The 72,089-nt window shown below is 38.2% G+C and overlaps 2 protein-coding genes across 4 annotated transcripts; one reads left to right on the top strand and one right to left on the bottom strand.

Moving 5' to 3' along the window:
- The first annotated feature begins 30,842 nt into the window (after positions 1 to 30,842).
- LOC121946181 (cholecystokinin-like) lies at positions 30,843 to 35,579 on the top strand. Its single transcript, XM_042490651.2, has 4 exons — positions 30,843 to 30,947; positions 33,365 to 33,444; positions 34,198 to 34,387; positions 34,959 to 35,579. Exons 1-4 carry the CDS (start codon positions 30,932 to 30,934, stop codon positions 35,096 to 35,098), a joined length of 426 nt encoding a protein of 141 aa, XP_042346585.2. The 5' UTR covers positions 30,843 to 30,931; the 3' UTR covers positions 35,099 to 35,579.
- Positions 35,580 to 40,155: 4,576 nt separating this feature from the next.
- On the bottom strand, positions 40,156 to 70,620 carry mroh1 (maestro heat-like repeat family member 1). 3 transcript variants are annotated; one of them, XM_042489667.2, is made up of 45 exons: positions 70,448 to 70,620; positions 68,299 to 68,410; positions 67,859 to 68,004; positions 66,345 to 66,476; positions 66,076 to 66,238; positions 64,294 to 64,392; positions 63,945 to 64,096; positions 63,475 to 63,615; positions 63,253 to 63,345; positions 61,379 to 61,457; positions 60,878 to 60,991; positions 60,586 to 60,659; positions 60,307 to 60,429; positions 59,751 to 59,858; positions 59,456 to 59,600; positions 58,923 to 58,963; positions 58,285 to 58,426; positions 58,003 to 58,055; positions 57,689 to 57,796; positions 57,078 to 57,197; positions 56,827 to 56,949; positions 56,587 to 56,733; positions 55,537 to 55,563; positions 52,223 to 52,345; positions 52,039 to 52,118; positions 51,762 to 51,903; positions 50,755 to 50,850; positions 50,074 to 50,178; positions 49,664 to 49,799; positions 49,382 to 49,494; positions 49,031 to 49,183; positions 48,755 to 48,811; positions 48,418 to 48,515; positions 48,102 to 48,267; positions 47,363 to 47,532; positions 47,105 to 47,242; positions 46,660 to 46,774; positions 44,985 to 45,131; positions 44,793 to 44,859; positions 44,436 to 44,557; positions 44,020 to 44,169; positions 43,750 to 43,884; positions 43,338 to 43,440; positions 43,135 to 43,200; positions 40,156 to 42,883 (listed from the first exon to the last, which is right to left on the bottom strand). In XM_042489667.2, exons 2-45 carry the CDS (start codon positions 68,318 to 68,320, stop codon positions 42,807 to 42,809), a joined length of 4,911 nt encoding a protein of 1,636 aa, XP_042345601.1. In that variant the 5' UTR covers positions 68,321 to 68,410; positions 70,448 to 70,620; the 3' UTR covers positions 40,156 to 42,806. The 3 variants fall into 3 exon arrangements, with proteins under 3 accessions (XP_042345601.1, XP_087940140.1, XP_087940141.1); XM_088084014.1 differs by lacking the exon at positions 70,448 to 70,620 and adding an exon at positions 70,293 to 70,311; XM_088084015.1 differs by lacking the exon at positions 55,537 to 55,563.
- Positions 70,621 to 72,089: the final 1,469 nt, after the last annotated feature.

Genomic DNA, 72,089 nt, shown 5'->3' with positions numbered 1-72,089 from the left:
CCTTCAAGCCAGCTGGGACCTTAATTAGGTTTCTGTATTGAAATACGAGGTATTGTGTGTATAATTTGTCATTTCAACTTCACAAATCAGCTGTTCCAAATCCAATGCTGCGCTCAAAGTGAGCGACGGACGTAAACAGAGACAGGGCATCTGACAGTAGTTCAGCTCGGTTAGGATCTTCCGATACAGGTCAGTGCAATAAAACTGATTGTGTTGCTGATGAGTTGCATTCAGTGAGGACACAGTGTAAGTTGAGGGAAATTCTTTGTGTTTATGTGTTGCCTCAACAAGCGTAGGCCAACGTAATAGTTTTTATTTTTAAAATAGCATTATTATGCATGTGAGTCTAATGACAGTACTTATTTTATTTGAAATATACTGCATAAGCAAAAGTAGCCTCATTTCATGAAGAAATTATAACTCTACATGCCTTGTCGATGTCATTCTCTATAAAGCCTGCCTATCCATTGTTTTTATACTCAATTAACACAGATGAAATTTGAATGGAATTTCTTCCATTTGTCCAGGACGTTGAAATCTTCCAGGACACATGGACCGCAAACATTAACCTAAATTAACGTTTGGGTGTGGATATGATTAGTGTTAGGGATAAAAACATTCTATGCGATTATGGAGGGGCAAAATGAAAAGAAGATGAAGAGTGGACGCCAGCTGAAAAAGGGGAGTGAAAGTGCTGATGATCAGCTTTTAAAGCCTCGAGGACCCCTGACCTGATCGGGACAAACAACTAGACAGAGTGGAGGAAGACATCCGAACCACTATAAACTGACCTTTAGTCTTTAAATTAATATAACTTAAAAAAAATCCACAGTTTCATTTTTTGTTTAACTTTACAAATGCTCAATAAAATCTGCATATGATATACTGTATTCAGTACAATATCAACAACAAACTGATGACGGAAAATTAATTTTTGTCATGTTTAATGAGTCAATATAATCAAACCAAGACTGTTAATGGATACAGATTTAGGATTTGGGGATGAATACATTTCTGTTGCGACTGAATTGCATTCAATAAATCCTAACTTAACCAATTAATAATGACGATGTGATATTTTTATTGTATATGTTAAACCAACACGTGGATTTTCATGTCCACCATCTACTTTTCATAAGGTAATAACTGAAGCTTGTTGGCTTTCTTATCTGCCCTCCTCTCTGGCTATCGGACGGATCCTGCTGATCTGTGTACCAAATACACATTAGGATCACATTTTACTCTGCATGTGTGTGTGGTCTTTTATGGCTCCTATCTCCTGTGGTTCTATCCTAATGTCTTTATGGCTGCTTGTAATGGTCAACAACAGCGTAAAGGTAAGGAAGGAAAGTTGGACAAAGTGGAGAGGAAAAAGCAAAGAGAAAGACAGAAGAAAAGTAAGCGCTCTGTGCGTTACCAGTCTGTATCTCTGTTGTTTGGAGTGTGTCTTAACCTAACATTTAAGGGTTAAGACTTAAGCATTTGCTCATGCAGAACTTATTGTGTACAGAGTAACCAATCAGAGCATCTCGCACTGATGGGCAACAACTCTGCACTGACTGCAGGAGGAGCGGTTATTTTTAGCAGAGGATGCATGTACATGTAACATACAGAGAGCTGTCAGACAGCCTGACAGAAGTAACAACTTGAAGTAAAAAATGTCAGAAACGTCTCAGTAAACAACCTCCAAACTTTTTTTTTCCCTGCAGCTGCACCACTATGAACACTAAATCCTTCAGGAAAAAAAAAGACATTTGTGGGAAGGGATTAGGCATCAATAGTGTACATTATATAATGGGTTTTTTGCCAGGAAAAGCAAAAAAGCTGTAACAACTGTGTTTAGTCGCTAAATGCTCCACTATATTCAGCTGTCAGCTGCATCTGAAAAAGACGCTATGAGAGCAGTGAAACACTGAAGTTGCAGGCTGTATACAGGCCTGCAGGAAAGCTGCTGAGCCTTTCAGACAGTTTTTTCCAGTGGCCACTCTGGAGTCAATTATGACTCTTTTTATTGTACATTTTTGAGCAATAGTGGTTTTATTTTTGCAAAACTTCCTCTAGCAGAGAAAAGCGATTTAAAAATCTGTGATGTCATCAGCCAAGCAGGAACTAACGGGTGGGGCCGGCGGGGGAAACTCAAATTCAGTGGGCTGCATGCCGGGTGACTAAACACAAAAGCTAGAAAACTCTTTTTGTGTATGCACCAGGCGAGCAGTTCCACTGGACTGAAATATCATCATCTTCTATACTGTATCTAGCTAGTATTCAAATCTATGGCTGTACAACAGAAACAATAACCTGAAAGCTGCTAAGATGCTCTGCAGAGCCGAGGATATGTGTAATGTCAGTTGACAACTTTCTTCACTTCAACCCAGAATCAAAATTTCAAATTTCTCCTCCTCCCTGTAGTGACATTTATCATTTTTAGATTGTTTTGGTGTGAGTTGCTAAGAGTTCAGCCTTTTCACAAATACACTCAGCTCGTGGCAAAGAAATACATAAAAAAAAACTCTATCAGTGCTGTGACTTGTTTGCATAAAAGCAGAGGCACATAAGTTACCATGGATATTTATTCCGTGCAGCTAGCCTGCTCCTGACGGGGCTGACAGCCAGCTCGTTTAATCCCGGTGCCTTATTTGTTCAGTCCGCTGTCAGGAATCTGAAATATGTTTTATAATTATTCCACAGTTTTCTTGGCCAGTGTATTTTTATTCATTTTTATTAGCTTGCATGGAAAAAGGCTTCCACGCTGTTATTCAGTAAAGTAGGCTTATTGTTACCATTTTCATTGTAAAGTTAAAAGTAACATGCACACCATAAGTGAGATTCTATTCTCCTATTCATACTGCTTTCAAAAGTTCAGCGCGTATGTGGCATATACCGGTAGGCTATTATTGCAGTTGTTATGATGATTGGAAATGGCTAATGAAGTTGCAATAGTGGTTTCCATGACACCCTTACCATCCCACAGATGGTCTGTGTGGCACTGTGGATGAGTGCGGTGGATGTGGCCCATGTTGCTTTGGATAAGTGTTAGTAATTAGTCCTCTGAGTATATTTCCAGAAGATTAATTTCCACTGCTAAATTTTAAGGCAAAATGTCCAGCTGATTTGTAAAAATAACATGTCTGTCCTTGTGTGGTAATTACAGTGCAGCTGAAGTTAAAGGAAATGAATAATGAACAGACATTTTGATCTTGAGAGATCGTATCTATGGGGACTCAAACCCGAGTCCATCGATAGTAAGTCAGCATCATTTACCATTACATCATACTCATCACAGCTTTACAATCATCCATTGTACACTTCTTTCACTACTTGCGCATTTAGTCGGTCCGCTACTGTCTGCCAAGCTTTTTTTCTGTTTGATTATAATGAACATATTTCCTTTTTTTGCAAACTACATGCTGTACCTTCTCATACGTGAGCAGCTGCTGCTCACCTGCTGAGAACCACTCAGCAATCAAGCCTCACCTTTCCTGTTATCCTGGATTTCTGAATTCTGCGTTTTATGCAATAGCTCATGATACTTACTTACTCAAAATAATCTCTAGATCTTGTTGTGCGCATGCAGGGTTAAAATACACCCGTCAATGAATCACCATGCTGAAGGAGGTTTGTGTCTACTTACGGACGAGAGGCTGGTGCTCTTGACAGCATGAGATGTAATTGCACAGTGACAGGGTAATAATGGTGACAAAGCTGCACCTTTATGTGGCACACCTGTGAGGCGGATGGATTATCCCAGCAAAGATGTCACTGTTCAGCTGAACATATTTTAACTAATTTGTGAACAAAATTTGAGAGAGATAAGCCTTTTGTTAGCAGGGAAAAAATCTTTAATCTTTTTTTTTTCAGTGGTATTTTTGACCTGGGGGTGAGCTGTCCCTTTACTACAATTGACCCCTCTGGTATTACATGCAGTAATTAAATCTGGCCCATTGTTTACATAAAATAACACAAACTTGTGATATCAATGTAAAATCTGTTGTGTACTTAAAACACAATAAAATAAAGCATTTCATTTTTTTAGGAATGTTCTATCTGAACAGTCATATAACACTGATCTATTATCCAGCGCTTCATAACACAAAGTTGAGATATTAGTCTGAATGTGCACGTGCCTGTGTGTGTGTGTGTGTGTGTGTGTGTGTGTGTGTGTGTGTGTGTGTGTGTGTGTGTCAGAGAATGGCTCCGGGGCCTTATACAGTGATTCTAATTGTTGAGAGCTGGAGCTTTTATTGGACTGTTTGCATGATGAGTTTTGGCACCATGATTACCATGTTCAGGATGCTCCCGTCTAACCTGAAGTGGCATTCTAATAAGAAATGTCCCCCTGCCTGTCCCCAAATACTGATCGACATCAAGCTAATATCCCATCATCAATTTAAAGCTTCCCATTGACAGAAATACCACTTTCTCAGAGAAGGATTGTAAAAACAACATGACTGTGTCTCAAAATGAACTCCAAGTACGGACATGACTGTTGTAAATACAGGAAATCATAGCTGCTTACCGCTCTCTGCTTGCACTATGCAGTGGACAAACATTTTTATTTTACTAACTTTGTGTCTGTTGACTTTCTGTATTGTTACTTCACCTCCAACCTTTGTTAGCAAAGTAACACTATACTGGGCAAGTAGGGAGTTAAGACTTGAATATGAAACATTACAGATGATCTTTGAGGCAAACATTTCTAATGTTGGGAACTTAAATATAACTAAGCATGTAACTAAATTACAAAGTAAATGTAGGTCTAACTGTATTTAGATAAAGTTACTGTGGGGAAATATGCTTGTAAATTACAGTTACTGATCTAATTACTTTTTTTTGGTAAAAAAAAAAAGTTAATACATAGAATACTAATTCCTAGAATAGTAATTCCCAATACTGCGTATTTCAAGGTCATAAGGACTTCTGATTTTCTCACCTGTATCTTTTATTTGTGGTGTCTCACAGAGCCAAAATGCCGCAAAAGTCACGGGAGGAAATTAGATGCACTCATTTGAATGAATGTGTGTTTGTGTGTGTGTGTGTGTGTGTGCGTGTGTGTGTGTGTGTATGTGTCCCACCCCCAGTATGACAGCACCTGGTACTAAAAAGCATGACATCTTCTGCTACGCAAGCTCATAAGCCCCATGCTGACGCCAACACACTCACCCCTCGGCCTTATATAGTCATAACACATTTACATATGCACAACAGCACTGCAACACACACACACACACAAACACTTAAACTCATAACATTATAAAGCCATAGAAACACAAAAGACACTAGCATGCAAACAGACAGTCTGCTGTGGGTTTTATTATTTCGTGTGGACACTTGACTTTGAGTTCATGCCAGTTGTTAGTATGCACAGGCACGCTGCTTTGTTAATCAGCACTGCTCACACCACGAGTGGACTTTCTTTCTCTCCATCTGTCATTGTGAGAGCAGGGTCGGTCACAACACAGCTTGCATCACTCTCTCTCTTATTACGTCTTTGGTTGAATAGAAAACACGCAAGTTTTAATATAAGTTTTAACATGCAGTGTGACAGAGAGCTAAAATTCTCAACCTGCCACTATACACACACCCCAATCTTCTCTTAAAAAACACTGTGGTACAGCAGGAAATGTGACAAAGCTTCATGATTTTCCAGTTGAGAAGATTATTCAAACAGGGTCCTCAGTGTCATGCTCAGGGGATCTGCACTTCCATGACTGCTGCTATTGAGTCAGAAGTGTCTTCCACTTTAATTTCCCCAAATGCATCCCATGGATAAAGACTATTTCAATTTTGAGAGGTTGGCTAAATTTGGATATGATCATTTAAAAATCAATCTTTAAAACTGACACACCAGAAGCACCCCACTGAAAAGGGATGCATCAGGGATGGAGGGAATTCATATTCACCCCTTTTTTTTTAACACAGGCGCTATTTTTCTGAAAACCAAAAACTGTTTCACGAGTCCAGAGGAGGGCTGAATATTAATAAAACGTTCTGAAATAACTAAACTGATCTTGAGTTGACCCCTGTGGCTCAATCTGTTTATGTTGTTAATGTTAATTTTGCTGATTTGACTTTGAAATGTTAGGGGGGAGGGTGGGTTTGAAAGGACTCACAAACACCAGACTAGGATTGGGCAAAATGATAAAAATTTTCTATCGTGGTATATAAAATTATAAATCATGGTAACGGTATTTATCACGTTCAGTGTCTGTATTCTAAAATGGACAACACGTCTCCACCAGCACACACAGCTGTCACTCATGACGTCAACCACTTCTAAGCATCGAATAACTAATTAAAATCAAACTTATCACAAAAATTAACACCTGAACGTACAACAAAGCAATAAGAATTAGCTAAAATGACAGAAACCATCTTAAAGAAAAACTGAGGTTTATGAACTATCCTGCAGCCAGCCACCAGGGGGTGATCGAAATGTTTTGGCTTCAACTTAAGGGAGCAGTCTATGATCACGATTCACTGACTGTTTGATAAATTCAGTTATGAAATTATTTAAATTAACCATACAAGACCTTCCCCAACTGCCTCACAAGACTACAGTTGAGTTAAAAACTAAAGAGTCAAAACAACCAACTAAAACTGAAATCTTTAAGCTTCCTGACAACAATAATTTCAAGTGTTACTGGTTTCTGAATTTACAACTCTCCTGCTCCAAGTGTGACCAATCCTGTTACCTTTTGAAGCAGCTGGATTTTGGAGATCATGCAATAATCTAGCCCATATTTGCTACAGAGACGGCAATGAATTGCTCCCGTGGTTAAAACAGTGCTGCCAAATCTTAACCAGTGGACACATTTCTACCTCGGCAAGGTGTATCCTGTCATATCGCCCAACACTACACCAGAAAATATTGGTTTTGCTTGTTTCATTGCTACCATGCTCAGAATAAAGATACATAGTAGTTTCAAAGGGATTTTACGTCAATTTAATGTGAAAAACAAAACATCCAACTATCCCTCAAATATGTGCATCAAATATTAGGTAAAGTGAGAGAAAACTGGAGATCTGAGGTTTGCTTCTGTTAAAGTGAGTAGGTTTCCACCACTACTAGCACTATTTATTGTGCATCTATTATTTCCATCATTAATGCAATGAGAACACTAATGAGTGCAATGGGATTGCAACTAATGATCATTTTCATCTTAAGTCATATTAGATATTAAATGTATAAAGATAAATCAAGAAAATGGGTAAAGCTTCAAATTTGAGAGGCCAGAAACAGGAAATGATTGGCATTTACTTAGGCTAAACTATTATTTATAAAAAAAAAGTTGGCAATTTATTTTCTTAAATGTACAAAGTCAAACGTTTGAGTGGTGAATATATATTAGGACCTGAGTGTACAGACTAAAATTCTAATATTGCTTTGGCTTTGCATGTGACATTATCATCATCATAATTCAACAACATTTACAAAGCAATGAAAAAAATCATTGATTGATTTGTTCTTGAATAAATCTGTGCTTGTTATCGTGTTGTATGCTGCAGCGGAGACATCAGATAGATGTAGAGCATTTTTATAATCCCCCTGCAGATACAGCTCTGTATTGATTTTTTTGTGTGATTTATCATTCAGCTGTGTCATGTTGACTTTTGAAGTTTCCCATGTGGATATGATTAAGACATCTTTTACACCTGATGTGGTTAAAACACAGCAGATTGCACAAGTTGCAAAAATGTTTGTTTTTGGAGCCTATTTTGGATGGAGGAATATTTTGTTTTTCTTTTCTTCACTGCTGTTTATTATTCATATCATTCACTGTCAGCCCCACGAGATTGCACTACACCATTCTGCAGTTTTTTTCTTCTATTGTGGAGAAATTTGCAATAAAAAATTTAGAATATTAACTTGTCTTCTACTGTTTATTTCATTTTCAGCAGTGGACACGTGCAGTGTGGTATTGATTTTTTTTTTCTTTTGTGCAGTTATCATTAATGAAAAGTTCACCGGTGTTAAATGTGATTTACGATCCCACCTGTACCGCTAATGACCCTTACCCATCAAACTGCTCAGCATTCTTACAGGAAACCATTATGGTAATAATCACAGGAAACAGCAGGTAGTGTGTGGAAGCTGCAGTGTGTGTGTGCTCGAGACCAGTGTGTGTTCCCGCTGATGTGCATGTTGGTTCTTGTCAGCAGAGCAGTACTTTGGATTATAGATGGAGCTCATTTTTCATTTGTATGTAAAGGGCAAAGATGCAATTTTTTTCCTGATTTGTGAAAAATTGTGATTAATAGGAAATAATTAGTTACTACCTATGTGTACATGTGCATGCATGTTTGTGTCTGTGTACTGTATGCCTTCTGTTGATAAGAGGTCTCTGGCTGTATTTACTGACCAACAGAGAAGTTATTATTATTTAATGGTTCCCAGTCTGTTTTTTTGCTGCCCTCAAAAGATTCAGTTGTGCATTTAGTGTCAATGTGATCCATAGCTACAAATGATGCCAAATTACGATCTGGCAGGTAAAACTGAACAATTAATTAAATTCAAATCAATATCGTGATTAAACAAGCAATTTTACATGTAAATTAACTGAATGTTTCATTTATAATTTTCACAGCATTTAAATCAACCAATTTCAATTTCAGCAGATTAGTTCCCGCCATAATTCTACACATTGCTTTATTATGTTGAGCCCCTATTTTCTCCATTTATTTAATCTCATGGCATAGATTTAAAAGGATAGATCCAGCACAGTTAGGGACATAGATTACGGTACCTCCTGATTTAATAAACTCAAATGGTTAATCCCTACAGAGAGTTTACGGGGAGAAACTGTAACGCTAATCAGCCTGCGTGTGTCTACACTCGCCTGCAGAGACCAGGAATTATGAAGTCAATTTTTTATGGTGTCCCGGTGATGAATGGACCGTAGCAATTCTGCTCATTACTTCTTCGCTCTCAGGTCAAAGGTGCTTGTGCTGTAAGTGAGATAAGCTGTAGTGGGCTGGAATTAATATCTAAACTGACAGCACTCAGATAAATTAACTAAATGCATCACTAACCACTAAACATCATAGTTTTAATGTGGCTTTGACTCATTAATTAATTATTTCATTATGCAATAAGTCCAATTTGAAAAAAAAAAAAACTGCTATCATAATTTTTTTCATTCAATGAAGTTTTGTACACTAAAAAGGTTTAAGGTCAGTTATAAATGTTAAGGCCTCAGTTAGGGTGGAGTCAGTATCTATAGTTTGGATGCTTTTTAATAAAATCAGGAAGATGATTTAGGTAGACGTGTCCACTGATGGGAAGTGAACATCATTTTTTTTGGCTGCTCTCCATAGAAACAGACAAATGTGACACTGAGTACTTAGACTTCCATGATACGACCACATTTAAGTTCCAAAACAGCAGCTATGAAACGGACGGACATATCCCCTGAGCTGGCCAATAGATGATGACCAGAGTAAGAGATAGAAAAATGCACAAACGAGTGGAAGGATGACGCAGACTTAAGATTAGTTCCACACAGATGGATCAATATAATTAAATGGCATAATAACATTGGCCGGAATCTTTACTCAAGGATATTAAATTTTCGGGTTAAACTTTTTTTACATTTGAGTGGAAGAAAATAATGAATCAAACACTTATTCAATGGTTCAGAACACGCAAACATTTACAAAAAATGACATCACATATTATGGAGGACTGGCGAGACCAAGACATCAAACTCTAATTGATCCGCTTCTGTTACAGAGGTTAAGTTTTAATACTGTCCTTATACTGATCACTAAAAATATATCTGATTGCAGCTGGTTCAAGAAGAAAAACGTGCAAGTCGCACTTTAACTGCAAGTGTTTTTCCCTGTCAGACACCAACAATATTGTGACTAATCACTACTTAGTGGGTACTCTGAATGATTTCTGCTAGAAGAAAACATAATATAACAGCCTGTTAGTTGCTAATGATGAATCATTATGTCAGGGAAGATGGCAGGTGGTAAGAGAAAGAGATGGTAGAGTAACAAGTACTCACATTTTCTTGCATAACAACAGGCAGTAGATTTCCTTGATAAAAGAACAACAAAGAACGCCAAGACTCTGTTAGCACTTACTTTGGGACCAGGGTGAGTTCAGTTAAAGAAGTATTTCACCCCTGTAAAGACGGTCTTTTCATCAAACTAGATTGTTTATGCAGTAAAAAGATGCAAATACTTTTAAAATCGGTGCTTCATGACCAGAAGGAACACAGAAGAGGACTGTGGCATTCCCTCTTCCTCAGCAGGTAAAAAACATACAGCTGCCAGAATGCACTTTACCAGACTGGACCAATAAACGCTTCTGTTGGTACATGATGTAATGCAAACGTGTGTTTGTTTCTGAAAACGTCTGAAGCGAGAGACAGGCAACTTAGTGACATCTCATAATACAGCCAAACTGTGCACAAAAATATGTTTCTGAAGACATTTTTACATGACTGTATACATCTAAACTGCATCCGAATTCCATTCTACATGCTTTATTATGGACCGTAAACACACAGTAATTGCATATTTTAGCAGTTTATACCAAAAAATTTACATACTTAACCGTTACATCTGGACAAGAAGTGATACAGTTCGTGCGGTGTCAGACATTCATGACACTGCGACTCTGGAATGTCACTGTCAGCTAAACTGCATAAACGGAGAGCGCAGTGTCTCTCCTCAGCTTTCATACTACAAGATCTTTCTCCATACATTTCACCTCCATCCTCCATTTATTTATTTTTTTCCAGCTGTGAACAGCGCCTCCATTATGTTTGAGCATTGCACTGTAGGAGAAAAGCAATGGGCCAGATTTAGTGTGCACTGTCTGGTTTGAGTGTACTTTGTTTTGTCACGTTTCCAGTTTCCAGAATACACTGTACACCAACACCTACTTTGAATTTATAGTATGGATAATTTTGTAATGAGCCTGTTAATACAGCTGTAATGCACAAAAGTAGTGACTTTTCTTGGCATAAATACACATTATATGCTTGTGGAATAATGTGTTATATCTTCTGTTCTGTACATAGACTTTGTCACTTTGGCCCGGGGAACCATCGTTATTTATGTATTATCTACAAAGAAGTCTATTTCTACTCTCGCCTTATTGATTCGCTGCACAACATATACACTATGTCTGCAGGCGTCTCATAAACTCTACAACTGTTTTTCTATTTTTTTTTTCTACTCTTATTGTTTTTCTGTCTTTCAATAACCTTGACTATATTGTGTCTCCTCTCTTCCTCTGTTTCTCTTTCAGCTTCTCTGTCAGTCCCTGCTGAGTTTTCTTCTCTATACCAGTTATCAGCTAATTGGTCATGAATTATATGACTGAATCAACAATCTGAACCAAAACGTTGTAAGCACCATTTTTGAGCTCTCTGTTCGACGAGGGTAATCCTCAGACACATTGTATTAACACTCAGAGAGATTGTTAGTCAAACTGAAAGACGGACAAGGTCAAAACACAATCAGAGTGTCAGCATGGTGATTATACCACAGTGTGTGATAGACACTGTTGCTGTGTATGAGCGATTCTTTGTTCCTAATGAAAGACAAGTGACTCTACAGAGAGACTCAGATCCACTTAAAACTCTCTCCGTCTCACTGTCTTTCCTCCTTGAGCTTCCTGAATCATCCGTCTCACCAATCAGAACCTGATGCTGTGTTTTTTAAATCTTCTGGATTAGGACCACCGAGCCTCTCTTTGCCCCTCCTTCACTAATGTGCGTGGCACAAAAAACACCTTGAAAAATGTATGACCATTTCAGTCCTCAGATTTGTTTAGGAAATTTAGGAAACACACCGGCTGAGACGCCCACACGTCTGAAGATCAAACCCACTCAGTCGTGACAGAAATATGTAAATCTGTTTTGTTCCAGCAACCAAAAGCCAGACGCTTCCAATTTGAGTCCAGAACGGTCAATATCTCTGTGCCCTCTGTTGTGCTTTTAAATCTTTTCCCCCTCTAATGAACAAAGTGTCTCAGTGGTGTGTAAAGTCATTAGGAGACAGTTCACAACAGCCACTCCAGAGTACAATTCAGATACGTGATCACATATGTGATGTTATGAGATCACTGGTGGGCAATTAACACATTTTTACACTAAAGCAGTCGTTCTTATCATGTCAGGTAATCTATTCCTTTCAGACCTTTCCTGAAAAAACAGACATTGCAACCTGTCGTCATTGAAGATTAATAATAAGTTAATAGAGCCTGCAAGCCCATTCATGTGCAATGAATGACGTATCTGAATTGCTGTGTTTGTCCAGTGCCTCCTTATCCTCATCTACCATGAAAAGGATCCATTAAACTGTGACTAAGCATTTCCACTTTTGCAATTTCAAATGAAATTTAGCCTCTGATGAAAACTGAACCATAACAAAATGCATCAAAGCAGTACTGACTTAAAAACCGGATATTACCAAATCAGCCTGCTCAATAGTTTATTAATGATGACATTTTATTTTTAAACACATGAATTTGAGGAATTATGTGTGGGAAGCAATGGTAATCTGACTTTTTTCTTTTTTTATAAAAATGATCAAATTGCCCTTTGATGTCTCAAGATGAAAACTAGGGTTGCACGATAATATTGGTACATAATTTGTATCAACACATATTAATCTTTAAAATTAAATATCTGTCAACGTGATGATTTGACAAACAATTATTTTTTAATTGACAAAGTGAAAATGTACAAAACATCAACCTTACGTTGAAATATTCATTCTTATTTTGTTGTTACTGCTGGAAAAATTAGTGACTTTTCTTGGCATAAATACACATTATATGCTTGTGGAATAATGTGTTATATGATCTTCTGTTCTGTACATAGACTTTGTCACTTTGGCCCTGGGAACCATCGTTATTTATGTATTGTCTACAAAGAAGTCTATTTCACAATAAATTCATATTTTACACACTGAATAGCACTGTATTTCCACTGCAAAGGAGACTTGCTGATCACTAAAATAAGGTGGGGGAAGAAAGTGGATATATCGATATCGGTTATCAGCCTATAATATATTGGCATACTGGATATTACCTAACAATCTAATATCGTGCATCCCTAACACAAACCTCAGTTTAGTTGCTCTGGTGTAGGCCAACAACTTATGACAACAATTCACATTATTAGAATCTTTTCCTCAATAAAACATGTGTACATGAAGGATAAATGAGAATGCCCGTGTGCAAAACACAGCAGCTGTATTATTAATGATTACAGTTATAAACACTGGAAAAATGTGTTAAATTCTGAATGAAACTTTAATATAAAAGCTTGTATATAGCCTGATAATCTGGAAAGGGATAGTACCATATTTTGCTTTCTTGCCAAGAGCTATTTCAAGTGAGAAGCTCAACAGCACTTTCATGCCTGTATGATAGCCGAAATATGAGCTGGTTAGCTTAGTTTAGAACAGGAAGTTGCTGTGCCTGGCTAAGAAATATTAGGCTGACATAATTAATATTAAAACCGGCTGTTTGTCAGCACAGCCAAGAGAAAATAGAAGACACTTAAATCACCACACATTAAAATATCACCTCCTCTAAATGAATGGGGCTTTAAAATGTGCTGCTAAAACTCACTGAGTCAACGGAGCACTGGACTTGAAGGAAAGGCTAATTCATATTTCACAAATTTTTCCTTTTTCTTTCTTTCTTAAAAATGAAATGGTTGTTTGCCTGTTAATGGGTGTCAGGCTATTGAAAGCAAAATTAAGCAAAACAAACATCCCTTCTTGAAAACCACTTAAATGCACAGCTGACTAAATAATACGCTGTGAGAAATAAAACTGATGCTGAGAGCAGAATTAGAGGGTAAATGCAAAATTAACAATGACCCCTTTGAAACAACAAATTTGTCATGAGAGAGTGGGATCAATGTGTGACGCTTATCCCGCTGCCCTCTATCAAATCACACAGAGAATAGAGTAACAAAAGGTTGTTGATCGAGTGATTCACATGCAACTCTCATCTGCATTATGATGACTGATCATCAAACACACGCTAATGATAACACTGTTTGATTTGTGTGTGTGTGTCTGGATATAAAATTAATGTATGACTAACTGCACCGTGTCTACAGTACTTATGTGCCGGAGCATATCATCGTTGTGGTTATACAAAGGTCACTGAGAGTGTGTGTGTGTGCGCCCGCCCACTGTTCTATGTAAAACTAAGTGCACCTGAGAACAGCTAATACTATCCATCAACACCGTGTCAATGTTATGTAAGACAGATGACAGAGGACAGTAAATACAGCAGTGTGTGCTGTATAATCTGTGCATCCATGTTCAATGTGTTTGTGGAGCAGAGATCATGAGACTGCAGGCTCTGTGAATGCATATACTGAACAAATGTGGAGGTTGTTGGGGTCCCCTCAGCCTTCTGGCAACACAAATAACTGTGTCAGGGATGCATGTGTGTGTTTAAACCACAAAGCTACTGTGAACATATCAAGTATGTCATTCATCACCTCTACATCTCTCCTGTGCAACACTGATTCACAGGCACATCTGACATTTTATATATCATAAAGTCAAACATGAACCCACCACTGCTTTTCAGTCACCACCTGGGGACAAACAAATGACATATGCTGTGTCACTACGACATATGCTGTGTTAGGGGGAATGAGGAGGGGACAATATTCCTATAGTCATGGGTTTGTTGTCTTACAACTAATTCTTATGTCTAGCTGGGTTTCCAGCCAAATGCAACACAAATTGCAACCGAATCTTCAAAAACAAAAGCTGGCAAATGAAAATGCAGATTTCTGTACCTTTTCATTCACTAATGTTATGCCAATATTGGGAGTTGGTTCATCAAAACAGGTAGCTGTAGGCAGGGCTAACTCCCCTGTCAGGTGCCACTGCAGAGGACGGCAAAACGAGATGGCGTAATTAAAAGAGTGCCAGTTAAAACACAAATTATGGAAAACTCTGCATGTATAATAACAGAGAACACATTGGACAATGAACATTAAGGTTTTTGAATAGAAATATTCCTATCTCATTTTTTTTATCGATTCAAATACCCTAACTTGCCTATTAGCCGTTACCCATTACTGATACCATACCACTGCCTTTAAAAAAACAGCTGTGTGCTACCAACACTGTATGAATGTGATATTTGTAATATGGCATGGCTCAGGTAAAATCCTGAACTGATGGGGGTTTTTCACACACACACACACACACACACACACACACACACACACACACACACACACACACACACACACACACACACAAACACACACACACACATATATTTATATAAAATTGTTGAAATAGATGGTTAAAACCTTGATGTGAGTGTCCTGACTCAACTATGAAATCAATAAATGCAACACAAAGGCACAGAAATGATTTTTGTCGTGTTCCTCAAAAGAATTAGGTCACAGCTGCTGACTGTCTTTGGTGGCACCTTTGAAAATAAGAGGGCATGACCTTAGATGTCTAACAAAGTGCAGCAATAACATTGTGCCTGTTTCTCTCCAAGCACTTCATAATATTACATGCATCTTTTTCTCTCTGGACTCTGAGGTGTCACGTCTTCATTTCCCATTTTGGTCTATCTTTTGAATGGTGTGTCTGTGTCACCTTTATATTGGTGCCATGCTGCCTGGAGGAACACGCACACTGACACAGACAGATGACAGGTACAGATCAAGACAGACCCACACAAAGTGACACCTCACAAACCTTGTGAGGTGAACAATAAAGCCAGTCCCTGCTGGTTAATCACAAAACGGAGCAGTTTTTCCTGAGTCGCTCTCTCCTGCCCCTTTTGGTAGGTGTTACGACTGGTATTGATTTCACACCCATAGGGAGCTATATGGACAGATAGCAAGCTGTGAGTAACAGAGCGTGTATGTGAGTCAGTGATCCCTCCTCGCTGTAATTTTGTTATCAATGTAATGATGGATCACATACTGTACAGCCTACGGAGACCAATCTATCCTGTAGTGTTGCTACCTGCCTCCCTGAAGTAATAACTCTATCATATCAAGTAGGGCTGGCCAATATATTGACATTATATAAACATTATTATGAGACTAGATATTGTCTTCGATTTTGGATATCATTATAGGGTTGTCTTTTCCTGATTTTAAATGCTGCATTACAGTAAAGTGATGTATTTTCCTTGTTTTAGCTGTTCGCCTACTTCCTGCCCCTACTTCCTTGGTCATCATATCAATATTACTGATGATTATATATACAAAAATCTAATTTGGTAACTATTTTGTGACAAAAGTCTACCTTACATTATTGGAGAAAAATATCATAATATTTGACTTTCTCCATATTGGTCAGCCCTCTTATCGTTTCCTAACAGTAGACATTCAGGGTTTGAAAACTGGCCGCAATCAAAACATCTGCCGCCACATATTGGTTTTATATTTTTAGAGCTAGACCAGGAGTAGGCCACCTGAGGCTCTAGAGCCACATGCAGCTCTTTAGCCCCTCTCCAGTGGCTCCTGTGTCTCTGACAGAAAAATTATACGGAAATGAATTGCGAATTTTTCAATTACAAAAACACTTAGCCTGTACACAAAATATGAAAATGTATTTCATTAACTAAAATATGCATCATATTTCTGTGGCCTTGGTGCCTTTTCTGCTAAATTTTGCCAAATTTCAAAAATGGTGGGCGGTCCTTGATCAAAAAAGCCTGACTAGCTATGGATTCCAAATCCAATATAGGAGAAGTCTCAGAGGAAAGTGGAGAAGTTTTTAGTGCATAGAGATAATAATAACAGTGCATGGATAGATCTTTTAATTTTTACCACCAACACTGCAAAGTTAATGTAACAAAAAATAATAAATAGTGGTAAAACATATTGATGAATGCTCATGTAGACCCATTAATAATATTGATACGCTAGTTTGACTATATGTGTTGTGTTACCTGCGGCTCCAGACAGATTTTTTTATTTTGTTTTGGGCCAGAAATGGCTCTTTTGATAGTAAAGGTTGCCGACCCCTGAGCTAGACCATTCATTAGGAGCACTATTGGACTATATACACAGGTATACCATGCGTTTATTCATAGCACCACATTCACAGGCAGCAGAGCATACTCTGGGCACAGACAGAGTAGCAGAACATCAGATGCAGTGCAAGTGAAACTGAACAGTTCACAGCCCTGGCTCTAAAAGTTTGCTTTCACCCGATTCTGCAGCAGCTGCTCCTCTCTTCCATTGATCTGACTGGACTGATTGATCACTTATCCACCACATACTCCTGAAAATGCTGCTGAAAATACTGAGTAAAAAAATGTCAGGGTTTAGAGAGGGGGACACATAATGATAACCAAAGGGGGGAAAAAAGTGTTTTTCCAAAAGAAGAACTTTGTTTGTTCGTCCATTGCCGACTGAACCAGCGCATGGGAATGATTGCGTGCTGTGATGACGTCACTCTCACTTTTGAGCATGCCTTCCAGGTGTCTAAACTAAAAAGATTACGCTGCATGTGAACATGCCCTAAAACTGCTACACAGAATGTTTAAAAAAGCCAGCTTTAGCCACTAGCCTAAACTCTTGGGGTTTGTGAATGCACAAAAAACATACAATTTCTCATCACAAGAAAATATCAGTCATTAAATTTTAAAAAGATAGTTAGTTACAAATTACCTTTTAACTGCACACCAATGTGACACTGCCCTGTGATCTGTTTTTTATAAATACTATTTTGTTGCTGTTTGACTGCATACATAACAACCAGAGACTTCTAGCAGAGTAATTAAGTTTGTTTCCTCTAGCCAAGCAGTGAAGTTGTGCTATGCCATATAAGAAATGATGGAAATCATTGGCAAAAACATTTTAATAACCCACCCCCCTTGCAAATCACCACACCATCATCAATAACTTAGAGAAAATATGAATTTGGATAACCAGCGAAACTTAAAATACCTGTCGCACGGGTGCTTTAGTTTGGACAGGTCACCAGTCTTTTAAAAAACAGATTCCACAGCTAGAGTATGTTTTTCCTGAAACTGTCCCAAAAATAATTTATGTATGATGTAATCTTGCCTCAGTTAATGTGAATGGTATATATTATTATATAGCTTATCTTGTTACCTCCCTGTTTCTCTTTGTCTCTGTCTTGCTTATCTCAGTATTTATGTAAGAAGCTTCATCCATGTGTCTGTGTGTGGGTTTCTGTGCATGCAGCCGCTCACCACACAGCTTCCAACACATTTTCTTCATTCAACCAACAAACCCCCTCTATTTCCTGCCAGTGACAGACTGCCTCAGGCTGGCAATATAACTGTCTAAACTAACTGTCAAAACAAAAGGAGAAAAGAGAGGAGAGGAGGAGAGACTCCAGTCTCTTTTCTCAGTCTAGCATCTCTCTCTTTGTGAGATACAGAAATGGGAATCTCCACCACATACACTTTATTGCTGATTCAGGACACTGTAAATAGCACGGGGCCTCTTAAATAATTTAATATCCATCACAGAAAGAAGTAGTCCAAAAAAAGGAGACATTGATCTGCGCACCGGCATTGATTGCCATTACTCTCAGAAATGTTTGAGGTTGACTTCCTTAAAGTGTCTTGATACAACAAGTTGGCCTGACTCACTGCACCCAGATCCTGCACCCAGATCCTGCACCCAGATCCTGCACCCAGATCCTGCACCCGGAGAGGGTTTGTTAGTTCAAAGGTAAGTAATGACCCCAAACTATAACAACACAGGCTCAAGGTATCAATGTCACACTTCTCCTCCCTTTCAACCCCCTATTTTGACTGTATTTAGAGGATATTTCTGTCAGTTCTTAAAAATAATAACATCCCTTTAGCATGTTTTATAATGCTTTAAGTGGAAAACTGAGTTAAACAGTGTTATTACAGTCACTCATGAATACTGCCACAGAAATTTGATTTTTCTTCAAATGCATTGTCATGTCTACTCTCATTCCGGAATATATATATATATATATTTCTGAGGATTATAAAAAAAAACAAGCAGTCTTATAATTGTTATTATTCTGTATTGATTTTGTTAGATTTCAGCGAAGGAAGTCTGCAGGAAGGCAGGAGAAAAGCAATCTTCCACCTCAGCCACCAGCAGAGAACACACACTGCGTCTGAGCAACCAGCAAAGGGAGAGTCTACCAACTATCACTCAGTTGAAGTGTTAACCACAATGCAAACTCCTCTGCCAGAGAGAGAACTTTTACATACATATAGCAATGAAGTGAAACCAATAAATGCCCACAACACACTTTACACCAGCCTTAACAGCCTCCAGTGCACTTAAACGGAAACTGTCCATTTTCAACCAACTCTGTGTCATCGCAGGGTGTGCAGATGAACACTGTTACTGTATTTGGCTGCTCCCCATGCTTTGAGTCGCCGGACCTCCCTGCCCGTTGGTCGACAAAACTCTTCCAGGAAATGAGCAGGGAATTCTGGGCTCCGGCAGCTTGGAAGGAAGACAAATACCAAACTCTGTTCATCTGCGCGATGATACAGAGCTGTTTGAAAATCAGCAAAGTTTCCCTTTAAGGATGACTTCATGACATACATTCATTGATATTCATTCTGTGAAACAGATACAATCTGGTTAATAATATATTTTCAGTTCATTTGTTTGTCAGTATGTTAGTTTGCAGGATGCTTAAAAAATGTTTTACAGGTTGAAATTGCGAATAGACCTTTGTTGGGAACTTCTGTCATGGAAAAAAGAAATCAATGACTTGCTTCCTGTGTTGACTGGTGATTTTTTTTTCGTCTACCAAAAGCTGTTATCCGATATATACATGCACATGTGCGCGCATGATCAGGATGGTACCACCTTCCCTATTAAGTATGCTTCTGGGAATGTTTTCATCATGTTCTGCACCTGTTATTGTTATGCGAAAACAAAATTAGTCCACCCCAGGACAGCATTTTGAAGTTCCTGTTTGCTAATAATTCAGAACAGTTAAGGATATTTCCACAGACATCCAACATTTAATAACATTTTGAAGTGAATATTTCTCCTAATAACAACACAGTTGTCCCGTTTAACCAAGTGCCATAGAACTTTCTATCATTACTGCTGTCTTACACACACGCGCACACGCACACACACACACACACACACACACACACACACACACACACACACACAGTGACACCGATAAAGACACACACATGTAACTGACACTGCAGAGGTTACGCACACAAAACACACACTGTTTTTATGGCCCAGAGAGAAGCATTAGTACTGATGAAAGGATCTATTAGAAAAAGCAGTTGAATGTAGTCTTGCATTATTTCCCCTGAGAAACTCATTCTTAAGATGCATCAACAACACCTCGCAATCCTGCACACCAGGCCTGAACTCACAGATTGTTCATTTTAATTCAGATAGCTTACAGCTACTTCAATAAATCCTGAAAACATTAAAAACATGTAAACAAATCTCATTAAGCTCCTTTCCAGATTCTGATAAAACTGCCTATCACAAATTAGATTTAGAGGTTTGTTAGAAAGTTTCATTGCAAACTGCAGAAAGTCAGCGAGGAAGTCAGAGAGGGCAGCAACGTTCACTAACATTATTTCCTTTGAGAAAGAGGAGCTCAACAAGTAATATCGCACAGCAACACCAGTGGACAATAACTCAAAGTCTGTTCATTGTAAGCATGAAAGTTTAAAAAGGCAACATGGCAACAAATTTAAAATGACAACATGACCAGATATTTTCTCTTAATTTCATGGCTTTCTCCAGAAACTACAGAGAGACACCTGACATAATGAGGGGAGAAAGTGTCCTTTTGGAAATTTAGTTTAATTTAAAATGTTAACGCACCACCTCAATGATTCTTATATCAAATGTATTAATCATCTGCTCTGATGTTAACATTGGTGGACAGTCAAAAGCATGGTAATATAACTGCTTTCAAATTAGAAATGAATTTATTTGTGCTTTCATTGGGCGGTCCTTCTTAATCAGGGTACATTTCTTTTCAGAGCACTTTAGGCAGACAAATATGGGAGGCATAAGTACAGTAATATACCATTTCCAAGCTGAAATATTAGGTTAATATTTTTTTTTTCTTGGATCATAAACTCTCAGTTCCTCCTGTTTCCCTGCAAAGAAGATCCACTAATGATGAATAGTCTTCCATTTTCAGTCAAGCTAGTGGCATGGCTCTATTGATAGCAACACTGATCAGTCCACCACTTTTGTCCACAGAATATAGCCCTAAATATCTCTAGGGCTCCAATTAATGCTTGTTTTCAATGTCAGTTTTCTCTGCTGATTAGTTTTTAATATATATCAATTAACTGCTTAGTTTACAAAAATGTCAAAAAATAGTTAAGAAATATCAGCACTTCTCCAAGGTGTCTTCAAATGTCTTAAAGAAAACAAGACATTTGAAGTTTACAATGAGGCGGGTACGTTTCTCATTTGAGAAGCTAAACCAAGAGAAAAAAAACTATTCATCAATTACCAAAATAGTTGATTAATTTTCTGTCAAATGAATAATTATATCAGCTCTAAATATCCCAACCACTACTGCCATGACATTTTACACAGATTATTGTGGTTTCCAAACATCTTATAGTGGGTTTGGTAATTTTCCGACTTTTCCCTACATCACCACCATGACGTTTACATTTTTGGCGTTGAGTAAAATAAAACTGGATTCTAATGTTGGTAATGTATTAACTTTTCATTTGTGACCATCATCAGGCCTAACTTATAACTTGTCCAACACCCTTGGTTTTATGACCAAACTCCTGAAAACTGATATTCCCATCAGCCTCAACTGTATTTCATATTGTGTGCTAAACAGAAAATGTTAGCATGCTGACATGCTAAATTAAGATGCTGAACATGATAAACATGATAAACATCAGATCTTTAAAATTGTCATTATAAGCATATTAAAATTCTGATGTTAAGTCAAGGCAACTAGTTTAAATGAAAACACTTAGAAAACAGCCCAAACTGAGCAAAATCTAACCATGAGGGGGCGCAAGTTAGGGTTAAACACTGTCCACAAAATGTTGCATATATCATAAAAGCAGTTTTAAATTGTTAATCACATTTTTCAATAATCAAGTTGAATTTTAAATGCCACTGTGAAATGCAACATTTTACACCATGTGCACTATTACCACGGCACATTATCCTACAAACGTGCCAACCCACTAAATTAAAGTTAACAAGTAATATTTATTTTCTGAGTATTTAACGTCCCCGCTCATTTTGCATGCAAACATGCAAATACACACACACTTTCAAGGTAACTCTCTCATGCATGGGTGTGCATGCAAACACACACACACACAAGCACTCACCTAACCCAACTGATGACAAGCAGCACCTCTCTTGATCAGCCTAGCATGAAGAAATCCAGCCACTGCCAATATGTGTGAGTCTGAGAGCGCACAATTTTGTTTGTGTGTGTGTGAAAATGACAGATCATGAAAGAGAGATAGAGCTGTTGACTATCACAGTCACTGGTTAGTCTCCCATGCTGATCCTAACTCTTCCCATTTTCCTCTGGGTATCTGAATAAGTTTAACCAACTAGTATGTCTCGTGCCGACTAGAATGGTAGCATCATTTAATCAACATACCCACTCTGAGCAAATGTGTAAAGGGTGGTGAGAAATAGTCAGTCAGTCAGTCATTTTCTGTAACCGCTTGTCCTCGTAAGGGTCGCGGGGGGGGCTGGAGCCAATCCCAGCTGTCATTGGGCGGAAGGCGGGGTACACCCTGGACAGTTCGCCAGACCATCGCAGGGCCGACACATATAGACAAACAACCATACACACTCACAGTCACACCTATGGGCAATTTAGAGTTATGCATGTCTTTGGACTGTGGGACGAAGCCGGAGACCCCGGAGAGAACCCACGCAGACACAGGGAGAACATGCAAACTCCGCACAGAGGGGTTCGAACCCCGTTCCAACTGGGATTTCGAACCAGGGACCCTCTTGCTGTGAGGCAACACTGCTAACCACAAAGCCACCATGCCGCCCTGGTGAGAAATATTTGGGTCCTAAAAGATTATGCAAAGCTTGTCTTTAATATCCCATTTTGGAAAAAAGAAGCAAACTTTATTTCGAGGCCACCAAAACCAGACAACTGGTCTACCTAGATGTTTTTGCCCATCTACAGATTCTTATTAAGCTGAAAGATTTTATAGGTAACATCTGCAATCAAAACAATCCAAATGATGAAATGATGAAAGACAATGAGAAAAAGATGATGGTAGGTATTATCAAATTACAAGCTAAGTGGGTTACTGATGTGCCTAATGGTCAAAATGATTATATCATTTTTGGACTGCATGCCATAGTCAGCATATTTCAATTTCTCCTCTATAATTTAAAATCATCAGCCTTTCCTCTCATTCCCAGGACTTTCTTTTCTACCCTTTGCTATTCCTCAGCCTCAGACAGTCTGCTACAGGCTTATTTCTCAAAAGCACTTGGTAGCTGTTTTCAAAAGTACAATTTTTAAAGATGACTCAAATGATTAATGTTTTTATCATCAGTATTATCTCTGTCCCTGCCCACTGCCCCCCTCTATCTCCATCTCAGCCTTTTCCTCATGTCTGACAATACAGAACGAGCCAGTTTATTAGAGCAGAAAAGAGGGTCCATCCACTGAAGAGGCTTCTGTCCCACACAGCCCAACGCTGCAATTAACTCAAGTGCCATGAGTCACTACTGGGAGAGACAGAGGGAATAAATATGAACTCATTCCTGACATGCATATGTTTTCTTTGACGACGACAGTGATGTCATTATTAACCACAAACCTGTGTGTCTGGGCATTGATTCGTTTTTACCAATAATAGTTCTATGAAATGATACTTTTAAAACGGAACCGGTGCCTTATGGTGTCTTACGGTGTCTTAACCAGGGCGAGACACTCACTGACAGCCACAGCAGGCCTCCTGGGTCATCTCAAATTGGCTTAGACCTATAATATGAATTATGTTTTTAGCTTTTTCTACATAGGGAACAATCTTGTACATAAATATGATATATGAAAAAATACACGGTGTATATGTCTGTCCCACTCATATAGATAGGGTTGGGCAATGTATTGATTTTGTCTGATTGATTGAATGATTAATATATATACTCTACATTACTCTACATTACCATATATATATATATATATATATATATATATATATATATCTTGATATCATAAGTGTTGAATTTTCCTGGTTTTAAAGATTGCATCACTGTAATGTGATGTAACTTTCTGAACTGACCAGACTGCTCTTGGTGTTCTTTTATTTGCCTTTACGCACTTACTCATTAAATCCATATAAGCAATGTTTATTTGTCAAAACTTTCATTGTGTAAATATTTTTTGAAAGCACCATTAGTCATCCCTATAATATCGTTGCAATATCGTTATAAAGGTATTTGGTCAAAAAATATCATGTTTCTTTTATTTTCCCCATATCATCCAGCCCTACTTATGGATGTGACGTGATGGGTTTTTTTATGGCCTTAATGCTTCAGGATATGCTTTGTGCAAAAAAAATAAATAAATAAATAAATACTTGCCCCACTGCAGACCAAGTTGCCTTAACCCTAAAGTTACTGAATTCCAGGCCTGGCCTGAACTGTTTTCTTCAAAAACAACTGAGCAAAAAATTGCAAATGCAAAATTGAATTTGGTTTGAACGATACATTAACTTTTAACAGTTTAAAGTGTGCCTAAATATATGCTTTTCAATATCAATATTTCTTGATTTTTGCAAAACTTGCTTTCATCTTAAAGTTAATTTTCTGTCACTATGTTTATATGTTATGCACCAATACACTAAAGCAAATTCCTTGAAAACTTACTTGGCAATAAACAGGATTCTAACTCTGAAATACAAAACACTTCCTCAATAATCTTACAGTAAATTACAGCTACAGTCTCCCCTCTAATAACAGCAAAATTCATTTTGAGCTTGATCAATAATTGTCTCCCTAAGAAAGGAGGTTTACAAGCCGCTAGCCAATACAAAAAAATAAGCAAAAGGTGGCACTGGATGCAGCAGAGTGTAAAACAAACCATCAATATCCTCTCATAAATACACACAGCAGAGACACCCTAAATGTGACATAAGCCACAAAGAGCTTCCCAGGAAACTAATAATACAAGTCAATGACTGTGTGAATAAGTACTGAGCAAGATGAAAGCCATGTTTACATCACTGACGCCAAAAGAAAACAGCCATATATGTCTCTACCAAAACACAACAACAACCTCAGGGGAAATATGGAGAGCATTATTATGACCTGCCGCCTACTCAGAAAACTCCAACATGAGTATTTTTTACCACTAATGTTACACAAATTAGCATTAAAATACCATAAGGGTTCACCCCAAACAACAACAAAAGGACAGTGAGTCCAAACACCGCAAGAACATTATGACCGACTCACAACAAAACAAGGACAGCACATTGCTAATGTTAGAAAAATAGCGCAGAAGAAGCTAGCTGGTAGCAGGTGGCGCACGAGCACATAAACACACACGCAACAACCACAAAAGAGCCAAAACATCAACCGACAGCGCGCGTGTTAAGACAAACAGCGAAGACTTATCTGGTGGAAGTGACGCAGTGATCCTCGCTATCACAGTGGAGAGGAAATCCTTCAGCGTTGGTCCAGTACACAGATACACCGCGGCCATGACACTTCACCTCTGACCTCTGAGGTGCGTTTGATGCCCAACAGGTGATCCGGTAAAAAAAAACAAACGGTCACCAGGCATGGCAAAAAAAAAAAAAGACAGGATTTACATCAAATATATCAGCAGTGCATCATGACTAGTCAAAAAAGTTGCTGAAGTTGCAAACTTCTAAAATTAAGTTTAAGGTTTTCCGGTGTAGTCTATTTAATCAAAGTATTTTATCAAAGTTTTTAAGAAGAAAAAGCAACAAACAGAATAAACACAGCTTCAGCCAAAACCTTAAACAGACCCCCCCCCCCATTTCAGAGGGTGTGTTTGATTTTGCTACCAGCAGAGTAGGCCTATACCATACCTATTCTATTAAAAGTGGGATAATAGATTCAGTTAGAATGGATCTGTGACTCAAATGTCTGAGGAAATTGAGAAATTGAATTGTCAGATGAATCTGGAGAAATCCCAACATGAGTTTTTCACAGGCAATATTTTGACTTGTCATCACACAGGTATAAAAATACAGGTGTTACTAACTAATTTAAGAAGACTCAGTTCTATTCTAGTGACGGAGTAAGCTATGACAGGGTACAAGCACGCATAATATTTGATTTTATTATTCACACCTATGCTTCTCTGTAAAAGTTACTGTAAAATAAGCCTTCTCCCCATAGATGTAGATTTCTCAGAAGACACAGAGGACACATCCCCCTCAATATTAATATGTGCACCCAACTGAAACCTGCAAATAGCATGAAGACTTTCATTTTGACAAAATTAAAGACATTTACACCATAGACTGACGCAGCAAAGGCACAAATTGGTGCATGACTACTCGCCAGAATGCAGGAGATGAAATGTTTGATTCTAAATTTCCTGAAAGAGGATCCCCAAACCCTCTTTTCCGTATTTGTCTGTCCCAATGATGAAACAAAATCTATGTTCTCGAACCCATGAAACACTAAAGGAAGCAGGGTCACTGTGCATGCCTTTTTAAATGATAATACATGCCATATTTAGGGGAAATATGCACCATTTAATGACTGTCATCCATGATAGGTGCCAGATACCTGCTTCAGATGTAGCTCAATTGTTAGTCACCCTGACTCACTTCAGGTCTCTATTTCTACCTGTCCAGACTACGATCTCAAAATTGCTTGGAGCGTGTACTGTGAGAAAAAAAAGTAAGTTGCTTTAGACAGAAGCCAGTTCCAGATGAATGCAGTGGAGCTGTGCGTACATATCCATGCAATGTATAGAAATGATCTTTTGATTGCATGTGAAGGTTGGAGAAGGATGGAGAGTACAGTGTGGCTTTGTCCCTGTAGTCCCTAGCTGGTAATGTAGAGTAGTGGGATTTAGAAAGGCAGGTAATATAAAGTATGATACAGATTGAAGTATGAGAACGTAGCTTCATCACACCTGGTATTTATTTATAGACTTTTCATCTTTTTTCCCAGAACAGCAGACGGAAACTGTCTGATGAGGCTTCCAGCTGTACTTCAGTAATGAAACCCTTTGGGAGGAAGGCGTCATTTGTTCAGTTCTCTGTTTACATAAAAGCAAACTCAGTGTCTTAGAAACTACGTATTAGCTTTTGAAAAGTGGTAGAGCAGGTAAACAAATGTTTTTCACCGATGGTGAAGCTATGAAGCGCAGCAGTGGACTGCTAATGTGTTTTCTTTATACTCTCAATTGTGCGCAGCAGGGAGGAGCAGCTTCATTATTCATGAGTTAAATCAAGTCATATATTGTTGTGCAACCCAAAGGCACCATGACTCACAGTGTTCATGACGTTTATGTGGTGGGTGATTTTAAACTGCTGTTTGTGCATGTGTATGTTAGAGTTAGACAGGTGTCAGTGACAGTATGTAGGGAAACGCCTCATCAAATGTAAAACACCTGCTATTGACAGTGTTTGGAAACAGGCTAATATTAGCCTCGTTAACATACAGGAGTAGAGCTAAAAGCACACCAGAGCAGACCCAGATAGTCTACTGACACACTCACTCATTCTCAAAAACAAAACACACACATGCACATGCGCGTGCACGTACGCGCGCACACACACACACACACACACACACACACACACAACACTCTGTTAATATGCTGCCTGTCTTTAGTGTAACTTATTTGCAACAGCTCCCCTGTGAAGCTGCCATTTGAATGCTGACAGAACAAAATTGTAACATGTACGCTTTTGGAAGTTACTTTATCTTTTGGAAAGAAAATGCACAGTCAAATATCCTTCTTTGGTCAACGCAATTTTGAAATTACCACATCACAGTTGTTGGACGCATTATTCATTCTGTGACAACAATATTTTTTATTTATGGCTGGTTTCAGTTTTACACTGAAAACTTCCTAAAACACTGTAAGTGTTGTACTTCAAGGACATCCACAAACAATGACAAAATAGACCCATAAAACATAACTTTATTTATTTGAGCCTGAGTGCCAAAGATCCCCCAGGAAGTTAAAGTTTCAGGTCCTGAGTTACACAAAGCTAAAAAAGTGAAAATATTTTTCAAAAATGCTTTAAAGCCATCCTGTGACCTCGCCGGCAGCTGAACAACTTAAGAATTTTAAATGATTCGGACAAGGCCTGCAAGCAAATCAGCATCTAAATAGACGTAACAGGAATAGTAACTCGATCCTAGCAAGCGAAGCACAGTTGTGTGTCTCCACTCGACATGATGTGTAACAGACCTCCAGCTCTATTTGACTGATTATTTTTTCCACACATAGTTTTATGATTTGAATGTTGTGGTAAGCACACTGCAGAGGTAATGCTTAATGATGTGTTAAAAGAAGTCAGTCACTGATAAGTTGATACTTTAGCCTGAACAGAGACTTAAAAGCTTATCCATCCCTTTAAGCTTCAGTGAGGTTATCTGTGAGGTTGACAATGTCAAGTACTAATGAATCATCTTAGACTCACATCTGAGATGAAGTGAGTAATAGCTGCAAAAAAGTTAAAGCAAATCTTAACTGCTTTGGACTTCTCAGAAAGTATCTGCCACTCAGTACAACCCAGCTCTGTATGCAAGTCATGATGTTCTCATATCATACTGCATCACTACCTGATCCAAAAACCTCACAATCAACTATAAAACCCAAAAAACAAACAAAAAACACCAAAAAAAAACAATGAGGTGGCATTTCCACATCTTAAAACACACAATATGTTCAGCTTTGATAGCATTTTAAGCTATTCTAACTTAATGCTTATTTTTAAATGCCTGTGGTAATTCTCCTTCTCTGCTTAATGAATTTGTTACGTGACAACAGCACACCAGTAGAGTCAACACATGGCCTCAATAAATGGTAATTGTTGCACTGTATTATCCCAAAACTAATTAGAAAAATCTGTCTGATAGGAGCAAAATTGTCAAACTGCTCTCTGAATGTATAACTGAATGGGTCTACTCGGTGCAGGCCCAGAAATATGTGTCAAGGGGCCCTCCTCAGGCCTTTACATGTAAAATATCATTCAAACTAACATATATCAACCAGAAAAATATTCAAAATAACTACAAAGAGACACAAAAGACCACAAGGACACGTAAAAATTACAACAGTGCGGCACAAAATGACAAAATACACATAGCATTATCTCAGAAGAGACACAAAATTACCTGGGAGACCCAAAGACTAGAAATGACATATCAACCACAAGGAGACAAAAGGTGACTACAAAGAGACACAAAGCCGCAAAAATATGTGTAACGACCACAAAGAGATGCAAAATTTCCACTAAGTCTGTGTGCCCAGAGTTGACATGGTGGGCCCCTTTGTAAATCTACACTCAGGGGCCCATTGTCTCATAATCCGCCAACTGAAATGAAATGCAGCATTTTTTCATTTTTTTAATAAAGGGTTAAATCATGGCTAAAAGAGAAACAACATTAAACTAAAGACATCTTTTTGACAAACAAAAGCATTGCCACTTTGTCTTATTACTCCAGTGTGTGGCTTATACCATATAGTGTATGAAGGCCAATCAGTCTTTGCATCAGACTGTAATCACTGAATGTCTGTTTGAAAATGTCCTTTGGTTCAAATTTAAACCAGTTTCTATCATCAGCCATCGGACATAAAAAATATAAAAACCCACCTACATAATTTATACCCATTATATGTAGTAGATCTGTGTTTGATGTAGCCTGTTAGAAGCTACATAGCAAAATACATGACATATCATACATGTAAGATATAAAGTGTCACCATAGATTATGATATTCAGAGCAAATATAAAGACCACATTATATATCAAACAAACAATAACGTGAGTAATGAAACTGAGAAATCTTTGATCTTTCTGGATGAAAAGCAAGATTTTTTTTTCTCTAAACTCTATCAGCAGCATTTATTTTCTAACATGCCTGTGGTCACTTTGGGATAATTTCGTCAGAGCTCCATCAGTGATCAGCGGTGGTATGAACAAAAGAAAGCACTAGAGAGAAATTTCCTTTATGAAACTGTAATGGCCTGTCATACCTAAACTATGTCCCTGGTTTTGATCAAACAGAGTCATTTCGCCCTTTCTGAAATTGCAAGGGCACTGAATTGCATGTTGCTCCTGCTCTATGAGAGCGAAAGGCCTGAACACAATCGACTGTTTTTTCAGCAACTTTTTCTCTGTACATCTACATATGCATATGTTACAAAGTCACACGAGATATTCTTTTCTCTTTAATTTCTTCCCTCTTATACCTCAGTACATCTCCACCTCTCTGTCTCAGTTTATTCACATCTGTCCATCTGTCAGTTTGTCTTTGACTCTGTGTGTGTGTGTGTGTGTGTGTGTGCGCCACTTAGAAGCTCAGACAAGCAGCATTGCATTTTACTTTTAAAAAACATTCAGCTTCTCTTTTCACTGATTTAAAAAGCCAGAACTTTGAGAAGTGTGTGTGCGTGTGTGTGTTCATCTTTTGTTTCACACACACAGGTAGGTGAAGAGAAAGTGACACAATTAAAGCTTTCACCTGTGTCATGACCCTTTTTACCCCCACATAGTTTAGTGTGTTTGTGTGTGCAAATGCGTTTGTGCGTTTGCAGTATGCGTGCACGTTTGCATCCTCAATTACGTCAGTGTCGTCAGTTTCTGCGCCAGTAGCAGGCTCCTCCCATGTGTACAGGCCCCTCCCCCTTCCTGTGTATCTGTATAAACCATGGCCGCATCTCTTGCACACTCACTCACAGCCTGAACACTGGAGGAGCAAAGCTCAGCATCTTCAGACTCTGCACCTTCTGGTCCATGCAAACAACTGCAGGTAAGAAGAAAATAATGATTTTGAAATCCGTGTCATTAGTTCAGGTTTTTCTGTTGTAGGGGGACAAATTAGAGGTTCTTTAAAGGCATATTCTTCTTCTTTTTTAATAATTTATTTTGTATTTCCTTCATTTATCACAACTTCAATACAGAAATTATACATTTAATTTGGAAAGTTAAGAGAAAGAGGTGTATTGTTTTTAAATTTACTTTTAGTCATTTTTCCATTTATTTTTAAACCTTTAGCAATTACTTCATACTTTATCCCAGTTTCTCTAGTTCACTGATGTAAAAGGAACACATACGTATTCGAATTGCATAAAATGTAGATGGCCAATAACAATTGTTAACTGGGCAAAATAATCTTATAATCTGAGTGTGCAAGTAGCTGGATTATAAAATAGGAATTTTGTTTCTTCTCTTAAGTTTCGCATGAAGACAAAATCTCTTGTTTTTAATCATTGATAAAAGTAAGGGGATATATGCTAATTAGTGTCCAAAAGAGGCAAAATTTCAAGAAGAAATATTAATCTCTGTACATTAATAGACCATGATGATGTTTTGAATAATGATTTTTTCTTTTTTTTTTTCTTTGTTCGTTTTTTTTCTGAGGCCAGTAGAGGAAAAGACAGAGAGGGCTTTCACACGCATTACAGTACCACATCATTACCAGCTCATTGAATAATGAATTAGAGACAATGACCAGCTGCAAAGAGGAATTATATTAGCATTAAAAGAATGGCTGTTTACACCACCACTGTGTCAGTTTTAACACAATTATTCATATGACCTGTTGTATTGAGGCACACTGATAAAATTACACAGATATCATTTTTCAGTATAATTTGATTTAAAACTACAAGTTTTAAATCGAATTTAGATTTGATTTTAATATGCTGTACTCAATGTTGATGAGGAGAATTGATAATGTGTAAAATCATCATGTCCAGTGAATGATAACTAGAGGACAAATAACTTAAAACTCCATATGCATTAAAGTTATTTGTTGAAATATTCACTTCAACAAATAAAAAACTAGCTGCCATGATACTTTGCCTGGTGGAGCTCAGTGTTATACTCTCCTCTTTTTGTGCTTTCTGATGCATAAGCGCAGCAAAATTCTCTCCCTCTCTCTATATACATACATATATATATATATATATATATATATATATATATATATATATATATATATATATATATAGAGAGAGAGAGAGAGAGAGAGAGAATTCAAAAAATGAGAAGACAATATATATATATATATACATATGTATGTATGTATGTATGTATGTATGTATATATGTATATATATGGGGAGAGAGAATTCAAAAACTGAGAAGACAAAAAAAGAGGGAGCAACTGAGTAAACCCCCCAAGTAACCATAAACAAATGTAGCCACAGAAGTCCGCGGAGTGCAATTTGCTATAACAGAAACATCGAGACAGACAGAGAGAGTGGATTTTGAATTATTAGAGATTGAAAGCCTCAGAGCGACTGGTGTTGTTGGTTTTATCTAATTGGATGATTTGCACTGGAATAATGTTCTGGCATAAAGCATCACTCATCACAACTAATATGCTGTTTCGCCTGGCTCCAAGATAAATGTGGTGATAGAAAATTAGCAGATCAGTCTGACAAATGTAATATAATGTAATATGTCACCTTTTATGTTTTTTTTTTCCTTTTGCACTAATATGGAGCTCCTCTTCTATAGAAAAAATAATGTCAAATCTACAATTTATGTTCATTAAATAAATAGATAAACAGCAGATTACAAAAGGATGAGAGCATCAAGAAAGATTTTGCTCCCTCTGTTTATTTATCAATACTTTGAGTTATTTATATAAGCAAGAGAATAAAGAAAAAGGAGAAATTAATTTAATTCATTCAGTCAGTGCCATCATGTTTACATTTATTGTCATGTGAACTGTGTTAAAAAAACAGCACAAAGAGCAAAAGAAAGATTTAGAGATAATTGGTTTGTTTTCCTTTGGGATTCTGCCTATGCTGACAGTGTACATTCATCTCAACTACGCCACACACCAACTCTGCCTGTGTGTGTTAAACACTAAATTGCTCTGCCACTATGTGACAGGGCGAACATATAGTGTGTAAGAAATACAAAATGATGTTCGCCTCAGGTTCCAGTGGAACCATCAAAGGTTAATCCCTCTCTCAACGCCACCACTGTTCTACAGTGAAGGTGAAATGATTTATTGCTGCTTTCTGTAAAAGCCACATAGCCAGTGATTTTTTCGAACACGGAAGCACATTTTTAATGAGCTGAAGGGAAACAATACAAAAGAAGAATGAGCAGCAGAGAGACAATGAAGAGGAAAATGACCACATTAGGTTTTGTGGATTTCTTCTAACTTTGTTATATTTGATCCCCTCCCCATCTCTCTTTCTCCGGCCAGTCATGAATGTAGGTATCTGTGTGTGTGTTATCCTGGCTGCGCTGTCCAACGGTTCCCTGAGTCTGCCCTCACAGTCCATGGTAAAGCATACACAAACACAATCACACACACTCTTGTACTTCTGTCTTTGTGGGGACCCTCTCTCACATAATGCATTCCTGTGCCCCTTATCCATCACAACTAAATGCCTAAGCCCAACCCAAACCCTAACCTTAACCTACACCTAGGACAGAGCTTCAAAGAAACAAGGCATGCCCAAAATGTACTCACTATACAAAAACGTCCTCACTAGCAAATACAACTACAGGTAATACATAGCTACTTCAGAGGTGTTCTGAAATATGTCTGCATAGATTTCTTCATATACAATAGATATAGCTGATTGATTCATTGATTCATTGAGTACAAAACATGTACAAACGCAGTCCACAAAAATGTCTTTGGTTTCTAATCAGTAGAGGTTGCTGCATAAACCTTTGAAACCTGAGCCTGTTTGATTTCTTTCAAAAACATGGAGAGATGGCAACAAGCAGCTTAAAACATTACTAGGCCAAGTTAAGTTAAGTTAAATACTGAAAGTATTTATGTGTTTTATATATATTTTATTATATATTTTTGTGACATAAGTATAATCATAAATATCATTTTCATTTTTTTTTTTTTTTAAATTTCCTCATAATTCAACCTCCTTTTTTCAATCTAATTTTAAGGTAATTATCTAATCACCTTTAACTAATTTCTTGCAATTTATGGGACATGTATACACATTATTTTTTAATTTATTTTAGACCTATTCGTCATCCCTCCTCATGCTTTTCTCTCACCCTCTACAGTCACAGAAAGCTGAGGGTAAGGCTCTTGTGTCAGACAGCCTGCCTCCCCCCTCACCCCACCACACACGCCAGGCCCGCTCAGCTCCGGCGCCCCCCTCAGGGCACCTGGCCAACTACAACCAACCCCAGGAAGACGCAGATGCCCGGAACAGCCTGAGCCAGCTACTGGCCAGACTCATCTCCAGGAAAGGTGAGCCGTCGCTCGTACAACATGAGATGGATAGAGAGTGTAACTGGAGCGAAAGGCTTACCCTTTAGTCCTCTCACCTCATTACACACAACATTCCTCTCGTCTTATCTCGCTCCTGGTCTTGTTATTTCTATCTTCCCAACATCCATCCATCCATCTGGAAAATCTGCCGTCACTCACGCTGAGTCTCAGTCCCACCATCTGGCATTTTCCTGCCTCCCTCCAGCTTTCTCTCTCTCCTCCCTCCATCTTTCCATACCTCCTCCTCGTTACCTCCTCCTCCAACGCCTCTCTGCTCTCTCTGTCACTGTGTGTCCCTGTTTCTCTTTATAGTCAACACTGTGTGACTGGGAGACCTGCTGAGCTCACTGGTCCTATTGAGACACACAGAGAAACAAAACAAGTCAGCACGTGTTACTTCAACATCCTCATTCAGAGTTTTCATTATACTGTACAGTCAGAAAAATGTGCACTGTAATCCCATTTTTGCCAAACGAAATGACATCTTGTTGTTCCCATCACATCATCAGCATCATAAAGTGTGACGAGTGTACTTCTCTGTCTCCTCCAGGCTCTCCCTACCACACCAGATCCTCCCTCAATAGCAGAGCCAGCGGTCTAGCCCCCGGCCACAGGATAAAGGACAGAGACTACACTGGCTGGATGGACTTTGGAAGACGCAGTGCAGAGGAGTACGAATACTCCTCCTAAAGGCAATGGCTTGCTTCTGCTGAAACCTGAGTTACAACCCCCATCACCGCCAATAAAAGCCCACAAATGTAATGAGCCCTTTTCACACTGCACTTACTGTAACCAAGGGCTGACTGACTGGATACCTGAGTGAGTTTAGCGTCATAATATTTAAGCAGACAGGAAAGAAAATATCCCAAAAAGGACACATCCTGAAATCTGTGGACCCTTGAATCTCATGGCTGAAGTTCAGAGCACTTTCCAAACCGCTCCCTGCAGTATGTCACAACTGTATGTAAACACAAAAGTTGACATTAAGGCTGGCGATGTTCTAAATTGTTCTTATTGTCAGGAAATTCTTTAAAAAAATAAAAACCAACAGTGCGTTAGTCTATCTCTCAATACTTTGACTTCTCTCTTGTATGTGGCTCTCAGCCTGAAGCCCATATTGTTTCTATTGAAGACATGAATCATTAAAAACACATATCTGCTTTAACCTTTACCAAGACTCTGTGATTTAATAACAGCTGGGAAAATGAGTATTTGGAAAAAACATCACTCTAATAGATGGAAATAGTTAGAGATAAACCACAGTGTGTGTGTTCATGGTAATTTAGGAACATTCCACAGTGCAACAGTGTGACTCATTGATGGGCATTATTAGTTTTTGGACAATAATGGAGGTCTATGGGATAATTAAGGTGTTGGCTACTATTTGTTAGAATATTTGAATTCATTGTTGGTGTTTTTTTCATGTTTTTTTGATAATAGGGAGACTGTCTATTATTTATGAGGGGAGCAAAACAGGGGAGGCATTTCAAATCATTTTTTTAAGCACTGGAGATGGAGTAGAGACATTTTACTTAAAATGATCATATTTTGTATTTGTTTAAACCCCTAAAGCTGCAAGTGGGTATAAAGGACATGTTTTCTTTAAAAATCTCCCAAATAACACAATTTCTCAGCCAGAAACTGTGGTATAATATGGTTGTTTAAGGTAAAGGGAGGGTCATGTATTTTCCCCCAGTCACTCAGGGAGGCTTAAGGAACGTACTTGTTGCTCTGGGGTGGGTCATGAGCAGCTACCTCCCTACCCTTACTACCTTTACTGACCATATAAATAAAATACAGTCCCTAAGGGAAAAACAGAATATCAACAGACCTATACTGTAAGAACAAAACGACTCAAAAACAAAGTTATTTTACCAGCTCAGCAGACATTTGCTTCTAAGTCTTGTGCAACATTGAACGAAAGGTTTCTTGAATGGATTAATTTCCAATAGATTTTAAACTCATTTGGAGGAGCAAACATAACTGCCCATACAGCAAAACCTGTTCCTTTATATATAAATTTCAGCCCTGATTACAGTGTTTCAGCAGTCAAAATGATGTTGTTTAAAAAAATCACTTCTGTGTCTAATTTTTTCTCAAAATTCAGAATGTATTAAAGGCCTTGATTTGGACCTTGATGAGCCATGTAGGCGTCTTTGGCAAATTGGATCAAAAGAATTTCAAGTCTATATCCTTGAATGCATTCAGATAATTAGCCCAGAGCTTTTACTCACTTCAACTATACACAATTGGACAGAAGTATTTTCATATCAAACCTCCTGCAACGAAAACAGTATAATACAACAACAAATTACAGTTACAGTATGGAGTCAGTAAGAACTGGAAGAATTGGGGCTAAAACAGCACCAACCTTTCACCCCAGCCCCTGAGGGGAACCCAAAAACTGTGCAGTGTGAAAAGCACAATATATTTCTTAGAAAGCACAAAGTGTTGCCTCCTGTATATAAGATGCTTGCGAGTCTCCCCATCATTACGTAATGGACCTCGGTGGCAGAAATCGGGATTACAAGTACTGTAGATATGAATAGTAGAAGGGTTTTGTTCTTTTTTTTTGGAAGATTATGTATGTATTCGCTCTTAAAGGTTAAGTCTCTGTGATAAATAAGATGTTTCTACCAACTTTCAGATCATATGAAATTCAAAATAAAGCTCCATTCTCCTCTTACATCAGCAAGAAATGCAAATGCTTTCTCTTTGGGATATTATAGTTATTATGTTTCAAAAGCACAGTTGGTGGGATGATCCCAAGAATTTCATGTGGTCTCCGCCTGCCATGTCTGTCTACGGGTGTTCCTCTACATGAGAATTTGGCGTAATTCACCAGGGCTTCCTACAAAAAGCCAGGACAGTATCAGCAGTATCTATCTATAGCATTATCTATTGTTTACATTGATCAGACTTTCCCAGGATTATCACTTGCAATAATGAACCAGTTTTCTGAAATCACACTCAACTGGACTCACGCCTCCTTGCTTGTTATAAATTAATCCCTTCATCCGCTGAGTGTATTATCTAAGTGGTTTACATGCAGGAGATAAACTGTTCCATCAAGCATCTTTTCACGAAGCAAGACACACTTATTGCTGCACAACACAAAAAAGAAAAAAAAAAAAAAACAGTTCAGAGTCCAATTGTGGAAGAAGCAATCAGATAGGAAAAAGTGCCAAAACATAGTCAAAAAACTCCACTACAAGTAAGTCCTGCATTCAAAATTTAGAGGTAAACAAGTAAAAGTATGTATTATTAGCAAAACTAACTTGTGGAAAACATATTTGCCAAAAAAAAAATAAATAAATAAATAAAGTGCATGACACTTAAATAAACAAATCAATCAATCAATCAGTATATCCAATTGTTCTGCAGCTGTATTCATCATTCTGAAACTGTACACAACAAATGCTGAGGATGACTCATTTTCAATCCTGCCACCTAAAAAGAGGCAAAAATGACCGAACTTATAATATTTTTAAGTTACATAACATAGGCAGGGTAGGAATTTGGCATAAACAGCATTAATAATCTTGATAACTATTTTTATTATACTAAACCTGAGTAGAGTTCACAGAGAACTAATGTTTTGCTGAAAAATCGGCTACATTTGATTCCATTCCATAATAATCTGAGCTGTTCTAAATGCAAATTAAAGATCCCAAACAATACCAAGTAAATATGGTCTCCAATACTCTGGACTGAATATTAGGCCAACAGAAGAACATTCACTCATTTATATTAGATTTCTTTTGGAAATAGCAGTATATGATAAACTAAATTATCTGATTTTTTACTTTACGGATTAACATTACTGTTGGGTAGTTTAATCTACAGCAATAAATCATATTTTACATTACCATATGTTTGCCATTGTGCTGCCCTGTGAAAACAACATATCACTAAAAAAAATCAACTTTTGGTGTCACAAAAACAGTATTTTCCACATTTATGAGGGTGCATTTTCCAGCTTAGCTTCTGAGGAAGTAAAGTTATCTTAATAAATACAGAACACTACATCTGGAGATTCATAATTTTCATGACCTGAAAGGTATGAAAACTTGTAATCTAAAAAATGTAAGCTGTCAAACGAATGCAGTGGAGTAGATAGGAAATGACAATTTAAAACTGCTCAGCTCTGTTCTCACTGATCCTGAAATCTGGACTTTATACCTTGTTTTAATTTTAACAAGCAATCACTGGTAACATGCTGCTGTGTGCAGCTGTTTATTGTGTTTGTGTGTGATGTGCTTTTTATTTAGTGTTATATTGCATTGTCTGTCTCATGTCTTCTTTGCATCATTTTATATAATGAGCTATTGTGTGTATTATTTGTCTTGTCTGTGTATTTTTGTTGTTGTTGTTTTGTACAACTTATATTATGATGTTATTGTGCTGTGTCTTCTTTTTTGACCTGCTGAGGGACTGCAGATGCAAATAAGCTCTAAACTATAACCTGGTATGTGCATCAAATGGTGACATTTATGTTTTAAACTGTGAATAGTCCCTTTTATTTAAATTAATTAATCTTTTCCTCTGAGAAAGAATAGAAGGTACAAGGTAGATTTATTGTCATTTTTCTTAAAAGTGGTTTAAGAAGAAATTAAATTAAAGTTGATCCTAAATCATGCTAATTGGGTGGAAAATGAAGTTGCATCAAAGGAAAATGCTCAAATAAGGTTAAGGTGTTTCAAATTTATATGTACAGCGCTTGAGCAATTGTACTTACATACAGTATCAAATATTTTTAATCCTTGCTCAAAATTTCTTCATCAGCACAATTTACACACAACATGTACTAATCTTTGAAAATACTTATCTACACTTGACATATAGCAGATAAACCAAGGACACTGTGTGTCTGTCTAACACACACACACACACACACACACACACACACACACACACACACACACACACACACACACACACACACACACAAAACACAATGCACAGCTAGAAGAATGACATCTGCTAATATGTAATAATCCTGCTGTCCGAAACACATAATAGTCATGTTTACTGTCTGTCTGTATGTGAAGCTCTTATACAAGAGCTCAAGTGGTTCATATTTACTCTGCTGCTATAGGAGACAGACAGAAAGAAGACACTTGCAATTTCCCACTATGTCACACTCACTGTCTCGTTTCGGATGGATCAGACCACACAGACACAAAGACCAACAGCTCAAACACGAGAGACCATGACACACAGATGATCGGAAAAAAATAAATCCCCAAAACATATCTGTAATGCTTTTGGTACACTCGAGCATTTACATCGACGATGAATATGATAAAAGAGCAGATAGACAATTCAAGAGCTATAGTAAAGAGCGGAGAGGGAAATATGCTGCAATTAGGCTGGGAGCCTGACTCATTATTACAGTTATGTCTAATCTATTCTGATGTTGCATTAAGACAAAGTGCACCTGAGGCACATGCAGGAGCACTGTGACATCAAATGGTCATGGACAATATCAAGAGGTTGACTCTCCTGAAAGAAAAGAAAAAGATATTATTTTCTAGCATCTTTCTTGCATGATCATAATAATTTGCTCTTTACTACACCCACATGGACACACAGAAAAGTACACTTACAACTAGTTTTCATCTCCTCTGTGTTTGATTATTGTATTTTCTCCTTCAGAAAACAGAGACTTCCTGGTTAAATAAAGATTTTAAAAAAATCATAATAATCTGACACTCAATTTTGCAAGACAGAAATAAAAATCACTATTTCTATTATTTGATGGAACTGTTTATTTCTTCAATTAAATACAATGACTGCCATCCACCACTCTCTCCTCTGATCCAATAACATGAAAAATGACATGCACACATACACGCTTGAACACATTCACACATGAAGCCATGTGTCAATCATACGAGGATATTAACAGCATTCAACATGTTATAAAACAGGCAGATGACATGAAAAAAAATCATATCAGCTTTTAAAACTAAAATATTACTCATTTACCATTCACCCTAAACAAAGCCATAGTGTTAGAAAGTGCTAGAAGCCACGAGTCCCTGTATGTAGAATAACTAATACAACAGATACAGATACCAGAGCAGCCTTTCATATTTGATTTGTAAACTTACTGAATGAATATTTGTCTTCCAATAAAAAGTTATCACATTAGGGAAAACCTTTGCTTTCCTTTTAAATAACCAAAAAAAAAACTACAGCTGAAACCAGCTTTTTTTCAGTTATTTAAGAGCAAGAAAATCTTCTCCAAATGTGACATATGTCTTGTGAAGAAATTAAAATAAAGATAAAACAAATAAACAGGTTCAGCTCCTTGTTTGCATTTCAGTTCTTAAACCAGGGACTGCATGACAGAGCTCAAAAGTGCAATAGAAATATTTAAGGTAAACACACATGTGATCAATTATTTTAAAACAAACAATGTGTTACTTTCACCTGAATCATATTCGACATTTGTCACCAAACGGATTCAAATGAAGACACGTGCTGGATTATTTTCGTACCTGTCTTTGTTGGCATTTAAGTAAATTAAGTAACATGTGGAGACATCCTTACACAGTACAACACTTGCACGTATATTTACACAACAGCATGAGAACTGCAAACCAACGGCTGTCACCTAAAACTGTACAAACATTTAAATGGCATTGAAACAACATTAAGTGCATTCAAAGTGAGAGAGAGAAAATCATTTACAGCATCTCTGCGGTGCTATTATTATATATCTTATCAACGAACATTTGGCACTAAATGTTTTCAGCATGGCTACACTGGTGTGTTCTGCCCAACAACACTGGTAAGTAATGGTGTGACTGTCTGGACCTGGCTGGTTCCGACTTTGTTTTGTAAGTTTTACCTGGCTAACACAAAATAATATTCACCTCTCAAAGAAGAAACGGCCATAAAAAGCCTGACGGAGAAGAAAAACGTCACTGCATTAAAATGAGTCAGTTGGCAGGTGTGTTTATGAATGCTGCCACAGGATGCCTGGCAGTCATCTCGTGGTAATTAATGCTCGTACAGAGCGCGGCTTAACACTTGTTAGACCCGTAATGTGAAATTAAAATCATAAACTGTGTGTAGATCAAACAGCGAGAAGTAAAAGCAGCTGCATGAGCTGGACCAAAGAAATTATTGTTGTGCCAGAAAGTGTCCAGTGTGGCCATTTCAGTCGCAGCTGTGGCAGTAACTCATAAACAGCGTCTTAATGGCTTGGAAATGGAGGTGAGCTTGGCACCAGTTTGTCCACGTGGTTCAAAATCTTGGCTAAACCGTGTTTCCTCTGTTCTGAACCAGCCAGTTCACATGTGAGCTACTGTACAGCCCCAAAAGTAGGACTGTTAGTGTAGACAAGTCCTGCTGTCAGAGACTGGTTACAGAAGTAAGACCTAGAAGTAGTGACAGACTGGTTATTGCTGGCTGATTTGACAAAGTCTTGCTGTATGCATTCAACATTTATAGCCATTTTTTCTAATACAGGATTCACATTAATTTACACGCTGTGCTGTATATTTAACTGACCTAAAATGTTTCATTTGATCTTGTAGGAGGGTCGAGGATAAAGCTCAGATTGTGAAAAGAACAATACCATGTTAATCAGAGGGAGGCTCTTTAGGACACCAAAAGACCCCTTCATTTAAACTACCTCCAAAAGAGATCGTCTGCAACTAAAACTAACATCCACAACACCACCGTGAAATGCTGGTATGACAACACACACAAACACACTTCAGCCACCAGCCATGTGGAACCGTCGTCATGTACTTTGAATGCACTGTTATCTTTTCACATATTTGAAGAAACTATATTTATTCTAAAAAACGTCTTTCTCAAGTTCAAATGTGTTTTCCAACCTTTAGAAACGTCTTGGCGCCTTCCATTGATAGAACACAGTTTACCTCTGCTATTGTCACTGACAGAAGGCTAAACACTACAGACGACGTCTATCTCTACAGAGAAACACAGTCTTTGGTCACTAAAATATAGTTAAGAATCAACACTTCCTTTCAAGTACCATAGTTAAGTGTCAGACAAAGCTGCTAATGGTTAAATATTTGTATATATGTGTGTGTATTTGTGCATATAAATAATTAGTATCGTGTTGATTTTGTATGATTTTTTTGACATTTTGGTAAATCTGACAGTTTGGCTTTTGGCTCCACATCTGTTTCTGCTTTGGTCCCTGTTTTGGTTTAATGTAGGTTGCAGTTGTATAATTTGAATGCTGTTAAAATACCTGCACATTGAAATGATGGGCTCTTAATGTTTTTGTAAACTGTGGGTCATATCATAAATATTCCTTCTCTTTTTTCTATGTAGCGGAGACCTACCACTTGAGACAAAAGGAAAGCTTTGTATGTAGGTTTTTGTGTGTGTGTGTGTGCGTGCGTGTGTGTCAGTGGAAATGTCCCATGGCTTCAGCAGCCTTCACTCTCACCACAGGATCTGGATCTTGGAGCAGCATCACTAAACCTGAGGACACAAGCACACCAAGAACACAGTCAATACCACAAGACAAACAGAATGATTTTTTTTTTTTTACATGATTTACAGTTGAAAAAGGTAATAAATCGCAAATTATGTTATTGTAATACTCAGCATATCGCAAAACATTTTAAATCACAGAAAATATTGTAACGTGACTAAAAAAATGATTATACTATCGTATCATGAGGCCTCTAGTCATTCCCACTCCTGGAAGAGAAGAGTGTGCAGTGAATCACCTTTTGTGATGGTTCCCATGTTGAGGTGGGAGAAATGCTCCTCCGGAAGATTCCCCAGCAGAAACCCTGATGAACACACACGCTTTATCATAAGGTTAATTCATACACAGTAAGTATGAATACACTGTTTCTGATCCATATGTCAAATCAGGTTGAGGAGGGTAAACGGCACGGAGCGAGATGACAGGTTCTAACAGTCGTACCTATGAACATGGCAGCTCCTGCTCTGACCTCAGGCCAGTTGCTCTTGAAGAACTGGATGACTGAGATGTGATAAAAGTTCAGCATGCCTGGAAAGTCCTGAATCTATAAACCACAAAACATGCAATGAACATCAAACATGAATACACGTCTTAGTTCAAAAAAATTATCTGTTCTGATTTTGCAAAGAATCTGTGCTGTTGCTCCTGAAATACACTTAATGTCATACCCAGAAAATTGACACCTAGATCTGATTCTTTTGTCCAGATTTCCACACAACTGTTACTCTTTGTAAAATAGCAGCAGAAAACATGCATCTAAATCAATCTAACTTTACAAAAGAACCCTCTGAACACATTTATAAGAAGGTGCACTTATTCAGCCAGGCTTCATGTTTGACTGTGTGTGTCTCACCAGGTACTTGGTGAGGTCATTGATAAACTCTCCGTAGTGCAAGCTCTTGTCTTCGTGGAGGTGGTTCTGAAACATGGCTGTGATCTGCTCTGATCCCACCACCGGAGCACACACTCGCATTGAAAACTTACACGCCTGGAAAGACGCGAAAACAAAATCCATATTAGTATTAAACTTTGTAAGAATTTGCCCTGTAGGTTCAAAATGTATTATTTAAAACAAAAGAAGTTTTGAAAGTCTGTGTGTATGCATACACATTTCCTTCCGTACCTTGACCACCTGTGGGTTTGGGTCAACCAGGTGTAACAGCAGGCTGACCAGAACATTGTGGATCTGGTCTTTGAACACTGGCTCCCCTGAGCCAAACTTGGACAAGTTCCCCATTAGGTGGATGGAAGCACAGCGGATCTCATCATTCTCCTGATGAGCACAGAGCCAGAGAGTATGATTAGTGTAGGAAACAACTTCACCTTCTCATAAGGCTGAACAGAGATACATAACACCGACAGCTCTGAATAACTAAAAGACACTACATACTGTACGCTGCATTAAGGGTCAACAAAATAATCCCTAAATAACTCAAGCATTTTTTTGGATAAAATACAAAATTCTGGATATTCTGAGATTCATCATACAATCTATATTACATCAAATAATATTTTAAAGTGTATCAACAGAAAACTTACGCTTTCCAAGAACGGTTTAATCTTCATGAAGATGTAGACCACTAATAAGTGGACGTTCTTCTTGTCCAGATAGAGGAGGACTTTAGAGAGACCAGACATGGCCTCCAGGGTAATAAGCTTACCTGCAGAAAGACCAGAGGCCAGAGATGAAAAATAGCATTTCTACTAATGACAACATTCAGGATAAGAGGCTGGGCATGTTGTACGACAAACATGATGGATGTGATGATGGAAGTGAAACCCCAGACCACTAGACTGTAAGTTTTAAGAATCACTGCAATCAATCAGGAGAGCCAGACAACAGATTACTGTGACTTTAGTTTTTCCAGCACAGGAAATGTCAGGCTGTCAGTCTACCTGGATCGTCTTTCTCCTCCATGCCCGAACTCATGGCTGCCAGCAGCTCTTTGGCGTATTTATTCACCTGATGGGAGAGGGATGTGAGAGTAAGAAAAATGTTATCTGTCAGTGATCTAACAGCTAGTTTGCCAATGGTAGCACATATTATGTGCTCTGTTGTGTGTGTATGCGTGTGTGTGTGAGATATACCTTTTCAGGTGATCCCACAGCTATGTTGCCTAGCCCCCGCACAGCCAACATGCGGACATTACAACAGGGATCGGATATCCTCTCCATCATGTTGTTCATTAACACATCAATCAACATCAACTCCGTCACCACGTGATGGTTTAAGAGCTGAAATCAGTGAATTAGAAACAAACAAAAAAAAAAGCTGATCAATATCCCGTAACAACTGATATGATTTTGTTTTCATACTCTGTGTCACTTACATTGGGGGTTAGGGATAATAACAATAATAATAATAATAATAATAATAATGATAATAATAATAATAATAATAATAATAATAATAATAAGAAGAAGAAGAAGAATAATAATAATAATAATAATAATAATAATAATAATAATCAAAAGACAGTTGGCAATAAACACAATATAAAAGTGAAGGTAAAAAGTATAGAGGCCAGTAAGTAATAGTAAATAGAAGAATTGATATAAAATAATAATTACAAGAATTACTTTAATCAAAAGCCAGACTAAATAAATAGGCTTTCAGCTGTAGCTTAAAAACGTTCACAGAGCCCGCTTCTCCTTTAGCTTTTGGAAGGGAATTCCATAATTCTGGAACAAAGTTAACAAAAGCTGGACTCACTACTTTCTTGTGGGTATAATTGTGCATATTTTTAAAACAATGCAATGTAGGTTGATCCCAAAGCAGTAAGAGCTTTAAAAACAAGTAAAAACACCTTAAAATCTTTTCTGAAAGATACTGGGAGCCAGGGGAGTGTAGCTAACACTGGGGTGATATGCTCCCTTTCATGTTTTGGTTTAACATCTAGCAGCACAATTCTGGATAAGCTGGAGTTTCAAAACTGGAAGGCCAGTAAAAAGAGTACTGCAATAATCAAATTGATTTGAAATAAAAAAACTCTTGGGGACACACTCATATTTACTGCCAGAAAGTCAGGTGATGTAATACAAAGACTGAAGGTCCACATACAGAGGAAGTTGTGGTGAATGGGTCAAACAAAGGACTTCCACTCAGGACACCAGGTTCATGTCCCCTGTAAGTCAGTGTTGGCTAGCTATTTTTAAACTTCGATGACTTCGTATTTTCAATTTTCAGGATGTATAAAGCTGCTGAATGCACACTGTGTATATAAACTTTGGCAGAACCCAGTTTCTATACACAGTGTGCATTCAGCAGCTTTATACATCCTTAAAGCTTAAAATAATAAATCAGCTGATTCTAAAAATAATAAGCCAACACTGACTTACATACAGCATGCAGAACGTAATGCAACACAACATGTGAGGCCCCCCTGCAGCTGACCCTGAGTGGGCCCCTTTCCCTCTTTCCTCATTTCAGATGCACAACCAAATTTAACAGACCACTTTATAAACACCGGACACAGATTATTGTATTGAGTAACTGTTCCCTTTTTAATTTTTCCCTTTACTTGATAGGACAGATATATCAGCATGATACCACAACTTTCTTCCTATGTGGACTCTTCACGCATTATACTACGTCACCTGACACTGGCAGAATTATTTTTCCTTGTAAATTTATCATTTTAATCTCAGGTATACTGAGTTTTCCATCAAAGTATTACTCCCCCTTTTTAAAAAACCTACAATGGCCTTCTAAACAAAGACATTTTTTTAAAAAAGCATGAAGCAATATTTCATGATGTATCACCTCAGAGAAGAAAGCAGTGACGGTGATTCTCTGGCATTCGTAGATGTTGTTCAAAGAGGGACACAGACACTCCACAATGGCGGGCAACCTGGGACCAGCGTGCTTAGCCATCGCCCTACAGACGAGACAAACACCCAAAATTATGCGAGCTTGAAGTGAAAAGTGTATTATTATTCAGTACATAGATTAACTAGTTATTATAGAGAGAAACAACAGTGAGAATGCAGGACAGGAAATATGTTTCAATCCTTCATTAAGATACGAATAATGCTTTTTGTTATTAAAGGTATCCTATACAGGAATTTTTGGTCACTAGTTGTATACAGTATCACCTTACTGTGATTCTGTAAATTCATCTTGGATGTGCGCTGCTGCTGGTCTAGCACCTGATTGCTATTTTTTGTAAAGTGCTTACGTCACCTGTGTTCTGTGCCCAGGAACGCACCTTGCCAGTAGTGTAACTCCTGTAATGTGTGTATTCTGTTCCTTCACTGCATCCCAGGCATTATCTTCATCCAGTCTCTTCATCACTTCATCTAACTGGGCCCGTGCTAACAAGATGCGCAGGGCATCAGCTGCAACCCTGAATCACAGAAAAACGATTATGTGAAATTGTTATCCCTCACACATACACTTAAATTAAATATTTATAGAGCCAACTCATCTTGATTTTGCTAATGAAAAAGGAAAAAAAAAAGCCTACCCTGCCACATGGACGGAGGCAGTGTGTTTGGTGTTGTTGTCCCTCGGTGCTGAGACCCCGACGCTTGATCCGAGTCTCACAGTCAGACATGAGAAGAGCTGAGGAAACTGACTGACTGCTGGCTCCTGACTCTGTCCATTTAACAGCAGTTCTTTAAGACCACATGTCATCTGGAAACAAAGAACACACACACACACACGCCAACACACTAAAACGTGAGAATCACCTTTTTCTGCACTATCTATTTGATGTGGATGTGATGGCTAATGCAGAAACCAGCTGAAGAACACTGTGCAGGTCCTTAAAAATGGCTGTAGCAAATGTCTTTGTCCACACAGAAAGAGTGTATCCGTCTCTTGTGGATTTCGATGGAAGGCTCTTATTCTAATCAACACAGCATTTCACAGGCTGTCGTAACTGCTGGTGTTTCATTCACAGAAAGGGTCATGTAACAGCTGCCTGAAGCATGTTTTATTCATTCAAACATTTTATTCCAATTTATGCCTCTAACTACAGTGACTGTATATTACACAGACGTGGGACTAAATTTGCTGCTGCTGCTGCTCTGCTACATGCAGCTTTTGCCACACAGGCTTTGTAGACGTTATTCAGCGATTATAATCCAATATGCCTCTCATCAAATTGAGCGGATATCAGCAATTTTTCTCTAGTATCACTGAATCCACCTTTAAGAAAACTGTAAATGATTAACACATATCTGTGAGTGTTTGTGACTTACAGCCAGTGGCTGATTGGTGGCCACCTTTGTTGTCCCTCCTCTGATCACTGACTCCCTCTGGTCAACATAGGGCGCCATGATGAGAAGCTTCTCCATCACCATCTCAATGATCTGACTGGCTACAATGGGGTCTGCCCCCAGGGCCATCCACATCTCACTGGTCCAGCTGGACACAAAGACAGAAAAACTTAATGTTTAGGGAACTTCGATTCACAAAAAAAAGCAAGTGACAAGAAGAAGGTGAGTGAATGTAATTTGTGAAAAAAATTGTGGTCATGCTGAGGTAGAGGACTTCATGAAGGTTTTGTATATATACCTGTCAAAGGGAATTGGTTGGTTTACTAGTGTACTGATAACAGTCTGCAGATGCTGAGAAGCCAGGATTAGTACCGTCTGTCCCACTGCCACTCTCACCTACACACAGACACAATGAAACAGCTCCCTCAGTGTGACTGAAGTTCAACTTAAGTGGCTATAGACCATGATGTTTAAGATATAATTACACATTGAGCAGGTCTTTACTTCAAAATAAGCCAAAAGGCCTCATAATCAAATCTTTATATCATGATTATTCAAAATATAATAAGAGTAACAAAAAAAGTATTAAATAATGAATATTCATGCTATATTGTCATACAGATGTCAGTTCATACCTGCTCCTCTGTGATGTTCTGCAGACGTACATGTAACACCTCTAGCATCTCTGGGACCTAACACACAAACAGACACTCTGTGGTTTTCATGTACAGTTGGTATGTGAGTCAAATAATTGATGTCTATATAATTATTGACCTCGGCAGATGTAACAAAGGGCTGTGTGAGAGCCTGTGTGTGTGTGTGTGTGTGTGTGTGTGTGTGTGTGTGTGTGTGTGTGTGTGTGTGTGTGTGTGTGTGTGTGTGTGTGCGCGGTGTGGTGTGGTGTGTGCTACCAGCTCTTGTAGTCCTCCTCCTCTGTTCTTCAGCAAAGTATTTAGGATGACAGATGATGCTCTGCAGCAGTTTGCCTGACTGTCGACCAGCCCTTCAAACAACATGAACACCAGTGTCGTCAGCTGCTGCTGAGGCAGACGCTTACTCATCACCTGACACACACACAGGGAAAGAAACAATTACACAATATTACTGTATGTATGGGCTACCGCTGTGTCTGTAAACTTGACACAAACATTAAAACAACAACATTGATTATATGACTATTTTATTGTGGACAGAGGAAAGAAAATGATTCGGTATACTTGATATAATTTTAAGACCGTCTTGCTGAGCGGCACAAAGCGTACCTTGGTAAGGTCAGAGCAGGTCTTATACAGAACTGAGTGGTCTGGGTTTTCTAGTCTGTCTTTTAGAGGCAACAGGCTCTCCACAGCTTCATCTTTATAATCAAGGGAGAATCCTACACATGAAGAAAGGAAAAGGAGAACACATTTTTTTAGATAAAGTCAAAACAGCAAGTTTTACTAAAACTAGTAGGTAAACAGTTATTTTAATTATCAAAAAGTGACTTCAAATTAAATAAAATAAAAAGACGTGGGTAAAAAGGTCGTGGCTCTGTGTGTCTGTACCTTCATAGCGTAGCTGTATGTAAAGCAGTGAGTATATACAGTCCACAGCAGCAGTGCGTACAGCAGGGTGAGGGTCAGAACATCGTGGAGACAGTCGACCCAGCAGAGCTCCAAGGTTGTGGAAAGACACCATGTTCTACACAAAGATGCACAGAAGTAAAAGAAAGGAAGCAAAGGCAAAAAATGGATGTCACTCAAAACGTCAGTTTAAACATGAAGTGAAGACAAAATACAGATAATACTTTAGGCCACTGATTATGTTTGAATGAGTTACAAGAACTATACACCCACAGTTATCAGGATTATTATTAAAGCTTCCATCTGTGGTGTGCTGGTATAGTTATGAAAGAAAATAAAAAGTTCAGAAATGACAAAGACACAGAAATATGCATGTATATGTCCGTGTGTACCTTGACAGTGAGGTTATCCAGGTAGTAAGCCAGTATGTGAGCAGTCGCTGTGACAGCTCTCTGTCTCTCATGGTCCTGTCCAGAGCTCAACCATGATTCAATGTGCTGCACAGGATAGTAAAATACATCATGTCAAAAGACGGAAAGATGTAACATATCCCAGGTGGTAAAGTTATTTCTCGGTGGTTCACTGGAGCAAATTATTCTTTTTAATGAGACAGCTGAACAAGTCAAGGGGATAAAGGAACAGAGACACATGAGAAAAAGTAGTGGGATTTGGTTATAGCTTGCAGGAATGCGTATGTTGCCCCAGAGTAGCCAAAAACTTACATTACTTGTTTGTTGTTGTGACACTTTCTTGGTAAGTCGGTCCTTGGTTGGTTTAAAGTTTTTGAAAGTACAATTATTTAAGCTACAGAAAAAAAGATGCTAAACAAAGCTATCGTCTTAAGTGGATATTCCTGAGGTTCCAAGAAATTAGTATGAAGGATTTTCTTTCGTTCAGCAATGTGCTGACATGTGATAACAAGAGCTGCCACCATTTGTAGCCACTGTAATAAGTACTCCATTTTTTATATATACAATAAGAAAACAACAGAATAATGACACAAATATTACTGATACTTGATACTGTGTTTAGGTAAAGATGATTTGAGCTGTTTAGTGTGAAACAAGCTTCACCTTGAAGACACTCTGGAGGCCATCAGGTGTGGGATCTTTGGCCAGTACACTTTTCAGCAGCTCCTGCAGTGCAGTCAACGTGTCTTTGTACAATGCCTGTATATATTTATGAATTAGTTTGACAAAATGACAGATATAATTAATGTTGAACAAAATTTATCATGAAGTTAACACATTTCAAAGGTTTGTGCACCTCTCTACACAAAAAGAGATATTAATAGGAAACCATTTATAGCTATCAGGTCAGTCCAGGTCAAATGGATCATCATAAACAGATGATTACTATAACCCCTTTTCCCCCCTTTTCTTTACTTCTCATGTAGATTATCCAGTTGAAGTTGTATATCTATTACATAAATACGAAGTTATGAAACAGACAGCTTTGCTTTTTTGCTTTTTACTGACTTTACTTACAGTTTCAAAATAAAGTGCAGCTATTTAATTATGAGGGTTTTGTGTGACTGGGCATTAGGTGCTCTCCCTGGGCCAGTTTGTTTTCTGTCTCCATCACCAGGAGCCATGACTAGCAGCCTTTAGCTTCAAGGAGACTATATTTTTCATTCAGAGAGAACTACTTTCATTTCCAAGTCATGATTTCAATTTGCACACAGCACCAGCCTCAGGTAGCTAGACACAAGCAGACGGATTACTGAAGTGCAAGTATCATGGGAGTAAAGTTTTAAAAAATGAAGAGAAAAAAAAGAAAACTGTATTTTATTTGTTTTTCTATATGTTGTCGTGTATAAAAAGTAAAAAATGAAAATAAACTGTAAGCAGACTACATGGTTGTTATAAGCTAATTATTGAAAACTGCATTTGTTTAGGAATGATTCTGTCTGGAGTTTTTTGATTCATATAAGTGATTGATTACTGTATTCGTGATCACTACAAACAGTTTCCAGTAGTTATGAAAGTTAAAATGAATGGAGGCACAAGACAAATACACAGCAGATTTGTGAGGTATACTGTATGTGTGTGAGCACACATCTCTGTCTGCTGTACTTCACCTTTCTCTGCTTGGGGTCCAGTATGTCCTCTTCTTTAGTTTTCTCTGGCGTGTGTGTCTCAGGTGGCAGAGAGAACACACTGTTCACACACACTTTCAGCAAGTCAAAGCTCTCGTTCTCACTCAGAGCAGGGTCCAGAGGCCTGAAGCACTAAAGGTCAAAGATAAAACACTGGACAGATGGACCGAAGACAGAACCTCCAGTAAGGGAACACAAAGATGCCACAAATTTTTGTGAACCTGCGTGACACACATCAGTCACTGAAGTTGAAGGATACATGAGGTTGGCACAGGTGGTCATCACAAGATGGCGTACTGGAGTCCTTAATGAATCAGCTGGCTCAGCCTTGATAAAATCCTGGCCAGTAAAGACATAACAGCGGGAGAAGGGATCAGAAAAGACACTGTTGTTGCATCAGCAATTAAACATTCACAGCGTGTTTGTGATGACTGACTACTGACCAGCATGACGGTAATGAGCTCCTGTTTGCGAGAGAACACGTAGCCTTGTCTCTTCACACACTCACTGATGGCTTTGCCAATGAGCCCAACACTCTGGATCAAACTGAGCTTCATAGTCAGGTCCTGAAATGGGTAAAGACACACAAATGCATGTCGACAAAACCCACACAAGACAGACAAACAGAATACATGAAAAGACAAACACAGATCAGAAGATTCAGGTCAGGAGGAAAAGTAGGCTAAATGTGAAGGAAATTGGATAATTGCAGTTTCCTAGTTGTCAGGAATGCAAACAACAAGGCCAACCGCAGTCCCCTTCAGCGGATGCATCTCTACAAGCGGCTGAGAATCAGCAAGCATATAAAACTGAAGCGATCAGTCTACTCAATCAGTCAAATCAATCCAATAGCGATATTTTAGATTGATCCTCCATGCCTATTGATGGAGAGATGTTTGAAATCAGAGTTTGATTAGAGGTTAGAGATTGGTTGAACAGCAAACCACCTGCAGGCTCTGGTCTGAGAAGTGACAGAACAGACACCAAGAAGTGTTGAAGTTTAGCAAGACATTTCCAAAGCCATTTTACAGAGAGAGAGAGAGAGAGTCATTGGTGAGCTTTAAAATAGTCCACTAAATGAAGGAAATAAAGAATGAATCAATGAGACAACCCTGTGTGTAGATAGTAGGGAGAAGGATCTAAAAGGGAAGGTATTACTTCATGGGATATACTAATTTCAGTTAAACTTGAGAGGGATAAAAAGTAGCTTGCGGAAGTGTACAGTATGTTTGCAGAACTAAACAGTTAGTCATGGTAACAGCCTACAACTGCATAAATAATGCAGCACAATCAGGAACCAGCTTTAGAGCCAAATACAGCAACCATAAAATGGCTTGTTAACAAGAACCTTTCCTTTCCGACCCATTTCATTAGACACAAGTAATCTAGTTAGCATGTTACTAATGTAGGTCATTTAAAAGACATTTTGTCTGTAATGGCCAGAGGATATCACTTAGGGGCAAATTCACATAAAGATTGAGTGGCTTTTGCAGCTACTAAACGTGCCCAAATAAGACAAAAAGAAATTGTGTAAATCTCAGCGCACCTGCAAAGGGTGGGATGCACCCCCACTGTCACTGCAATGCTAAGCAAACAGTGTCTTGGTGCTCCACTGTTTTAAAATACATATGGTGCAAAACTGGCCCTGTTTTATGTAAATAAGCCTCATTGCAAATAGATATAAAGCCACTCGGTTGTCTGCCTCCGCACACCAGTGAGGTTACTCTTACCGTTTACATCTATGTCTGTGAAAACATGAATGCTTCACACATAGAAGGTCTATAGAACAAGAACAGTTTCAAGGTGCACACCCAAGGCTCTTTAGTTATACCCAAAAACATGTTATGTGAGGTCACCGTGACCTTGACCTTTGACTTTTGAACAGATTGTGTTCACTTCATTCTGGAGTCCAAGTGGACGTTTGAATCTAATTCGAGGAAACTCCCTCCAGACAGTATTGCGGTCACAAAAATGAGACAGATGCAAGGTCACAGTGACCTTGACCTTTGAACACCAAATTGTACTCAGCTCTTCCTTGAGTCCAAGTGAATGTTTGTGTCAAATTTGAAGGAATCCCCTCATGATTTTCTTGAGATATTGCGCTCACAAGAATGAGGCGAATGCAAGTTCACTGTGACCTTTAAGTGTCAAAATCTTATCAGTTCATCCTTGAGTAAACTCACGTTTGTGCCAAATTTAAAGAAATTTCCTTGAGGTATTCTTGAGATATCCCGTTCACAAGAATGAGACTGATGAGGTCACAGTGGCCTTGACCTTTGACCTATGACCAGCAAAATTTAATCACCTCATCGTTGAGTCCATGTGAACGTTTGTGCAAAATGTAAAGAAATTCCCTCGAGGCATTGTTAAGATATCGCATTCACAAAAATGTGCTGGATGGACAGACATACAAATGTACAGCCACACAACCCAAACACATAATGCATCTATCGCTGACGCCCAGGCAAAAAAACAGTCGAATTTTTGGCATATTCGGAGTTGATAGTAACTGAAGCGCACTGACAGACTGCGATATTAAATCCCAAATATGGTGTCTTTCAAACACGTTTAAATTTCCTGACCGATGTTTTGAGTAATGCCTCTGCACTAAATTGGTGATAAGAACCTGAAGAGCAAAGTCTTAAGATTTCTGTGTTCTTTTTTTCTGTGTTCTTTCTTCTCTCTCTTTTTCTCTTTTACCATGTTCTTGGTGCAAGGCAACATTTTCCACATGGATATTTGCAATCAGATGCACAACTTTATTGCTGTGTTAGCGACATAATAGCATTCCCACAACATCTTTTGTGAATCAGATGGGACAGATAGCAGCTGCAGGTGATGTGCAATTCATGTGGCTATCAGTGGCCACAATCCATTCTTTGTGAATTTGACCCTGCAGGCTTTAGTGGAATCCCAGCTGCATTCAAAACTCACTGTGCTTTAGATGTAAGGTTGGAAACACAATATAGTAGCCATGTGACTAATTTTACATTAGTGAAATAGACTTACAATCCACCCCAAGTCCAGCTCAGAGTATCAAACACTGTAGGCTATTAATGTGACTGTAACAGATGTTTTGATAGTTTTCCTCTGTGAAAACTGGTCATGCGTGGAATCTATTTTAACTGACTCAATTCAACCACATCCACTGTTCTCAGTCTATGAGGAAATTACAAACTTAACCACCTTTCAATCCTACATAAGGTGTTTGATACTCAAAAGATTTTTGTGGTGTATCACATAAAGCTACATTTCACTGAGGTAGAATGTGTCCATGTGTCACCAGCACAATTATAATCACTCAGCAACATTAGTGTTGGTTGTGTTTTTTACTCAATAGTGTTCCTTAAAGTGTTTCAGCAGCTTTAGTTATGATCTCATGGTCTCAGTGGTTTAGTTGGTATTAACAGTACATGTTTGAGGAGTAAAATGAAGTAATTAAATAAAAACTCTCCTTCAAAACCAATATCTGCTCCACCACCAGAACAATTTAATTTTAGCGATGGATCGTTCATGAATGCCCTTAAGACACACGCACTTCAATCTAATTCTCTACCAGTGTGAAATATAACTAAGATACAGCAAAGTACAAGCTTAAAGAAAAAGTATTTGCTTTATTGTATCAAGCTGTTTTCTTGGCTTGAAGATTTTCAGTTAAGATTTTAGTTGCCACAAGAGTATAGAGTAGTAGGGAAAAAAAATACAAAGAAGAGTGAGGAAAAAGAGCAAGTCAGCCCCTGTATTTCTGTGACAATACCTTTGTCTCTACTTTAATCCCCAGAACCTGTTTAAAATAGAGATGATAAAGTCATGAGTGTACAAATAAATACAGCAATCTTACCCATAGGTCTAAATTTATAGGTGCCATTTTTCTTACGCAAGCCCAGTCTGGTGTGTTCAATAGTGATGTCAGGGCTGTTTCTGGTTAAACAAAAAGGATCTTAATCTTTATGAAAAGGTCTGTCTGTGCATAGATTCTTTCCGTTATGTTGAAATAATAATCTCAGCATGTCAGTGGTAAAACAAGCTCTTTAGGAAGACATAAATTGACAGGTCCACGTTTTTTAAAAAAAACTGAACTTGTACTTTAACTAAAGCTGCATTTATATTATAATCATTATTCCATTACATGTAACTATCTGTTTAATATTGTTAATAAACTCACCAAAGTGGAACATTGTTGCCCTGGAAACTGACGTGGTTCTGGGATGTCTATTCTCAGTGCAAAGTCTAATAACATCTTTCCACCAAAATACCAACAACTGGCTTTCCACTCCCTCACTTGACTAACTTTGTGCCTCTCTTTTATGCTTTTCACAGTGGTGGTCATTGCACTGCCATTAAAACAGGGCCCTATATGTTTACTGTCTCAGCTGAGAAAGACAAATCACCATTCACCATTTACTGCCAATGCCTGCTATACACACACGCAAAGTTAATGAGGAAGTGCTCCCTTAAATTGAGGCCAGTGTTAAATGAACACTCTTACAGCGAATCAATTTCATCATATTGCTATAAAAATGCACTTGAAGCCAAAAGAGTAAACTGACATTAATGAAACATCTTAAAATTAGCAGCCTACTTGCAACCATAGATGACCACTGAGGAGGCTAAAATCATACAATTCAACAGATCCAGTTTGGATTAAGTTGGAACATAGAAAACTACTGTAACACTAACTGGTATAGTTTTATATGGAAATTAGTCCTGTTCATCATTTTTAACATAGCTTTTATTACAACTCTTACTCTTTTCTCTGTATGCACATCAACCGTATGAAATTACCCCCCATTAGTATTTACATTACCTTGGTGTTGAAGTGTTTACTGATGCAGCGAAGAATGTCTTGATCAATGCGGGTCAGGATCTTTTCTGGGGGTGCATTCAGAGCCACTTGACCATAACACAAGATTAATGTGCTTTTCACCTTCTCTACCTCAACATCGTTACGCTCCTGAGGAAGGGAAAGGAAGGAGAGATGAAGACAGACAATGGAAGCTGAACAATAAGATCTTCATTTGTGATATTTTAAAAAAAGTTTGAGTACTTTGAGAAGGTTGAAGATGCTCGGTGACTTCTTGAAGGCATCTGACTTGCCAAACTCTTCCAGCTTAGCCAGAGTTCCCTCTAAGTGGCTGTTGGCACACAGACCGACACCCATTGCAACTCCCTGACAGATACAGATGACACAAACCAAAAGTTAGAGCTTTAACCCTTTTAAGTGTGTGAAACACACAATACCAATTATTTAGAGATGAGAGAAACCACAACACCAGTAAAATCATCATCTACAGGTACCTCTCTTTCGATGGCATCATTGTGTCGTGCTGCGAGGAGAATTTCCTGCAGCTGTTTTTTAACCACCTCCTTATTGAAACACTGCTGGAGAGTCACTCCTATACATCGATAAAGGAAATTCTGGAGAGAAAGAGAAACACTAATTAGATTACAAGCATATATGTACTTAACTCTACTAAGTACTGTTTTCCCAGGGTGTCATAAAAATGCTACAGAAACACCATACAATCCCAATTTACAAGTTATTTTTCTCAACATTTATCAAGATTTTTCTTAGTTACTATTGATAAATACACAGCAAAGATTCTATACACTTCATCCTGTGATTGGGTGGGTCTACTGTTCACCTCTCTGTGTACACGCTTTGTGGCTGTTAGGTCATGAGGAAGCACGGCTCTGTTTCAGAAGGTCATGAGCCCCACAGGATGAGAATCATTGTTCAGCACAGTCATCAAATTGGGCTTGCTATGGAGCTTAATATCTCGACAAGCCAAAAAACTATGCCTATTGATTAAAATTCACTGGAAACATGTTAGCAACTGTACCAATGCAATAGTTTGCAATCAGCTCGCTCTTGATTTTTGGGTGAAAAAGCTGCTGAAAGCACTTACCTTCTCCTCTAAGGCGTTGTTATATGTGGAGAGGTATCTTGTTGCTTCAGCTGCCAAGTGACACACCCACTTGTCATCATCAATAGTAGCCAGGGTTTTAGACAAGAGCTGAAGATGAGAATTTAGAATGATTTAAATATTTTCATATTTTCGATACAAACAATGAAGCCACTAATATAAAATTGATGGGAATTATCAATCTAAAACAGGCACACAAAGTAACATTTCACAACAAATTCTTTATTCAAATACAAAACAATGACACGTAATGATTTGAATGAGATAATTTTCCCATATGCAGGATACAAGCTCACCTTTAGCAACTTTTCATCCCAGTGCTGTTTATCCAGGCTCTCTGGCATTGACTCTGGAAACAACAGCACACAGTCAGACTCCTTTACTATAGAGGAGGAAAACTATTGCAACATGAGGAGACTGAAAAGGAAAAGGGAACCAATACAGCATGCAGCCTACAAACGATGTAACGCAGACCCAAGTGTCCACTCTAGTGTAACTACAGGAAAGCAAGACTTTCTTGAAAGCTATGACTTTATAAAGATCAATAAAAAAAAGATTATTTATGCATATTACCATACCCTCTAGAATAGAAAGCAGGGGAGGAATCTCTTTCTCCCAGAGTATCTCAGCATTGGGGTGGATGTTGATACTGAGGGTTTGAAGGAGAGCGAGGGATGGAGCTCCGTGATCTCTGTTGCTGAACGGGAACGCTGCGTTCACCTGGGACACACCGAAGCAAACCAGGACAGACACACACACACATGCACGCATGCACACACGCACGCACACACAGGTAGAAGTCAGGGATACTAGATGTTACAAATTATAATAAAAACAAGTAAACCAACCACTTGAGTAGGACTACTCTGTTACTGCTTTCATCCATGTTTAATACTGTACAGTAAGAGCATCTTTAAAATTTATATTACAATAATAGTCACAGTTTCTGAATGAAACATTTAAGAGAAAATCAAACTTGACAACAAAAGGATTATTTGGCATGACACATTTTTTTCTAAACAAGAGGCTGCAATTCATTAATTATACTTTACTACAAACTGTTACTCCAGCCAGTTAATAGACTAGATGGTTAGTTATTGTTTTGTAGTGCAGTTCAGCATATGCTTTGAGCACAGCACAGTCTGTGTTTATCTTTGGTTTCACATGAAATCACCAGAGTTTGAAAAAAAAGGGTTATAGATTTATATTTACTTACCAGCAGTCTGACCATTAGTGTTTGAGGAGAGGACAGATTGACTAGAGGAGAGAGACATCACACATTTAGCTTGGTATGAATCACACAACTATATGAATGGCAACATTCAATTTAGAGCTGCAATAATTAGTTGATTGACACACACAAAAAAAAAGAAAATGATAATCAATTAATCTTTAAAGTATTTCTCTATTTTATTTTTCAAACTTTAAAATACGGCAATTTCCTGCTTTTCTCTGATTTATATCATATTAAATTAAATTTATCTGGGTTTTAGACTGAAAAAACAAAACATTTACAAACTTCACCTTGCACATTGAGAAACTACGATGGACAGTTTTCATTATTTTCTGACATTTTATAGACAAATAATTGTTAATTAAAATAATTGTAGCTCTCTTTAAAATTGCAATTTTTTGCCATTTTCTCTATGAGTCAAACATGCTCCTTATGATGGACTTATATTTAACATGTAACACACACAGCAGATAACTTTCACATAGATGTTCCTAGTCAGTAAATATTCCTCCTACCTTCCTTTGTGAAATCTATATTAAAGCTGGACTCCTGGTTGTTTTTCTTCTTGTTGCCGAGCACTATTAGACTCTTACACAGAGGAGTGGTGGCATTGCTGTACTGTGACGGGGTCAGATAGTACAGCAGTTTTGGCCATAGCACCTGCAAACGAGAAAATACATACGTTGAGTGATTGTCACAATGGACAATAACTGCTGTTACATGACACCAATATAATCCAAATTACATTACAATGAAACTGAACTTCACCAATGGATCGAACAGGTGAAAAGAGAAGTAGTCTCTACATACATCAGCTAGTCGTCCTACTGTGGTGGTCAGGAGATGAAGGGTGTTGTCACACATCGTCCTCAGCGCCTCGTTAGTCACCTCTTCTGGATCTGTGGGCCTATGGCCTCGCTGGAGACACAGACACAATCACACACCATTAAATGTTTTTATATTCTGTCTCATTTATGCAAAAGGATGGACAGCTAGTCAGTTTAACTGCAAGCCTTGTCTAGTACTTCTTAAAAAAAGACTTCAGCAGAGCACCTTATTATCTCTTGCACTGTTAACATATTACTTGATGTGTGTCTTCCATATTGCCAGTTGACCACATATGTGTTTGTTTTCTCCAATTTTTTTTCTCCAATTTTTTTTGTCATTTATTAGCTTTGTTAAACAATTTTTCACAATTCGTGAAAATACTTGAGCAACAGTTCTCTTCCAGGAAGATTTATTAAGTAACTAATGAGAAATCACTCAACCCACCATAATCACACAAGCCACATGTCTGAGAAAATAATTAAATGCATCAACTCCACACAACTCCATTTCTAAAGATTAAACACAACAGAAGTTTTACCCGATATGTGTCAGGTAAGGCACAGTGTTGAACGATGAATCGAACCAGTAACTCTCCTCCATCTAATTCCAGGTAGCCATGATGAGCCATCGCACTGATCACCTGAACCACGCGCTTCTTGACCTGGGACCCAGAGAGGAGCAGACAGAGTGTGAGACAATACAATGTCATTGTTATCTAAACAAAAGCACAGAAACTAACTGTTAATAAAAATGTCAAAGAGAAAAAAATGTGTTTAAGCTCACATAGAGACTGTGTGTGTTTCTACGTGTGTGTTACCTTGTTGCTGTGGTCGGCCATTGGTTGTCTGATGCTGGCCAGAATCAGCAGCTTCTTATTCTCCATAGTGGAAGCTGCAATAACACATGAACACAGTAAGACACACAAACACGGTTAACTAGACAATAAAAGATAAACTGATAAATAAAAAAGTAGGATTATGTAATATACATGACCAATATAATTCAGGGCACACTGAATAAACACAGCAAAATGAATCACTGACATATGTGGATAATAGGTGTGTGTGGGGGTAAGTTGGGAATGCATGTGTAACGGTATAATTCCTCACTGCTAGAGTTGATGAGGTGACGAAGGACAGCCAGAGAGCCCATCCTGCTTCGCTCATTGCTGTTCTCCAACTTCTGAAGAACAAACATGACCATCCGGTCTGGGAAGGAGTTCGCTAGAGGGAGTAGAGTGGAGAGGGGGTAGAAAGAAAGACAATGAAAATGTGTAAATTGTAAAAATAAATAAATAAATAAATAAAAAAATAAGTGCAAAAAACATGAAAGACAAGGCACATGAAATTGAAGGAGAAAAGAGAGGAAGGTCTGTCACAGCTAATATGATTATGATGTGGTGGACACTGAGTCTGGCACACTAATGGATGATCTCATTACTGTTCTTGTGACTCCATAGAACTAAAACACATAGAAATGCCTGAAGCTCTTAGACAACAATCAGCTACTACCCTGCAGGCTTTATACACAACTGTCTTCAAAATTATTATATTTTATGTAAAACACAAATACAAAAATAAACACAAGCATCCACTGAAGAGCTTCAGTACCTAGTAAGCTGAAGCAGCGCAGGACCTCATTGTGGTTCTTGACAGTAGGAGGGTTACTGTAATCGACAGGGGCAGACACCTGGGGGACAGAGAAGAAATGTTACTCTGATCTTTGTCACAGCAACTTTTGCACCCTCAAACAGTCTTATGCTATGATGCTAGTTGTGATGAAAACTGACATTTTGGTTACATGGGAAAATAATTCCAATCATAGAACAATTTTATTCAAACTCAACAAAAATGGCTCACTGTTTACATGATTATATGGTGCAGTAATAATAATAATAATAATAATAGAGGTGATAATAGTAGAAATGGTAATGGAAGTTTGCTGTAAAAAAAACATTTTCAGTCAGCCACTCCTTGGACAAACAAATAATAGAGCCATGTGTTTTTGAACTGCATAAACTGGAGTAACTGAGAGATTTGTCAAGGTGAACATTTTTCAAAAGTGTCCATTTTAAACACACAAAAAAAGTGTCAAAAAGAAAGAAGTGTCAAAACAGACCCAAACAAAAATCCAATCAGCATCACTTTTGTATTTTTTTCAGTGAAAATTAGATGCAAACATTTCAACTAAAATTGCTATTCCTATCACAAAACCTATTATAATAATCATATTTTCTTTTTTTGCATATTGTGCAGCCTTGGCACAGCATAGTGTTTGGAAACAAAATTATAAGATTTTGTGTTAGATTGAGATAAATATGATGATATTTCATATATAATATGATACTGCTGCTGTAGCACTCTGGTGAAATACTCTGTTCCCATCAGACTATCCTAAAGGTACACACCAATCACTGTCAGAGTCACTGTGGTAAAATGTTGCAACAGTCAAGGCAGAGAGCCAAGCGTCAGTTGAGTCACAAGATTATGAAAACATCTGACTTAAGCGACTCTCTAACAGTCATTTGACTAGTAAACAGCATATGGTGAATCTATAAAGTAAAAGAAGTGATCCAGTCAGCCACTCTTTAGCCAGATGTGTGGTTTCAATGTGGTGGACGGTTCTGTCATAAAGCAGGAAGACTGAGACACGAAAACTGCTTCACAGCTGGTATGACAGAAGTTAGTCTTGTGATAGAAAGTACTAAATGAACTGTTTGGCAATAGAAACTGACAGCTGTCGGACCAGATAGTTTCAGGTAAAGCTGATATAATGTAGTTGTTGGTTAAGTCTTGTATGCTTGTGGTTTGTTCAAGGTATGTGACGGGGCGCTCCCACTTCTCTTTTTGTTTTTTTTGACTTTCTGACTTGAATACAACAACATGTCATAACTTACAGACCCAGTGAAATGGAAAAAAAAATCACAGTTTAAATCCTGTATCCCTAAGGTAATTTCTTATTTCTCATTATACGGCAAATAAATCTTATAAAATCAGCATCAGAATATTTTTACATTAAAATCTCCATCTTCTCTTTCTTTAAAACCAGGCAAAATGGTTTCAAATGAAATGAAACAACCTGAAAACAAAATGCCTCTTGCCACAGCTGTCACTAGTGCAGATGCAATTAAAGAATTTGTATTTGTTCCAAGTCAAGCAGTTAAGACTAATCAGTGCATCAAAAAAGATGTTCATTTATTACTAACATATTTTTTTTTATAATTCACATTAAATGTGGATTTTCAAAATGCCAGAAAAAGATAATAAAAAAATGCTGAATGAAACAGTTTTCCATTAAACATTTAAAAGATGTTTAATGTTGTGTCTCCTGAATTCAAAGGTTGTGTAAGAATGCTAAAAGCCTGGTTTGGATGTATATCTATGGGCACTGTTTTAATGAGAATAATTATGAGCATCTTTGTCTAATGTCAGTGACCTCAGGGTTAAACTTGCAGTGTTTAATTTTGTATGCTCTTCATGTGTACCTGTTGATGCAGCGCAAAGAGTAGACTGTCCAGTTGTATCTCCAGCACCCTGCTGCCCATGCTGACAGAAGCATCGAGCACTTGGCACAGACTCTGAGAGGAGAAAACAAGATATTAATCCCTATTACAAGCCAGGAGGCAGTTTAGAGAAAGAGTGATTGTCCGTTTATAAAGTATCCATAATAATCACTCCACTGCACTCATGCTGCAGCCCACACCCACCTTGCTAATCACGTAGTGCTCATTGTTTTTCTTGTACAGGGACAGGATGGCAGGAATGAGTTTAGGAATCTGCTCTTCCAGTTTATCACTGGCCATCAGATGGCACATAGAGCCCAGTGCCTCGGCCACGGTTAGCCTCAACTAGAACAAACAGAGACAGAGAGACAGGATGTGACCGACGCGATAGAGATAAGACCAAACAGATTAGCAAATTTGCTACATTAACTAGGTGTCAACAAGTCATGGTCATTTGTTTACCCTGAAGTGTATTTTTCTTTCAAAATATGCCTTTTGGACTGTCATCATCATCTTCAAACCTCAAAATGTCAAGCTTTCGATGGTTCAAATCAGCTTCCCAACTTACCAAACTTCTTTCAACAAAGCATGAACATAACTTTGAAAGTTGTATAATCCACTGCATATCAAAACCATCCTGTTCAACCCCCAACAGTGACCTACAGTGACTTTACCTTAGACTCCCTGCTTTGTAACCAGTTATTGAAGAGGATGTCGAAAGCAGCATACATTTCACTGGAAAATGTGTCTTTTCTGACTGTGGGGTCTGGAGCTTTGTCCAGGTTGGCGAGGTACTCCAAGATACTGTCGCTGAAATGACACAGAGCTGCAGAAAGAGAAACACAAACAGAGGAAGAGAGAAATTAGAGAGTAGAAAAAAATGTGATGAGAAAACTGTAAGAAAGAGTAAGGGGAGGAAGTTTACCGTTTTTGTGTTTGGAAGTAGATTTTTAGGTGTTCTGGAGAGGGGTTAATATAATTCCATAATTGGCCATTTTAAAAAGCATGTAGGGAGATTCTTACCAGAGGAGAAGACCCACTTCATGTTGTCCTGTTTGGCCATGCTCAACATGGGCAACATGGTGCCCAAAATAGCATTGAGGAAGGGCACCATGCCATAAACTAGAGAAGAAGGAAGAACACAGCAATAATGTGACGTTATTCTCTACAACTTCCTCTGTACAGCGGTGGAAATATGCTGCAATGCTTTTTTAATAAGAGATAATGTATAAACGTTAACAAAAAAGCATGGAGGAATGTTTTTCTAGTCCCTGGTGAAATGTATTTTTTTTAAATCACATTATGTATCAAGATTAATATTGGTCAATGATTTACTGCTACTGCAACTGGCTGTACTTCCATTCTGTGCTATGCAACATCACTCCATGCAACGCAACACATGACAACCAGGATGCTGCTGGGGATCTATTGACCCCTGATTGCCCCAAATCAAGATCAGTGTCATTTAATGCTGAGTATTTGTTAATGCTAGTCTAATTTCCTCGATAAAACAGCAGCACAGTGCACACTTCAAGTACTTTCAAGTTATCATAATTAATCCAGTGAATATGCGTGACATGTGAACAGCTCTGTAATGCATTAGGAAAAAGAAAATTCCCTGCTTCAAAACTGTTTTTTTCATAAATATTTAAATATCTTTATTTTTATATTTAATTTTTATATTTTTTACATATAAATAACAAACCCTCTCGTTAATGTTTTTAGCACTCATCATTGTTTCAAGGGAATTTCTCTGTCCGCTTCAGAGCGTATTTTCCAGTTTTTGTTGCTTTGGTGCAGCCTTGCTCCATGTTTATTTTTTACATCTGTACTTCCTTTGCACCAAATACATTAAAAAAATACTATTTTTAGCTTTTTGTGCATGGGGCACATGTAGTAGCGTGGCGAGAGTGGTGGTTGTTGTCACTCCTCCAACCAGGCGCTGGGCTCTGCCCGCACTGAAACACCATAAGCTGCAGAGGACAGTAAATGCAAGAGACTCTTGCACTAAGCTGAAATGAAACAAGTTCTCATAGCTAAGATAAAAAACAAAAAGAATAAGTCTCATACTGTCGCTTATGGCGTGTGGTGTTTCGCCAGAGGCGAGGCTTAGCCCCTGCTCTTTACACAGAGCGGAGTGGAGGACAAACACACAGAGGAGAGCTGAAGGGCTGATGATGGCTGCACTCATTTCTTCGCTGTGCATGAAAGCTTAATGTGACTTCAAAGACACTTGTGTGACAGCTGATATAAAAAAAGATTGGAGTGGGCTCTACATAGTTCAATATAACAAATCCTGATCGGTTAAAAATGTCTTGATAGGCTACAACACCAATCCCTATAGTTTGCATTAAATCCTAATCCTTTAGCAGTATGGTGGAGCGTTTTAAAAAAGTGCACTGGGGCAAATTTGGCAGCTGGACATAAGATTGTAAAAACATCAGGCTTTACTATCTGATACTAATTGATTAGAAATGTTTTGATCAGTTCAATCGCTCTATCAGCAACAGGTTCAAAACATCCTACAATTTCTAAACAATAAGACACTGCTACTTAAAGAACATACTAGGTGGTGTGCAAACTTTGTCCTATAAATGCTGTTTTTGGACAGGTTTAACAGGTTTGTGTCTTTCTCAGCAAACCTCTGAATACCTGCCTTATGAGGAAGTTCTGATTTCCCTGTTGTGTGTAGGTGTGTGTGTGTGTGTGTGTGTGTGTGTGTGTGTGTGTGTGTGTGTTTGTGTGTAGTATCCTTTATGTCCTTGTGTTGTTTCTTTGTGTTTGTGCAAGTTGATATTTTCTTACCATTGGAGTCTGAAAGGTTTGCTAGTGTCTGGACCACAAAGAAGTGAGGCAGGAGTCCTGGCTGAAACTTGCTTAGAATCTCCTCCATGATGTCATTGATGTGCTTGTTACCCACGGCAACCAAGATATTACTGGCTGCCTGCTGCCAATCGGGGATGACCTCCTGAGGGAACCAGAAGACCAAGAAAAAAAAAAACAGTGAGAAACATCATTTATCATTTGTACACTGCAAGAAACCAAAAATGAATAATTAACATCTCACATTTTACCTTTGATCGTGTCATCTCATCTGAGGCCAGAGAGATGATACTTTTGATCCGGGGGTAACTTATTTCATCTATCCTACAGCCCACAATCAGCTCAATAGTTTGAAGAATCACAACTCTGTGGCTCACAACCAGCTAAAAGAGGGGGAGAATGAGAAAGGGGGGACAAGAATAACAGAAAGATCATATGAAATATTAATCAATGAAACAGTATTTATTTATCTGCAGTAAAATATTTGCAATTGGCTTTCACATAGGCAAACTAAGATATGCTGTAGCACATTTAACACCATCTCAACATCTTTATTGTATTATTATGTCACTGTTGTTTCCCAAGAAGTTTCCTCTGTGAAATCATGTGATAATCACAAAGTCAGGGGCTGAAACAGTATGACAACATGTTGCAGCATCATACAGACACAGGCTGAGTCAGAGCTCTGTGGTGAAATGGTTAGGAAGCAAAAGCATCAAGCCACATTAGTGCAAGATTTAAGACTGATATAGACTGCTATAGACCCAGGCAGGTAAAATATTAGCAGAGGAGATACTGCTAATCAAAATTTGGCAGTACAGCTCTAGTGCAATTTCTGTAAATTAAATCAAATATGTCAATGAAACAATATTTTTTTTTCATGTTATTGTTTGTTTTGGGCAAATCTGGGAAATTATACACCTGGCAAATCAAATGACCTTCAGCACCAGAGCTGAAACATTCAGTCAAATATTTACTTCATATATAGATTGATAACTGCCAACTATTTGGCTAATTGATTTAGTAATTTTCCAAGAAAAACTGCTGAACATTCCAGCTCAGCCTTAAGGATATGCTGCTTTTCTCCAGTTTATATTGTTCTAAACTGAATATTTTGGGGCCTTTGGGCTGTTTGTCTAATTTAATGAAATGTAGGTGAGCATTTAAACAATTTTCTGACATTTTAGAGGGAAATTAATAATTGATAAATCAAAAAAGTAATCACAAGATTAATAAGTGATGATTCAGGCTGCTTGACTGCCATCTGTAAACCCTGAAAATCCACTATGACAGAAATGCACATACAACTAGTTCTTTCAATGTTTACATCGTGTACATGTGTGAAACCAAACCACATGCTCAGAACTCTGGGGTGCAATTAAGTGTGAGCAGATTTAGCAGACTGGCAGCAGACTATTGTTAGCAGTGGGTACTAGAGTCAAATCTTAAACAAAACCACAGCTGCAATCCTGCTTCATGTTTGGGGTCTTCCCCTGCAGCTTCCACTCTTAATGTGCACAGCATGACTGCACAGTGGAGTCACATCAGTCAGCACTGTATATAACTCTCAGGCCTTGCAAGCTAGTTTTGACACATGACACTAATAGTAACACCACAACTAAAGGTCGAGTTAAATGGTAGTCATGCTTATCTGACTTGTTTGACAAGAGCTACAAGAGCGTGTCTGTGGTGGGAATACTGATAATTAGTTCCATGTTACTCCAGTATGTTTTTTAGGCCGACTCTCTGTTTTCTGGGGTTTTACCTTAGGGTGTTTCAGAAGGTAGTCCTGGCACATGGCTAAGACTCTGTCTGGCTGCTGTTTTCCCAGGGTCAACATGGACTTTCTGACCTGTTCTTGGACCTCTGAGTCTTTATCAGTGGCAGCATCTAACAGAGCCAGGGTCACCTCTAGAAAGAACACACAACAGAACAAAGATAAGTCTGAGCAGGAAGATTAAAATGTAAAAAGAACCAAGAAAGTGAGTAAATTCAAATGGCTAGACATAGTGTGAAACAGCTGGGCAGCAAAAGTGGAAAATCTGAGGAAAATACGCATGGCATAGCATTCATAACTGTGTCAAACAGAGCAAATTGATTACTGAAACTGAATAGAGGCAAACATTAAAACACATTCAGAGAGAAGAGAAGAGAAGAGAAGAGAAGAGAAGAGAAGAGAAGAGAAGAGAAGAGAAGAGAGCTCACGTTCCACATCCGTTTCGTCCATGGTGGACAGCAAGAGGGCTGGCTTCCTGGAGCCTGTGGCCGAGGATGTAGCTTCCCTCCTGGGGTACAGATGGGAAGAGGCTGCCCAGAGCTAAGGGACATAATTTAAAATGTGGATATGAAGGGAATATTATTGTCATGTTCAACAGCAGTTATTCTGAATTTACGGCCTGTGGGCCAGATAGGGTGCTAGATAACCCAAAATAACCCTAACCCTAACCCTAACCCACCAACTATTTTCTAATTCACAGTGAAATAAACTGATTCAATTTGTTGTACTTTGAAGTTCCTAAAAATTCAATCAAAATAGAGCGGTTAAAAAGATTAAACACAAAAAAAGTCCCAGAGAAGGATCCATAGACGTATAAAAATAGCTTGACACAGGATCCCAAGACAGTACATTTTAATTTCAATGGAGATGCTTACGCCAAAAAAGTTTCTAGTCTCCTGGTTTACTGTTTGCTGCCCACTGAATATGTGAAATAGTGATTCTCCAGCTGGCCCCATCTGCAGGTTTCCACTTGGCTCATAGACTTAATGTTTTGATGATCGCAGATATGAAGTCTTTTCCTCAGCTAAAGGAAAGTTTTACAAACATAAAACCTCTATGGATCAAAAATTCACAATAAAAACAGTCATTAATGAACTTGTATATGGAGACAGCTCTTTTAAAATGGTGATCCATGGGAAAAAATGCATATTGGGCTGCAGGGGAATTTCTTACGGTAAAACCACTTGGAAAGCAATGCTGAACTTCATCCTGGGGGTCAGGAGGAAATTCCAGACCCCCCAACAGCAGTCCAGCCCTGAATGCCATCAAACCTTAGAAACACCCCTGCTCACACCTGTGCAGTGCTACAGCCACGGGATTTACCAAAGGCAAAGAAAAGTGACGACGGCAAACACTGAAAGGTTGAATACATTTATTATGTACATTGATAAATATGAATAATTTCTGCGTATTAGCTGGCCCTTGGTCTCTTTTCAATTTGTAAAAGTGCCCTCCTGGGCAAAGCAAGCTGAGTATCTCTACGCCAAATATTCTTTTGCTATTTTTATTGAAAATATTTAAAAAGTGAATCTCTCCATGCCAGGAGCCAATGATGTCTGTACTGGCTTCCCACAGATCTGAAAAAGTGTTAAGAAGGCATCAACTTGATTAATCTAAAAAAAGCTGCTTCAATTGTCATTATATTGACTTAAATTAATATTTTTAAAGTCCTTAAAATGCTCAGACGTGGGAAGTAGTATTTTATGAATCGGACATTGCATTGTAAAATTTTAAAGTAATTGGTTGCTTTGATGTGAGTAATGACACTTTTTGGACAACACTGGGCAAAAGAAAGGCAAGTTTTATGTTACAAAATAAAGCTGTTCTTCTTCAATTTTGGTTATTAGAAAGTTGGTCCTGCACTTAAATCCAAGTGGTATTTAAAAAAAAGTATTTAAAATCTTTGAATCTACCTTGCGTTTATCTGCAGGAACCCTACTGTATCGTTGTAAGCTATATAGCCAGCTACAATAACGGATATGACCAAACATAGCTCTTGACCGAGCTACATAACTTTCACATGACACCAAGAACCAGCGGTTAATTAAAATGACAGCATGTAAACCAGATGATGATGATGATGATGAGATACAGCTGACAAACTGACCTTTGTGGCAGCTTCACCACAGCAAATATTCAGACAATATTATTGTTATCAACCAAAAGCTATCGTAGTCTATTTAGGTAATATGAAACTGCTTTAATATCTGACTGTCACTTCGTGTTTCAGCTAACGTTACCTGCTCGAGACACTTCTTTAGCTACTGACACATCAACAACTAAAACGAATTAGCTAACTCATGCAGTAACTACACTAAGCTATATAGAGACGATATAAAAGCACCCACAACTTGCTACCGAATAAAACTCGTGGCGACACGCTTTTCGTAGCAGGTGTTGTAATTTCATGTATGGCTTTTACCTGCTTGGGTGGTGATGCTGCAGCTGCGAGCTAACCTACTGAGCCGCGCTAGCATGCTAACGTAGCAGCTGCTGCTACGGAAGAGGCGACAGGCAGCGACCCCACATCACAGGGGGGAAAAAACAACAGCCGTGCTCATAATGAGGCTAACTTACCGAGTCCCACTGGGCGTCCGCTGAACAAAAACCTCTCACGACAATATTGCTTCTTATCTCGGTTTAAACAATGGACTTCCCTGTCAGTGGCAGCAGTGTTTCTCTCTGTCACTGCAGGTGTAAACACGCCTGGTCATGTGCTTTCAGTCAGCAGGAACGTATCAGGCAGAGGGCGGACCCAAACTCACACAGCACTGAGGCACATAGAGCTGCTGCTCTATATATCTACCACTGTCGGTTATAGTTTAGCATTTAACTGCTTTATTCAGACTGCCATGCGGGACTCAACCTTATAATAAAATATATTTTACTCATGGTATGTGTGTCTTATTGTTTGCATGTCTCCCAAGGGCGTAGACATAAAATATTTCAATGGGGGACACAAGAGGCACTTCCCCCTCATTATATAGACCATGTACATTAGTCAACGCCCAATAAAAGCATGAAAGAAACAAAAGGCTTTCATATTGACACAATTAAATACATTTAAGGCACAAAGTGCTGCATAAAAAAAAACAAAACAAGAATGCAGGAAATTGGGGTGAAGTCAGGTAATGTGGGACATAAATTTGGACAAAAAGCTAAAATGGGACATTTTACAGTGAAACCAGCATGGTTTCAGGCTACCAGGTGCCATAAAGTCACAACATATGCTACTGTGTGCTTTTTATTTTTGTCTCTTAAAAAAAGATGATTCTCAATATGATGATTAGAGTCTATGTCATCCAAAATAAATAATTGTACACACACATGCATGTCCATTGTAGACAGTATGGGACCAAGGCAACGACAACAAAAGAATGGGGAGAGAATGGCAAAATAGTAGGGCAATCTTTTTTTAATAAATAAATAATATGAATTAATGACTGAACTGATAAACTGATTTAGCCATTTGGAAAACAAGCTAACATGATTGTCCCATTTCACCTGACTATGTTATTAGAGTAAGGTTGGCGTTCTTAGTTGCAAGTTACCAATTTATTTTACTTAACAGCATATTTTCTTCACAAAAATATAGCAGAGAACCATGGCAAAACTTCACCCGATGTGTTTAATGCTTTTTTCTGTTGCAGAGAACTGAGAGTTTTTTTGTGTTACACACTTAATTTCCTCCAAGCTGGTGATTTATTTTTTATGGTGAAAGCATTTTTACCTCAAAATTTCACTCAGTCATGCTTTTCACTGTGCTGTTCAGTCTCATTCGATCCGATGTTTTTTTTCTCTAAAGATACTGTAGTGGATTATAAAATGTGTCACGTTCCCCTCAGCACCTTCTGACTCTTGATTGCCACATCTTTTATCCCTCAGTCTTTAATGACAGTCTGACTCAGCTTTGACTCAGACATCTCTGCAAACCAAACCCTTTACTTCCTCCCCCAACTTGTGTCAATGCAGGACCAGCATCAGCAGAAAAGCTGTTAACAGTTTCGTCACCTTTCTGATGAGTGACACACGGCTGTCACATGTCAAACTTCTGACACCAGAGACCTCAAACCCAAAATACCTGAAAAGTTTTGTGTGATATCTGGTGTAGATGACGATGTGCATATCTGGTTTGAATTATCCAAATACAATTATACAAAACAATCCTGGTCCTCTGTTAAAATGTATCTGTCTTCCCGTTTATCATACAAGTACGTCT

The sequence above is a fragment of the Plectropomus leopardus genome, chromosome 11, assembly GCF_026936395.1.
Source record: "Plectropomus leopardus strain MGB_pleo_1.0 chromosome 11, ASM2693639v1, whole genome shotgun sequence".
Classification (NCBI taxonomy): domain Eukaryota; kingdom Metazoa; phylum Chordata; class Actinopteri; order Perciformes; family Serranidae; genus Plectropomus; species Plectropomus leopardus.
The sequence above is the reverse complement of the archived record's forward strand: the minus strand, read 5'-3'. Positions and strand labels throughout refer to the sequence as shown.

Coding starts and splice junctions, on each gene's coding strand:
- LOC121946181 (XM_042490651.2), top strand. Junction 33,445..34,197: donor GTCTGCCCTCACAGTCCATG/GTAAAGCATACA, acceptor CACCCTCTACAG/TCACAGAAAGCTGAGGGTAA. Junction 34,388..34,958: donor CAGACTCATCTCCAGGAAAG/GTGAGCCGTCGC, acceptor TGTCTCCTCCAG/GCTCTCCCTACCACACCAGA.
- mroh1 (XM_042489667.2), bottom strand. CDS start 68,320: ATGGACGAAACGGATGTGGAAC. Junction 68,005..68,298: donor GGACGAAACGGATGTGGAAC/GTGAGCTCTCTT, acceptor TGTTCTTTCTAG/AGGTGACCCTGGCTCTGTTA. Junction 63,616..63,944: donor TACAAAGCAGGGAGTCTAAG/GTAAAGTCACTG, acceptor TGTTTGTTCTAG/TTGAGGCTAACCGTGGCCGA.